General features: G+C 46.2%; 1 protein-coding gene across 2 annotated transcripts; it reads left to right on the top strand.

Moving 5' to 3' along the window:
• The first annotated feature begins 42,536 nt into the window (after positions 1–42,536).
• OVOL2 (ovo like zinc finger 2) lies at positions 42,537–71,070 on the top strand. Of its 2 annotated transcripts, XM_081256226.1 has the most exons (4): positions 43,979–44,157; positions 44,824–45,044; positions 56,131–56,323; positions 70,512–71,070. In XM_081256226.1, exons 1-4 carry the CDS (start codon positions 44,058–44,060, stop codon positions 70,823–70,825), a joined length of 828 nt encoding a protein of 275 aa, XP_081112352.1. In that variant the 5' UTR covers positions 43,979–44,057; the 3' UTR covers positions 70,826–71,070. The 2 variants fall into 2 exon arrangements, with proteins under 2 accessions (XP_081112353.1, XP_081112352.1); XM_081256227.1 differs by lacking the exons at positions 43,979–44,157; positions 44,824–45,044 and adding an exon at positions 42,537–42,603.
• Positions 71,071–71,339: the final 269 nt, after the last annotated feature.

Here is a 71,339-nt window from a genome sequence, read left to right as displayed (position 1 = left end):
TTCGCCTGCGGGCACGAAAGGCGCTGGCCCCTTGTCGCCCAGGTAATCCTTGAGGCATCCCTTCTACACCTAGTTCCCGCCCTCAGATGCCCGAAATGATGGAGCAAAGCAGAGCGTCGAGAACCGCCGCAGAAGGTACTGTGCAAGGCGCACACAGAGGTTGGGCTTTCCAGTGAAACGGTATTATCATCAAGTCATTCTTTCCCACTAGAATTCCCAAAGGACAGACTTCCTCCTGGGCAAGCAACTGTGGACGCTGTTGATTTGGGCTGAGTCTCCGTTAGCCTCACCCCAGGGCTTCTTCGACATTGATCTCTGTAGTGCCTTGCTGTTCCAGCGTCTGTTGTGCGATCATCAATGGCTTGAGGTGAATGTTGCTCTCAAGAAATGTAATAAGGGCTTCCCTGGTGGCGCAGTGGTTAAGAATCTGCCTGCCAATACAAGGGACATGGGTTCGTGCCCTGGCCCGGGAAGATGCCACATGCCGCAGATCAGCTAAGCGCGTGCGCCACAACTACTGAGCCTGAGCTCTAGAGCCCACAAGCCACAACTACTGAGCTCACGTGCCACAACTACTGAAGCTTGCGCGCCTAGAGCCTGTGCTCTGCAACAGGAGAAGCCACAACAATGAGAAGCCCGCGCACGGCAACAAAGAGTAGCCCCCACTCACCGCAACTAGAGAAAGCCGGTGCACAGCAACGAAGACCCAAGGTGGCCAAAAATAAATGGATTAATTAATTAATTACTTTTAAAAAGAAATGTAATAAGATAAAAATAAATTTAAAAAACGCAAATACCCTTTTCAAATGTCATTTTTCTCAGCAGAGGAGGAAGTACCATTGAATTGGAGAACGGGGTCCCTGTGCTGACCTCGGAGTTAGAAGCAATTTAATTCAGGACATATTTGGGTGTTTCTCTAAAGAAAAAAAAATCTATATTCGACTGCTTTTTACTTGTGGTAGGTTCCAGGTATTTTTTTCCCCTAACTCAGTGCATCTTCAATAAAGCTGCATGTCTTTAATGTATGTCAGAGTGAGATGGCCTTTCATTCTATCATGACTGATGTTTCAACTTGTTTTCTTGAAATGTATTGTTATTCTACTTTTTAAAATCCCTTATGGGGGGACTCCCCTGGTGGTCCAGTGGTTAAGAATCCACCTTCCAATGCAGGGGACACGGGTTCGTATCCTTGGTCAGGGAACTAAGATCCCACTTGCCATGGGGCAACTAAGCCCCCACTTGCCATGGGGCAACTAAGCCCATGCGCTGCAGCTACTGAGCCTGTGTGCCACAACTAGAGAGAAGCCCACCTGTGCACTCTGGAGCCCACACACCACAACTAGAGAGAAGTCTGTGCTCTGCAACGAAAGATCCCTCATGCCGCAACAAAGATCCTGCATGCTGCAACTAAGACCAAATACAGCCAAATAAAATAAAATTTAAAAAATAAAATAAAATCCCTATGGGGAATTCTCTGGCAGCCCAGTGGTTAGGATTTGCATTTTCACTGCCAGGGCCCGGATTCAGTCCCTGGATGGGGAACTAAAATCTTGCAAGCTGCCGGTGGCCACACAAAAAGAAAAAAAAAAAAAATCCTTTATGTGTTAATGGTGTCAAATTCAGAAATGGATTATCTGTTTAACTATTTGTAAACATAAGCAGGGTGTTTTCTGTGATTACTGTCACATAAATTACAGAGTTCTGAGAGTGACTGCACATCATCAAACATTGAAACCAAATTTTTTTTCATTAAACAATTTCCATCTAGTCTCAGTATATTTTTAAGTGTGTCCAGTAGGTTTGAATAAAAACAGTTTTCTGAGACAACTTGAAGAGTTTCTACCAATGAATACATTTTCAAAAAGGACAGTCCAGACTTGCTGGTTGGCTCATTTTATTTCCCAGCAGACTCTGATTGAAAGTACCAGGAGCAGTAGCTTCAAGGCAGCCCCCATCCCTCATGCAGCTGAACACCTGGAAGGAAGCCAGACTGGTATCAAATAATCACAATAAAAAAGAGGGAGACAGGTGATTGTTATCAGTCAAGCAGCAGTTCTTATGTTCTGCGTGTTTGTCTCCCTCAAATTCTTATGTTGAAATCATAATCCCCAAGAGGATGGTATTAATAGGTGGCATCTTTAGAAGGCAATTAGGTTTAGATGAAGTCATGAGGGTGGGGCCCCCATGAGGGGGTTAGTGTCCTTATAAGAAGGAAAAGAGACTAGACGAACAAACAGATGGCACCTGCAAACCAGGAAGAGGCCCTCACTAGAACCTGACCAGGCAGACACCCTGATCTCAGACTTCCCAGCCTCTGAAACTGAGAAATAAATGTCTGTTGTTTAAGCTGCCCAGTCTATGGTATTTTTGTTATAGCAGCCCAAGCTGACTAAGACAGCAATTATCTGTTCCCCAAAGTTAAGTGCAGGTGTGGGTCTACTGCTCCAGAGTCAGCATCACCTGACACAGGAGAAGGTTCAAGACCCAGATCTCTGTCAGGACCTTCCAGCACTCTCGGAGCCAGGTGCCGGCTTGTCTTGAGTTCTTCACTCCCTTCCTCTCTCTGGTAAATCATCACTAAGGCCTACTCAATGGAAAAGTCCTGCTTAACCACTGCAGACTCTGAGTGAGAGGTGGTCCTGAAGTAATCACAGAAGTAAGTACAGGCAGAGCTTCTACTATAGGGTGGAAGATTTAAAATTGAGGCCCACGCACCCACAGGGAGGGTAAAAAAAGTCAGTTCATGATGTGCAAACCCTCAGCACGTTCAGGCACCGTGCACATTTTAAAGCTGTTTATCCTTGGACCAGAATCTCCTCACTTCCCCCACACCCCAGCACCTAGCAACCACCATTCCACTCTCTGCTTCTGTGACTTTGACATTTTTAGATTCCACATATAAGTGAGAGCGTAGTGTCTTTCTGTGTCCAGCTTATTTCACTTAGCATAATAAAATGTCCTCCCGGATTTCCTTCTTTTTTATGGCTGAATAATATCTCGTTGTATACATATCCCACACATTTATCCATTCATCTGTCAGTGGATACTTAGGTTGTTTTCATATCTTGGCTATTTCAAATAATGTTTCAATGAATGTGGGAATGCAGATACTCTTCGAGATCCTGATATCATTTTCTTTGGATATATACCCAACCGTGGGATTGCTGGATCATACAGTAGTTCTATTTAATTTTTTGAGGAACCTCCATACTATTTTCCACAATGGCTGTACCAACTTACTTTCCTACCAATCAGTGCACAAGGGTTCCCTTTCTCCACATCCTCACTAACGCTTGTTATCTCTTATCTTTTTGGTTTTTTGTTTTTGTTTTTCTTGGCCGAGCCACTCAGCTTGCAGGGATCATAGTTCCCCAACCAGGGATTGAACCCCGGGCCCCAGCATTGAAAGTGTGGAGTCTTAACCACTGGACCGCCAGGGAATTCTCTTATCTTTTTGATAATAGCCATTCTAACAGGTGTCTGTGATATCTCATTGTGGTTTTGATTTGCATTTCCCTGATGATTACTGATGTTGAGTACCTTTTCATGTGCCTGTTGACCATTTCAATTATAAGATAAATAAATTCTGGGGATCTAATGTACACAGTGGTGACTATAGTTAATAATACTTGTATACTGGAAATTTGCTAGGAGAGTAGATCTTAAGTATTCTCACCACACACAAAAAAGGTAAACTATGTGAAGTGATGGATGTGCTAATTACCTTGATTGTAGTAATCATTTCACAATGTATAAGTATAGCAAATCATCACAGCGTACACCTTAAGCATGTACAATTTTTATTTGTAAGTATACCTCAATAAAGTTGAGGAAAAAAGAAATTTTAGAAAAAATTTTAAGGACCAAGAAGAAAAATAAATTACGTACATACACACACATATACACACTCAAAAAAGAGAGAAAGGTAGCACTGACACCCGATACAACACAGATGAATATTGATATCTTAAACACGTTATGCTAAGTAAAAGAAGCTAGTCACAAAAGACCAGGTATTGTATGATCCCATTTATATAAAATGTCCAGAATAGGCAAATCCATAGAAACAGAAAGTAGATTACTGGTTGCCAAGGGCAGGGGGTGTTGGAAGGTGGGGAGTGACTGCTAACGAGTTCTTTTTGGGGAGATGAAATGTTCTAGAATTAGATCATGGTGATGGGTTCACAGCTCTGTAAATCTACTAAACCACTGAATTGTACACTTTAAAAGGGTAAACTTCAAGGTATGTTAATTACTATTTCAATAAAGTTGCTAAAAGAAGGTGAAAAAACATAAAGCCGTTTATATGTATCAACTTATTTCATCTTCACAGTAGGTGCTATTATTATCCCCATTTTACAGATGAGGCAACTGAGGCACAGAGCAATAGGTAACTTGCCCAGGGTTCACAGCCTGAAAGTTACGGAGAGACCTAATTGGTTTTTTGTTCTGTTTTCAAAAGACATAAAAGATTAAACTCATAAAAGATAAACCTGGTTTAAAAGTTTAAAACAGAGGACATATATCTTCGGGTGATAGGGAAAATGTGTATATGTAGAATCTTCCAATTCCATACTTCAGCTACTTAAAGAGAGGGAGGAGTGGAAAGAAAGGGAGGCCGCTAAGAATGGACACACAGGTGATCTGTAGGTCCTGAGGTCATAGCACTGGCCTCTCGGGATGTTCACCTGACTTCTGTGCCCCGTTCACGTGGGCCTCTGGGGTTCAGTTTTCAGGTCTCCCATTCCTCCCTTTGTAGGAGCCTGCAGTCCTCCAGCGGGATGTTGTTCTCAGAAGGTGGCATCTGTGAGCGAAGGTCTACAGCAACAAAGGGCTTCTGGCTTCAGTGGGGACAGTCCCTGACCTCTTGGGGCCTCGGTTTCCCCCTCTGTACTGTGGGGATGATGATATGCCTGCTACCTCCTGGGCTTGCTGGTTGAGAGGAGGAATTAGCAGCGTGACTGCACCAAGCCAGGTGTGGAGCGGTGATGCCTGCCGCGCCCCAGCCAGTGAGCCTTCAGTGGTCCCCCGGGAGTCGTGAGATGGGGACCCCCTCGGCCTGGAGGGAGGGGAATCCTTGTCTTTGCATCCTCAGGAGAAGTCTGTTCATTTGCAGCTCGGAGGGCATTTCGGTGACATCCCAGCTGGCTGCAGCGGGAGCGCTCTCGCCCTGCTTGCCCAAACTGTGCATTAGAGTTTCCTGGTTTCAAAATACTTGGTGTGTCTGAGTTCTTTTGGATTCAAAATCCAGTCACATAGTCAGAGAAAAACATCAACCTTACTGGTTGTTAATGGAAGAAAAGAGCTGTTAAATGTAACAGCTTTAAATGTAACTTTGACTGCTGTGAATTTATGAATCATTGTTAAAAAATAATGGCTTTGACAATATCACATGTTGGCAAAGACACAGAACAGGTGGAATGCTCTGTACTCCTGGTGGGAGTGTCTGTTGGAACCACTTCAGCTGAATGTGCTGGAGCTGAACAGGTGCGAACCTGGTGACCCAGAAACTTCAGCCCCAGATGGAGGCCCTGCAGAACTGCTACGTGTGTTCACCCGAACACATGTGCAAGCATATCTGTATAAATCCCACTTGCAGAAGTCAACACGGTGGTTACTTTGCTGGGGGGGGGCGGGGCGGGGGGGCACAGCGGGAGAGTATTTACTGGGAGAATGGGGTGTGAATGGAGCTTCTGGGATGCTGATGTCATTCTGTTTCCTGATCTGGGTGCTGCTACTCGGTATCCGTGAAGATTAATCAAGTGGTACATGGATTCTGTGCTCATACCTATATACATGACCTACTGCTATACAAAATCTTACATAAAATTATGAACTGAAAAAAAAATGGCTTCACATTTTATCACCACTTCTTGCACCAAGAAAGTTTTTTCTCCATGATGACTATCAAAGATTGAAAATATCATATTAAGTGAAGTAAGTCAGATAAAGACAAATATATGATATCACTTATATGTGGAATTTTTAAAAATGATACAAATGAACTTATTTGCAAAACAGAAATAAACTCAAAGACATAGAAAACAAACTTATCGTTACCAAAAGGGATGGGGTGGGGGAGATAAATTAGGAGTTTGGGATTAACATGTGTGCGGTACTATACACTATGTACCATATAAAATAGGTAAAGAAGAAGGACCGGGGCTTCCCTGGTGGCGCAGTGGTTGGGAGTCTGCCTGCTAATGCAGGGGACACGGGTTCGAGCCCTGGTCTGGGAGGATCCCACATGCCGCGGAGCAACTAGGCCCGTGAGCCACGACTACTGAGCCTGCGCGTCTGGAGCCTGTGCTCCGCAACAAGAGGCCGCGATAGTGAGAGGCCCGCGCACCGTGATGAAGAGTGGCCCCCGCTTGCCACAACTAGAGAAAGCCCTCGCACAGAAATGAAGACGCAACACAGCAAAAATAAATTAATTAATTAATAAAAACTCCTACCCCCAACATCTTCTTTAAAAAAAAAAAAAAAAAAAAAAAGAAGGACCTACTGTATAGCTATATATATATAACTGAATCACTTTGTTATATACTTGAAACTAACACAACATTATAAATTAACTATGCTTAAAAAAATTAAAGAGATTATCATTTAAAATGGCTGAATCAGGGGGCTTCCCTGGTGGCACAGTAGTTGAGAATCTGCCTGCCGATGCAGGGGACACGGGTTCGAGCCCTGGTCTGGGAAGATCCCACATGCCGCGGAGCAACTGGGCCCTTGAGCCACAACTACTGAGCCTGCGCGTCTGGAGCCTGTGCTCCACAACAAGAGTGGCCGCTATAGTGAGAGGCCTGTGCACCACGACGAAGAGTGGCCCCTGCTTGCCGCAATTGGAGAAAGCCCTCACACAGAAACGAAGACCCAACACAGCCATAAATAAATAAATAAGGAATTTTTAAAAAATGTCTGAATCAGGACTTGTGTGCAGACATTTTAAACATAAAACTTGATATAAAAAAGTTAGATGCAGGGAAGCATGCTCTAGTTTTTTCATTTAAAAAAAATCACAGAATTGTTATCAATTTAAATCTACCCAATACTTTGTTTTTATTCTTTTTCCTATAATTTATAGTATCATAGATTTTTGTTTTTATTTTTTATATCATGTAAAGAAAATGTAAGAAAGTATTATCCACAAAGCTCCATTTAGAATTATCTAAGCTCCCTCAAGTTGATTCCAGTGAGATGCACAAATATCCTTTTTTTCAATGTTAATCAGGATGGGACAAAGATTAGGAAGCATGGCTAATTTAACACAATTTGCTTTGTAGACAGAACTTCAGAACCTTGTGTATCTGCCCTTATTCTAGTTTCCTGGTTGTCGAGTGATCACGTCAGCTCCTGCCCTTTTCAGCTTTGGACGGACCCAGATGTGCCCAGAGTGACCACTGCTCTCCTGGAGGGGACAGCGGTGCTCCACTCACAGCTCCTGTCCCTTTAAAGTCAGCTCTGATTAGAGCTGGAGAAGAGGCTGGTGGTGACACGCAAACCTCAGGAGCTCATGTGCTCTGGAAGCCTGGGAGCTGCAGGCTCCCGCACCCTTACTGAGTTGTTTTCAAACCTTGAAGTCCCTTTGAAATTGATTGCTTGCGTGATACTTCTTGCTAAGTAAAACCACTGGGAGACCTAACCAATGCCATCAGATTGAACTTATTTTCTAAGACAAAAATATGACTCTGACCTTCTTAAAAACCTCTCAGTGGCCCCCCATTCCTATAGGATAAAGCCCCAAACTCTTTAGAATAACATACTACCCTCTGCACTCCCCTGCAGTCTCTGCAAAGTAAGTGGAAACATCAAAAAGAAGGACAGTTGGAGACCAGTGGCTTGGAGAAGAACCACGCAATGGAGACTAAGTGGCAGGGGGTACAGTCATCTCCCTCTGTTTGAACAATGTGGTCACCCAGTGCTTGTTCCACCTGCACTCACACAAGGGCGGGATTTGAAAAAATGCTTTCACCACTGAGTGTGTAATTTGGCTTCTGTTGTGTGGGCTTGAATCGGGGCCAGGTCCCCACAGCTATTGGGGGAGAGCTGGGTTTCCAAGTCACTTCTGTCTTAGGGAATATTACTCACCTACTCTAGTGGGAGGTATTAATAGGGAGGCTTGGGTTTAAAGTGGAATAGATGGCGGGCACGAATGTGCAGGTGAGGCTGGAGGCATGAGGCAATGAATGAGAAGGTTTTGTGGGCAGGGCTGAGGAAGAAATGAGGCAGAGAGGCGACGGTTTGTTTAGGAAGAAGGTGGAGGTCATCGGCCGAATTGGCACCTGTGACCACCTTTATTTAAAATAAATTTATTTATTTATTTATTTATTTATTTTTGGGTGCGTTGGGTCTTCCTTTCTGTGCACAGGTTTTCTCTAGTTGCGGTGAGCGGGGGCTACTCTTCGTTGTGGTGCGTGGGCTTCTCACTGCGGTGGCTCCTCTTGTTGCAGAGCACAGACTCTAGGCGCACAGGCTTCAGCAGTTGCGGCACATGGACTCAGGAGTTGTAGCTCATAGGCTCTAGAGCACAGGCTCAGTAGTTGTGGTGCATGGGCTTAGTTGCTCTGTGGCATGTGGGATCTTCCCGGACCAGGGCTCGAACCCGTGTCTCCTGAATTAGCAGGCGGATTCTTAAGCACTGCACCACCAGGGAAGTCCCTTCAGTGACCATCTTTTGTGTAAATATTCCAATCCCAGCACCAAATGGTTTCGGAAATATCACACCACAGGGGATCCCATAAAGCACCATTAGTACTGTTTAAAAAGCAAACACGGGACCCTGTCTCACATATGGCCCTGTAGTGGGCTCTTGCAGGCAGTTAATACAGTAGGGTCCCATCCTCTTTAAGCTTAGCTTCTCAAACCAGCCATCCATGGAAAGCAAAAATCACAGGCAAAGCTGCCCTTGAAAGTCCCTTGGGAAGGTGGCATGTTGGAGAAAATAGACTCTCAGTAATTCAACACAGTCTTTCCTCTGGTGCTGGAATTGGTCAATGTGAATTCAACAAAGGATCTATGTAATTTATTTGGAATTCTGCACTGGAGATTTCTCTCTTCTCCCCCATTTGGTAATTTATTCAATCATTTTATCAATATGGACTGATGGACTGATATTTGGGCTATAATGCAGTATTCCTTATTTTATGGCTTAAACTGGTCCAGCTTTGGCCACTGGGAGCTCTCTCAGTTGGCTCCTGTACCCTTTGACATGCCCATCAAGGTGGATTTTAATTTGTTATGTACTTCCTTACTTTCTAGCAGCACTGCAAGATGCTCCAGGTTCATCTCATGTATTTCCTGTCTCAGTCTTAGAGTTGGCCATTTCTCCAAGGAGCCCTGCCTTTTATTGAAGAAGGGTATTAGAAACCAAGACCTGGGGCCTGTGTGTGTTTGTTGCCCCTGGGGTGTTGTTTCTTTTAGGCCCTCTCAGCTGACAGAACAAATACATGTGTGTATACTAACCTGTGCATGTACACATACTAAGTTAAACGTGAGTTATTACTGATGTCTCCAACTCTAATCCTGTACTGCACGGATCATTCTAGTCTCCTCCCTTGTTTATCTCTAAATTGTCACACCATCCACCACCCATTTAGTTAATTATTCAATTTCCATGTATGTGTAGAACAGTGTCAGGATGGTTAACCCTCACGCTCATGAGAAACCAGTTTATAAGCTAGCGTACTGTGCTTTTATTACAGTTCCTTTGTTTTGGTCTTAGGGACTCTGGATTTCCAAAGTTACTAAGTCAGTACTTTTCCCCACCTCCGTCAGTGAGGTTGTTTCACGTATCCTCAATACAGTCTGATGCTCTTGTCACAGTCTTCATTCTTTCCTGAGAGATTTTTTTTTTCCTCCCTTCTATAAATATCCCAGAATCAGCATAAATCCATTCTTCCCACTGCCCAATTGTGGTAGATAATATTGGTTTTAACCTTTACCTTTATAGCTTTAAATACATTTAGACCTCTGTGCTTGATTTATCCATTTTAAATATTTTCTGACTGCCAGCTCTAAACACTGAGGAAATGTGTAATTACTCTACCTCCCACTTCCATTCTTTCTCAACTTTTGTTATCATTTCTTCACTGCCAGAGTCTATAATATTCACATTCTGTTCTGTAACCACAATTCCCACATTTGTTTTCATCTTAGTCTCACATTTAAATGATTCAATGGTCATTTCCAGTACTTTCAGTGTTGTTTCTCCATTTATCCCTTATTAGCGTGTTTAAGAAAGGGTTATAAAAACTACATTTTCTGAATTCTTGTGCATTCAAAAATGTTTTTGTGTTGGCTTTGTACCTAAAGCACTGTTTCTTGGGTCATGTTGTCTTTCCACAAGGGCTATATAGACTTTACTTATCAATCTTCTAAAATCAAACAGCTGTGGAGACCTGAGGGCTGCCTAGTTTTCCCTTTCAGTTATTAAATTATTTTGCACGCTTGTTTAAAGTATACTTTATCTTTTAAGCCCAAACAATGTTACTAGACTATGTTTTTGAGTCAATTTTTTCTTGGACATGATGTGCCCTTCATTTTGTACATTCATAGTTCTTTTATTTCTGGAACATTTCTTAAATTGTATCTTAAAAATATATTGTTCTATTACTTTGGTTTTCTTCTTCAGGGACACCCCAATTATGCGTATATTGGATTTTCTCTGCCTGCCTTTCACATCTAGTCCTTTTAGACTCTGAACATTGCTTTCTAGTCCTTTTAGACTCTGGACATTTCAATTACATTTTGCATACTTTTCTCAACTCTGTTCTCTAGATCTCTCCCTTTATTATCAGCAGTGTCTATTCTACTCTGAGAGTTGTACTACTCTGGCAGATTTCATTTGTCATTGATTTCTGGTATACTCTTGAAATTCCACTTTTTTTCTCAACCATATTAGCTCATATTTCATCTTGCTATTGTAGCAAAATATACACAACATATATTTACAATTTTAACCATTTTAAGTATACAATTCAGTGATGTTAAGTACATTCACAATGTTTTGCAACCATCACCACTATCTATTACTAGAAATTTGTCATCATCTCAAACAGAAACTTTATACCCATTAAATAATAATTCCCCATCCCCTTCCCCCAAAGCCCCTGGTAATTTCTATTATACTTTCTGTCTCTATGAATTTCACTATTCTAGGATCCTCATGTAAACAGAATCATATATATTTGACCTTTTGCATTTGACTTTTTCCCCATAGCACAATGTTTCCAAGCTTCGTTCATATTGTAGCATGTATCAGAATTTCCTGCCTTTTTAAGATTAACTAATATTCTATTGTATGTAGATATCACACTTTGTTTATACATTTATCTGTCAATGGACATTTGGGTTGTTCCACCTGTTGTCTATCGTAAATAATGCTGCTGAGAACACTGGTGCACAAGTACCTGTTTGATTCCCTGCTTTCACTTCTCTTGGGTGTATACCTAGAAGTGGTATTGCTGGATTCTATAGATAATTCTATATTTAGCTTTTTTTTTTTTTTTTTGCAGTACACGGGCCTCTCACCGCTGTGGCCTCTCCCGTTGCGGAGCGTGGACGCGCAGGCCTAGCAGCCATGGCTCACGGGCCCAGCCGCTCTGCAGCATGTGGGATCTTCCCGGACCGGGGCATGAACCCGTGTCTCCTGCATCGGCAGGCAGACTCTCAACCACTGCGCCACCAGGGAAGCCCTATATTTAGCTTTTTGAGGAACGACCACATTGTTTTCCACAGCGGCTGCACCATCTCACATACTCACCAGCAATGCAAGGGGTCTGAATGAGGATTCTAACTTCTGCACATCCTCTGCAATGCTTATTTTCCATAATAGCCAAACTAATTGGTCTGAAGTGGTATGTCGTTGTGGTTTCAATTTAAGTTTCCATAATGACTAGTGATGTTGGACATCATTTAACGGTGCATGAAGGTTTTAAATTCTGATGACATCCAATTTATCTATTTTTTCTTTTTTTGTCTGTGCTTTTCATGTCATATCCAAGAGATCATCACCAAATCCAATGTCATGAAGGTTTTCCCCTATGTTTTTTTCTAGAAATTAGTATAGTTTTACCTCTTACACTTAGGTCTTTAATCCATTTTCACTTAATTTTTGTCTATGGTATAGGGCAGCCATCCCCAACCTTTTTGGCACCAGGGACCACTTTTGTGGAAGACAATTTTTCCATGGACTAGGGTGGGGGGTAGGGATGGTTTCGGGATGATTCAAGTGCATTACATTTATTGTGCACTTTATTTCTATTATTATTACATTGTAATATATAATGAAGTAATTATACAACTCACCATAATGCAGAATCAGTGGGAGCCTTGAGCTTGTTTTCACTTGCCACTCACTGATAGGGTTTTGATATGAGTCTGCAAGCCATTGATTTATTATGGTCTCTGTGCAGTCAAGCCTCTCTGCCAATGATCATCTGTATTTGCAGCCGCTCCCCAGCACTAGCCTCACCACCTCAGCTCCACCTCAGATCATCAGGCATTAGATTCTCATAAGGAGCACACAGCTTAGATCCCTTGCATGTGCAGTTCACAGTAGGGTTCACGCTCCTACGAGAATCTAATGCCGCCACTGATCTGACAGGAGGCGGAACTCAGGTGGTAATGCGAGCGATGGGAGCGGCTGTAAATACAGATGAAGCTTCCGTGGCTCGCCTGCCACTCACCTCCTGCTGTGCGGCCCGGTTCCTAACAGGCTGATACCAGTCCGTGGCCTGGGGGCTGGGGACTCCTGGTATAGGGTAATACTACAACTTCATTCTTTTGTATTCATTATATCCAATTTTCTAAGCATCATTTTTTCAAAAGACTGTCCTTTCCCCCAAATTTCCCACCAGCATTTTCTTTTTTGAACCTGATACCCTTGCTGAAAATCATTGATCATGTATGTGAGGGGTTACTTCTGGGCTCTGTATCCTATTGTATTGATCTATATGCCTGTCCTTGTGTCAGACAGAACCATACTGTTTTGATTACTGTAGGTTTACAGTAAGTTTTTTAATCAGTAGGAGTCCTACCACTTTGTTCTTCTTTTTCAAGACTGTTTTATCTATTTGGGGTCCCTTGAGATTGCATATGAATGTTAAGATTGTTTTTTCATTATTTCTGTAAATAATGCCATTTGGGTTTTGATAGCGATTATATAGAATCTGTGGATCACTTGAGTAACATTGACATCAAAAATATTGTCTTCTAATTCATGAACAGGAAATGTTTTTCCATTTATTTGTCTTTAGTTTTTTTGGCAATGCTTTGAGTTTCCATGTACAAGTCTTCTCTTCCTTTGTTAAATTTGTTCCTAAGTATTTTATTATTTTTGATGCTATTGTAAGTGTAATTGTTTTCTTAATTCTTTTCTTGGATTGTTCATTATTCATGCATAAAAATACAACTGATTTTTGTACATTGTTTTTGTATCCTGCAACTTTGCTGTATTTATTAAGTCTTTTGTAGTGTGTGGAATCCTTAGAGATTTCTACATGTAAAATCATGTTATCTGTGAATAGAGATCATTTTACTTCTTTCTTTCCAATTTAGATGTCTTTTCTTGCCTAATTGCTCTGGCTAGGACTTCAGTATGAGACTGAGTAGAAGTGGCAAAAGTGGGCATCCTTATCTTGTTCTGGATCTCAGGGAAAAGCTTTCAGTCTCTCACCATGGAGTATGATGTTAGCTATGGGTTTGTCATATATGGCCATTATTGTGTTGAGGAATTTTCCTTCTATTCCTAGTTTTGTGGTTGTTATTGAATGGAATAGGGGTTGTTACTGGGTTTTCAGAAGAAAGCTGGCATCATCTGATTTCCCATTTAAAAGCATATCTCTGGTAACTGGGTAGAGAATAGACTGTAGGAAGCAAGGGTAGAAGCAAAAGACCAGTCATAAGGCTATTTAAGTAAACCAGTCAAGAAATGATGGTGGCTTGCTTCTGGGTAGCAGCAGGGAAACAATGAGAGGTGGGTGAATTCTAGGTGTATTTTAAAGATGGAGCCAACATGGTTTGTTCACAGGTTGGGGGTGGGGTATAAGAGAAGGAGATGGTCAAGAATGACTCCAAGATTTTTGGCATGAGCGATTGGAAGTATAAGGTCACTATTCACTGAGATGGGAGAGGCTGTGGATACAGGACCTTGGACCAGTGGTAAGTGTGGGGTGTGTACTAGACATCTAAGTGGAGATCTTGAGTAAGCATTTGGATACACAAGTCTAGAATTTGAGATTGAGGTCTGCTTGGATATATTAATTCGGGAGTTTTTATGTACATAGAATTTGAGGTCTTGTGATTAGATGCCACTACCAAGGAAATAAGTGTGAACAGAGAGGGAGACCAAGGACAGAGTCCTAGGACACTCCAGCATGAAATGGTTCAAGAGAAAATGAAGAGGGACTTCCCTGGTGGCGCAGTGGTTAAGAAACCTGCCTTCCAATGCAGGAAACACAGGTTCGATCCCTGGTCTGGGAAGATCCCACATGCCGCAAAGCAACTAAACCCATGCGCCACAACTACTGAGCCCACGTGCTGCAACTACTGAAGCCCATGAGTCTAGAAGCCACGCACCACAACAAAGAGTAGCCCCCTCTCACTGCAACTAGAGAAACCTGTGCAGCAATGAAGACCCAACACAGCCAAAAAGAAAAAAAAAAGAGAGAGAAAATGAAGGACCAGTAAAGGTGACTGAGAAAAAATGCCAATGAGGAAGAAAGGAAACCAAGAGGTTGGATGTCCCAAGAGCCAATGAAGGAGAAGAGAATGATCAACTGTATCAAATGCTCGTGGGTCCAGAAAGAAGAGGGCTTTGACAAGTTCTCCATGTGGAGGTTATCAGTGATCATGAAAAGAACTGCTTTGGTGTTTTCTCTGTGGGTGGGAAAGCCAAATTAGAATTGATGTCAGAGGGAATGGGGAAAGAAATTGGAGACTGTCATACAGACAATCCTGCAGAGGAATTTGGCTGCAAAGTAAAGACTTAGGGTGGTAGATGTTGAGAAAATGAAATTGACAGAAGCTTGTTTTGTTTTGTTTTGTTTTGTTTTTTAAGGAGTGAGCAGCAATAGCATCCCTGTGACCAGATGCGAGCGACCTAGGAGACAGGGAAGCGTGGATGGTACGGGGAAGAAAGAGGAGAATTGCTGGAGTGATTCCCTTGAATGAGCAGGAGAGGGTGGGATTTGATGTACAGAGGAGTGGGTGGCTTAGGCAAGGGCCTGAAGAGTAACTCTAGCATCTATGGTACCAGAGCCATGAGGAGGCCCAGGCCACGTGGAGAGGCCACAAGTGGATGTTTTCCCCAGCAGCCACAGCTGAGGTCCCAGCCAGCAGCCCCCGTTAACCGCCAGACATGTGAGTGAACGATCCTCAGGTGACTCCAGCCGCCACCTTTGAGGCTTTTGGCTGGAGCAGAGAAGAGCTGATCTCACGGTGGAAACTCCTGTCCCACAGGAACCATGACGAATCATAAATGATTATATTTGTTTTAAGCCACTAATCTTTTGGAATAATTCATTACTCAGCAGTAGATAATTTATACACCCTTGTCTTCAGCAGCCCCTTACTCCTCAATTCGTGAGTTTTCCAGTTTTCTGATGCAAAAATCAGCTTCCTTTTTTTTAATCCCCTTGCTTTTCCTCACAGCCCTGCCCCGTGGCAGCATTTGCTTTCAACGTTCCCTGATCTACTAAGTTCATTCCTGCTTATTCATCTACTTTCCACCTTTAAAAACCGTGCTGATGTCTCTTTTCTACAGGCTGTTGCTTCTCCTGTTCTCTGTGCCCTAAGAGGCTTTGCGTGGTTTTTAAATCTGTATGTGGTTATTTTAGTGACCTCTGGGATGAATGGAGATAAACACATGTGTCCAGCCCACATGTTAAATTTATGGCTTCCCCTCTCTAATTAAGTAGAGCTCAAGGTGATTTAATCCTTTTCTGAGCCCTTGCAACACCCTATGATTTAATTTTGTGGCAAGAAATAGATATGAACATCAGCTAGTTTATACACGTATATATGAAGTATTATGAGGTTTTCAAATCACTGAAGGAAGAGTTGAATGACCAAGACCTGGGGAGAAAAGAACGTAGGAAATCTTTGCTGAGTGTTCACAGAGCTCTCTTTTGTCCAGTAGTGCTGTCCAAGGGGCAGGACATGGGCCACAGGTGTCATCTTACAGTTTCTGGTACCATATCAAAAAAAAAAAAAGCACAGAAAGTAAAGAAAAAAATAAACAAGTGGGACTTCCTTGGTGGCACAGTGGTTAGGACTCTGCACTTCCACAGCAGAGGGCATGGGTTCAATCCCTGGTCAGGGAACTAAGATCCCTCATGCCACATGGCATAGCCAAAAAAAAATTTGAAAAACCAAAAACTTTCATATATAACATACATCAGTGTTAGTTATACTTATCACGTTGTACCTTACATCACTAGTACTTATTTATCTTGTAACAGGAAGTCAAAGTAGCCAGTCTTAAGCCTGCTTCCCCTTGGAAACCACAGTGAGGCCTCCTTTCCACATTTTCCCTCCCCTCCCTCTACCTCCTGACCAGCCCTGGTGCTTCCCCATGTGGCCCTGTGTGCTGTGCTTCCTGTTTCTAGGGGTCTGTAAGTATAATTTTCTTCCTTCATCATGGTCATTTTTGTGTCTGTGTGTCTTAACGTACCTGATTAAAACAAATCTTGGATTTGTTTTAATCCAGGACCTTAAACTTGAAGGTTTCCAAGTACAAGATGGTCTTCTTCCCATTTGTCCAGGTTTCCCACCGCCTTAGGACAACCTCTGTCTTCATTTTTCACGAGTCTTTCCAGAGTTTAAGTATACAAGCAAATACAAATATTTTCCCTCCTTTTTATCAAAAAGGCAGCATAATATATGCACTGAAATAGCTTTTAATCATCTCATGCCTAATGATGTCATTTTTCCTGTTCTTGATGTCTTTGTAAGAATTTTAATAAGTTCTTACATGGTCATATGTAGTTCATTTAATTCTTGTGTTATTATTTAATCTGCCACACCAGTAGATCTCTTCGTTCCTGTTTTTTTTTTTTTTTTGGGCTACATTTGATCTTCGTTGCTGTGCGCAGGCTTTCTCTAGTTGTGGCGAGAGGGGGCTACTCTTTGTTGCTGTGTGCAGGCTTCTCATTACAGTGGCTTCTCGTTGCAGAGCACAGGCTCTAGGTGCACGGGCTCAGTAGTTGTGGCATGCAGGCTCAATAGTTGTGGCACATGGGCTCTAGAGTGCAGGCTCAATAGCTGTGGTGCACAGGCTTAGTTGCTCCGTGGCACGTGGGATCTCCCTGGACCAGGGCTCGAACCCATGTCCTCTGCATTGGCAGGCAGATTCTTAACCACTGTGCCACCAGGGAAGTCCCTCCTGTTGTATTTTAAACTACTGGAGGTGAAAGCTGTGTATTGTTTGTCTCTGACAGCTTTTTATCTATTACAGTGCTTCCCGCATGGTCAGTAAAAGTGAGCTAAAGTGAAAAAGAAGATGAGCAGATCTTTGTGGAATAAACGAGTTAATATTAGAAAACCGTGTACAACGCCTATCCTTTTCCAATAGTAGCCAATTTCATATTCATTGTACTTTTAAAATCGTTAAAGACTTGTACAGTTGTCTCAGTTTCTTTCTGTTTGGAATGGGGTTTTGTTGTTGTTTTATTTTGTTGTTGTTTTGCATTTTAAGGATAGGCTGATAGTATTTGGGAACTTGGAAAAAGATAAGTATAAAAGTCATATCGGGGCTTCCCTAGTGGCGCAGTGGTTAAGAATACGCCTGCCAATGCAGGGGACACAGTTTCGACCCCTGGTCCGGGAAGATCCCACATGCTGTGGAACAACTAAGCCTGTGCGCTACAACTACTGAGCCTGTGCTCTAGAGCCCGCAAGCCACAACTACTGAGCTCACGTGCCACAACTACTGAAGCCCGCGTGCCTAGAGCCCTGCTCCACAACAAAGAGAAGCCACCGCAATGAGAAGCCCGCGCACCGCAACGAAGAGTAGACCCCACTCTCCACAACTAGAGAAAGCCCGTGTGCAGCAACGAAGACCCAACGCAGCCAAAAATAAATTAAATTAAATAAATAAAAATTTAAAATTATAAATAAATAAATAAAATGAAAATACCATACACTTAAATAAAATAAATTTATTTAAAAAATCATATCAGAACATCATTCAAACCTAACATATATAAATAGCCTCCTCAAAAAAATGAGTCAAGGGGCCTCCCTGGTGGCGCAGTGGTTGAGAGTCCGCCTGCCGATGCAGGGGATACGGGTTCGTGCCCCGGTCTGGGAGGATCCCACATGCCGCGGAGCGGCTGGGCCCGTGAGCCATGGCCACTGGGCCTGTGCGTCCAGAGCCTGTGCTCCGCAACGGGAGAGGCCACAGCAGTGAGAGGCCCACATACCGCAAAAAGAAAAAAGAAAAAAAAAAAAAAAAAAAAAAAAAAAAATGAGTCAAGGTTTAGTATTTTTCTTACAAGGAACGGGCTTACATTCTTATTTGGGAACTTTCTGTGAGGAACACAAAGGCATAAGGCAAAGAGAGCATAAATCAAACCAACGTGGGGACAGAAAAAAGAATGAGACGTCCCCAGGAGGTCTGTTAGAAGCTAAATGGCACGCAGAGCTCCTGCTTCACGATGGCTCTGGTATGAATTTTGATCTGTGCTCTTTACAGTCCATGGCAAGGTTTTCCTTTAGGAGTGGTCTGCAGTAAGGGAGGTCTAATCCCCTCCAATGCCACGAGGGGGTTATAAGTCCTTTTACAAACCTTTTTCCTCTTGGGGAAAACAGTCACTTGTTCTTCTCATGCAGCTGCATTTTCACCAGGCAGGACAAAACGCAATCCTGAATTTGGTGGATTCTAAACATCATCACCCCCTTTATTATCAACAGCAAATATTTATCTAGGGCAGGGACCTCATCTTTGCTCTCGTGTCCCTGGAGCCTAGCACCGTGCCCTGTCTGTGTTTGTCGAGCCAAGATAAGAAGCCTGCTTCCAAGGAACCAACAGCTGACGGTGAACCTTAGCTCCTTGTACACCATTATACAAATCAGATTAAAATAATTTTAAAATCTTAAGCATTTTAAAACATGGGGGTATTACGCAAGTAAAAGTGCAAACCTTAAGTTAGCAGCTTAATGAACTTTTACAAATGAATGCATTTGCAAAGCCACCCCCCAGATCAGAACAGAGCACATTTCTAACACCCCAGAGGCCTTCTTTATGTCGCCCCAAGAGGATATGACTTGTATCCTCTTAGATGAATCTTGCCTGTTTTTTCAACGCTATAGAAATGGAATTTTACGATGTATTCTCTTTGGGGTCTTGCCTCTTTCACTTACCACTCTGTGGGCTTGCCATTGCATGTACCAGTACTTAGTTCTTTTTCAGTGCTGAGTAGTTTTCCATAGTACAAACATACTGCAATTTACACACCCATTCTCCTGAGTGGACACTTGGGAAGCTCCCAGTTTAGGCTGTCGTAAATAAGGAATGTTATGAACATTCTCATACATATCTTTTTTTTTAATTCTGTTTATTTATTTGATGACTTTTTTGTGTGTTTGTACCATTTTATGAATCTTAACATGTGTGTAGATTTATACAACCACAATACAGTCCCATCGCCCCAAAGAACTCTGTGCTACCCCTCACCTCTCAACCCTGACAGCCACTGATTTAGCCTCCACCCCTACAGTTGTGTCCATTTGAGAATGTCATATAGATGGAATTACATAGTATGGAACCACTGGAGACCGGCTTCTTTCACTCAGGTAATTACTTTGATATCCATCAACAGTACATCCCTTTTTATTTGCTGACATGTTACATGTGTTTTGATGGACATCAACACTCGCTTCTGCTGGATATATTTGCAGGAATGGAATGGCTTGATCAGATTTTCTTCCTATGTTGAACTTCAGTAGGTACAGCTAAATATTTTTCCAAAGTGGTGGAGCCAGCAACGCAAGCGATTCCAATTGCTCCCTGTCTTCACCGGCTTGTGGGAACATTCTGCTTTGTCTGATTGTACGCTTTAGCCATTCTTGTAGGTGGGGATGTAAATTAGGTTTTACAGTTTGTCCTAAATCATAGAAAGATTTAGTCATCTTCTGTAGCAGATGCTCTTGGTGTCCTGCCCAGGTCTCCTGGGATCCCTGTTACTGTTCCCCCGCTGCTGCAGGTGCTGTTGCTAAAGGTTCATACCTGCAACTTTATCCAGGGCTTGCCCTTGGACCATGAGAGCTGCCATGCAGTTTTCATCCGCCCCCCACCCCCAACCACCCCTCCACCCCAAACACACATACACTCTGGGGTGGTCGCAGCCAGGGGTGCAAAAGGCCAGTTCCCTTGCCGCAAGGATTCCCAATGTTGCAGTTTATACTTCAGCGCTCCGCACAGGATCAGGCGGAGACTGACTTCACCTGAAACCACATTCATGTTTGCTTCTCCTGCTTCCCTCACCGCCTTACAAGCTTGTCCTCTGAGCGCCCCCAATAAAGCACATGGACAAGAACCCCCGATTTTCAGCTCTGCTTCTGCTTCTAGGGACCCTGACCCAAGACAGCTTTGCAGTGGTTATTTCTCCGTCCTCTGCCCCCAGAGGGTCTGCTTTCTGTTTTACTGTCTTAGAAAAACTAGACGTTTGATTACAAGTGATAGAAAAACTTGATAAGCAGTAGCTTAAACAAACGAAGGTTTGTCTGTTTGTTTATTTTCTCAAGCATCAATGTGACAAGTGCCAGTTAAGCTGTACATTTCCATGCAGAACAATGAGAAAAATGAAATTACCCTTGACCATCTCACTTGCTCTCCGGGACCCCCTGCCCGTGTGGGTCCCTCTTTCTACTTGCTTTCCCTCCATAAGTCCCCGTGATCTCTGAACGTTCACTCCATTTTCAAACAGTACCCCCTGAGAATTTTCAGGCTCTTGGGGTGCTTCAAAGACTTTGCACACAAGAATTACTATCTTATGCCACACAATTGAATTTTTTTTAATACTGAAATCTTTTTCAGGAGGTAAATTAATAACTAGCCAGTTAATTTCATTAAACTGTTCACAACATCCATCTAGCTCTTTCTCTTTGTAGGAAGTGATTAAAGAAATTCATCCATGCTCAAGCGTTCATGACATTCACTAATTCAGTTAGTGTTTTTAGAGGGCCTGATCCACGCTCTAAACTAGGTGGGGCGGTTACAAAATGAACAATATATTGGCCTCTCTTCTAAAGGCCCTGCATGCACATGTTTCATTACATTTTTCACTCTACTGTAATTGTCAGTTTGCTGGTTTATCTTGCCCATTAGATTGTAACCTTCTTGAGGGCAAAGACTGTGTTTATCTCTGTGTTTCTATAACTAGCATAGTGCCTGGAACATTCCATACACATGTTCCAAAAGCAGAGTCACAGAGAAGGATGAGGGGAGACAGAGAAAGAGAGGCAACAAGGGGCAGGCTGGGTTAAAGATGGCCACCCATTCTTTGCAGTTTTCCCACTGAGACCCTCAAACCCCCTTTTCACATGGGGTGATCTTGTGACTTGCTTGTACCAGTAAAATGGGGCAGACATGATGCAATTCCAGGCCTAAGTTCTAAGAAGGTCAGGCAGCTTCTGCTTTTGCTGCCTGTGGGAAGTTAGCCTCCTGTTAGAAGTCCAACTATCCTGAGACTACCATGCTGTCAGGAAGCCCAAGATAACCTCATGGAGAGGCCATGCAGAGCAGAAGGGAGGGAACCCAGCCAAGAACAAGGACTGAAGCCTAGACTTTACGACCCCGGTTGAATTGTTCTAGTCAGACCTCAGCTTTTTGAGCCCTTCCAGATGAAGCCCCAGATAGCACAGAACAGAGACAAGCTGTTCCCACTGTGCTGCCATCAAGTTCCAGACCCACAAAATCGTGTTCAAGCAAAATGGTGTCTTAAGCTCCTAAGTGTGGGGATGGTTTGTTGCACAGCAAAAGATACCTGAAACAGGAAGTATTCACCAGCAAAAGGACAATTTATTGTTTCATCATTCTCAGTAGCTTTTATTCGATTTAAGATATGCCTGTGAAAAGAGAGCAATTCTTAGTACAAAGTAAAAGTTGTAATAGTGGAGATGTTTTCAGGCAGAGAAGAATTTTCTGACACATTCCTTGTATCCTATGAAGGGTAAGGCGTGCCTTAGTTGGTCATGTTGGATGCCTTGATCAGGGCTAGGAGGGAAGCTGGGGAGCCCCCTGCACGTGTTGAAACTCAGTTACCTACCCCAGTCGGTCGGGGTGCTCAGGTCAATGAATGACGCGGGTCAGTGACGGTAGGTAGAGAACGGTGGGAGCAGTGGACTGGGAACCACCTGCACTCAACTCCAGCCAATCATGGTCTTGAAGGAACACAGGCCCTGCGTTGCTGGATCTTCCATTTTTCCCCGAGGCAAAATAGCCAGATTTTTATATGAAATCTCCAGATTTTATATCTGGGCTATAAAATATGTTGGGCTTTCCATTTGAGCTCCCCAGTCCAGTGAATGAGAGCACTGGGTGAGGTGTCAAACTCATCATACATTGTACATGTGTCTCTGCAGGCATCCTATGACTTTTGAGAATGAAAATTGGTCTGTCTATGTGCTTCTCAGCAAAGTCCAACTGGATCAGAATCAGTGCTCGAAGTTCTAAGTGTTGGTGAGACGTGGAGCAACCACATCTAATGGGTGTGTGAACTGGTACAACCACTTTGGATAACGGTTTGGCAATAAATACTAAGACTAAGCTTGTACCTGCCCCATCCCTGTGGCCCAGCAATGCCACTCCAGGGTAAACCCCAAGAGAAATGCAATATATGTTCACCAAGAGACGTGTTTAGAAATGTGTATAGAAGCACTACTGGTAGTAGTCAAATACTGGAAACAAACAGTGTCCATCAATGCTAGGATGGATAAACAAAGCATTGATCAAGAGAGTATTACACAACAATGCAAAAAAACCCCAAAAAACAAAAAAACCCACAAACAATAGAAATTTATTGCATGTTTATTGCATGAAAAAAACATAGATAAATCTCACAAACAAAATGTTGAGTGAAAGAATTAGATATGGAAGAAACCATACAGTATGGTATACAGTATATGAGGGTTCTGGTTTCCCTACATTTCCACCAACACTTGGCATATAAAGTTCAAAAATAGGCAAAATTAATCTATGATTTAGGCTGATAGAGGTTACTCTTGACAGGACTGAGTGTAAGGGGGCTTCTGGTGCCCTGGTCATGTTTTGTTACTTGTCTATGAGCTGGATACATGGATGTATTCAATTTGTAAAAAATTCACTGAGCTATACATTTTTGATTTGTACACTTTTCTATATGTATGTTGTATTTCAATCAAATTTTTAAAAAGCAAGATTTGAAAAATGTAGCACTTCTCTTTTGATCTGGGGCAAGCCTCTAGCTACCTGGCCTGGACACGTAGCATGAGAGAAGCTTTGTTTTCTTAAGTATCCAGAAAATACTGCCGTGCTCTGGGACGGCTGCTAACTGTCCTCTCTGATTTCTTCTCCGTCGTCCTGGATACAGGGCAGCCTAACTGGTCTCTCATTTCCCAGTCTCTCATCCTGGGCCAGTCGGAAGTCGGCCGATGTGAAGGATGTGAGCAGATTTCTAGTTACCTACAGCTTACAACGAGCCACATGCTGTGGCTTTCACGGGTGCCTCAATGTGGAGATGGCAAGGACCCCCCTTTGACCATACAGACAAAAAAGAAAAAAAAAAAAAAACACCCAGGGGATGGCGGAGCCACAGAATGGAAAGCAAGCAGGTCTCTGATGTCCACGTGACTCAGAATCACCCTGTCATCCTGCATGAGCTGGAATGTTGACTTGGGAGAAATGAGCCTCTTTTTCACTTAAGTTGCTGTATTTGGGGATCACTTTGTTACAGCAGCTAATCCTCTGCCCTTTCCCAGACATTTCACAGGGCAGCTGTCCTCACATCCCCACAGGCAGCAGGGTCTTAGGGCTCAGGGGCTGCAGCTGTGGAACTGCTGAATACACCGAAGTCAGTCAGAATTACCGTGTACTCTGGGTCCTTTGAAGCCATAACTGTGGGAAGGCATTGAAAGAAATGTTGAGTGTGGATATGAGAGATTAGAGCACTGATTCTCAAAGCATGGCCCCCGGAACAGCAGTCACCACGTCCCTGGGAGCTTGTTAGAAATGCAACTTCTTGGGTCCCACCCAGATGGAATGAATCAGAGGCTCGGGGATGGGGCTCAGCAATGTATGCATTGGTAAGCCTGCCAGGGGTTCTAATGCCCACTCCAGTTCGTGAACTACTGGTTTAGAGGGGTCAGGAAACTTTTTCTGGAAAGGGCCAGATAGTAAATATCTTAGGCTCTACAGGCCACACAGTCTCCGTGGCAGTGACTTGGCTGTGCCAGGACAGGGTGGAAGCAGCCACAGACCACATGGAAATGGGCCTTAGAGAATCAGCTCAATGCAGGACAAAGTGATCTTATTTTTGAGAAAGAGAATGTCCCCCGTGTCTCCATCTCCCCTGTGGTCTGTCTTAAAGTCTATACCAGGCACCCTCAGGGCTCCCAGTTCTGAGTCCCTTATCCTCTGTGGCTGAGCCTCCACTCCAGGTTCCCTGCCTCACCCCCACCCACGCCTCTAAAATCTGCTCTCTGTGAAATTCTATTACTATTATTAAAGTCTGATAGCTAAGAGTGCCACCTCTCCCAGAGGCCTTTGCCTGTTGACTTGGGACACCTGCTGGTGGTGGCAGGGGGGAGTCTTGTGTCCAGCGTTGGCCTGGGCTCATCCATGGGCAGGTGTTTACAGAGTACCGGAAGGCTTCCTGTCCTCGTGAAGGTGACTTCAGGGGACAGACTCCGCTTTCATGTAAATCCTGCTCTGTCTGTTTTGGGCTCAGATATTCCTGGAAGAAAAGTGGAAATCTACTGCTCTTTAATGCTGCCTGGGTTTACATTGCAGTGTTCAGCCGAGTTGCTGGCAGCTTGTTCTGTCCTGGGTTCAGAGAACCTGCAGGGAGGAGCCCCAGCGGGACATCCTGGCCATACCTCCTGGGCTGGGGGTGCCTGGCCTCACAGGGGTCAGGCAGGTTTTCCCTCCTGTGGAGGCAGAGAATTGTCCCCCTGACCCCTATGTCTCTCTACACAAACCTGTTAACAGCCTAGGGCCACGGGAGGCAAATATCCCCTCTCTCTCAGGAATCTGACCTGGGGAGACCCCTTTTCTCCCCCATCTGATATCCATGAGGAATCTTAGTCGCAAGTCAAATTGGGTTTAAACTAAATAGGGGATTCCTAGCTTATTTAAGTGAAAACATGAGGAGTAATTCTGCCTTGAAGCACAGTTTGGTTCAGGGGCTCAGATGTCACCACAGGGCCTGGCTCTTCATTCAGCCTCTGGAAGCCTCTCTGTGGGCTCTCTTTTCAGATGGCCTGGCAAGATGGCTCCAGCAAATCCAGGCTTCATCCTTGTATTGGTCAAGGTTCTAGGAAAATCAGAACCAGAACCAAGAGGATATCTACCCACCTATCTGTACACACATATACACATCTATCTATCTATCTATCTATCCATCCTTAGGTCTGTTCTCCATAGTGGATGCATCAATTTGCATTCCCACCAACAGTGTAGGAGGGTTCCCTTTTCTCCACACCCTCTCCAGCATTTATTATTTGTAGACTTTTTAATGATGGCCACGTAATGTCCTATTTCTATCCCAGGATCTTACCTAGGACACCACATTGCATTTAGTCATTAGGTCTCCTTAAGCTCCTCTTGACTGTGACAGTTTCTCAGATTTTCCTTGTTTTTTGGTGACATTGTCAGTTTTGAGGAGTACAAGCAAGTATTTTGTAGAATGTTTCTTAACTGGAATTTATCTGAGGTTTTTCTCATGGTGAGGCTGGGTTATAAGTTTGGGGGGAGGTAAAGTGCCATTTTCATCACGTCTTATCAAGAGTGCCTATTATGCACATGACTTACCACATTTGATGTCGATCTTGATCAGCTGGATGAGGTAGTGTTTATCAGGTTTCTCCACTAAAGTTACTCTTGTTTTCCTTTCTGTACTGTCCTCTTTGAAAAAAAAAAGTCGCTGTGCAACCCACACTTGAGGATGGAGAGTCAGGCTTCACTTCCCTGAGGCTGGTGCAGTAGCACAATACTGCCCTCCCCACAGCTGTCCACGCCTTAGACAGCAAAGAGGAATTAAGGATGCAGAGGGGTGGTGAGAGAAAGGAGGGATCAAGGATGCTTCCTCTGGGGCTGCTGAATGAATGCCATTTATTGATGCAGGGAAGGCTGGGGCAGGGACGGGGTGGAAGGAGGAGAAATTTCGAGGAAACCGTCAAGATTTTTTCAGACTTACTGGGATGGTCAGGAGACACTCAGATGGAGATAGCAAATAAACAGCTGATCCGGGGGAATCTGGAACTCTAAGGAAGGTGTGGGTTGCATCTATGACTTTGAAGGTCAAGAGATTTAACAATAAGGAATGGGTGAGATTTCCTTGGGAAAGAATGCAGGTAGGGAGGTGAAAGGCATCAGCACCAAGCTCTGAGGAAGAGTTGAGAACAAAAGCCAAGCTGGAGGGGGTTCATGGGAGGAAGAGTGAAGAGAGAGTGAAAAAGTGTAGGTACATATTGTAGAGAACATATTGTGGTTCTCAAGCCAAATGATTATCAGAATCACCTGGAGGGCTTGTAAAGCCCAGATTCCTGGGCCCAGAGGTCTTGGGTATCGCCTGGTGATTTGCATTTCTAACAAATTCTTGGGTCATGCTGAGCTAGTTTGAGGACGACAGCTTGAGACCCACTGGCAAAATAAACACTTTTGATATGAATGGGCATCAGAAAACTGGAGGGCAGGGGGGATAAAGGAAGACTTTTTAAAGATTGAAGATGAAGGCTATTTGTTGATGGGAGTGATTGATAGAGAGAGATGGACGATACAGAAAAAAAGGGATAAACGAAGGGGCAAAGTCCTTGATTCTGCAAATGGGGCTGGATTTGGAGCATCACAGGGGCTTTGGCCTCTGGTAGGAGCTGGACTTTTACCCCATGGTAGCAAGTGTGCATAGGTTTGGCGGATTAGACGTGGAACATTGAGCAAGCTTGTACCAGGGAGCTTCCATAACTGCCATAAAGAATGAAGAGTGTGTCTGGAAGATTTCATATTCTGTATTCTCAGGGAAGAATGAAAGCAGAGTGGAGAAGATGATGGAGGAGGTTTGAGGCAAGGGGAAAATGTATGAACTTGTTGTCTTAGGGAACAAAAAGTCAATTTCCTAGACCAGCCTAATAGAACTTTTTGAAATCAGAAAAATGTTCTATAATCTGTGCTGTCCAGTATGGTAGCCACTAGCCACATTAGACAATTTATATTTAACTTAATTTAAATTAACTAAAAGTAGAGATTTAGTTCCTTAGCTCACTAGGCACATCTCATGCCTCAGTGGCGCATTCTTAGAGAAACAGATTTGGGCTGTGGAAATGAATTGAAGGTGGGCCTGGGGTTTGTGAAACCAGCCGGCCCTGGTTGGTCATTTTTCTTCAGCAACGCTCACCAGCTCAGGGACAGGGCCAGAGAAGGGGGATGATACAGGACTTTCAGGGTGGAGTTTTTTCAGATTTGTAGGACAAAGGGAGAGAGGACCAAAGCATCAAGGGTACTGGGGATGGAGTGGTTACAATGCAGGACTGTAGAGTGTCTGGTGCAGGACGCTGAGCAAGAAGAACATTGAAGACAAGAGGACTCTCAAATGTGTCCCCACTGTTTAAATGACCCTTCCAGAATAAAGCATTTATCGTACTTTATCTGTATCTCAAGGATACATTTCTGACAAGGGGAAGCTTCTCTTTATGCAACATTTGAGCTAATAAAGAAGGAATGATAGAATTAGAGGATAACAATCTATAAATCCCTAATGAAATAACAGATATAGGCAATGCTCATCAATGGCTGCTAAAACCACAAAAACGAGGGACAAGGTATTTTATGCTGCTTGATGGAAGAATTCAAATGCAGTCTTGCCAAAAAAAACAGCTCTGAGTCTGACCTGGCTTCTAGATCCAACAACCCTTTCACAGAACATGTTAGCACCAGGGGGATAGAATCAGCACATCTAAATTGTGGGAAATTCTACCAGATACATGACTTGGCTTCTTGAACAAATTAATTGTAAGGGGGGAAAAAAGAGATGGAGAAGAAATCTAAAAGAGATTTATGAGACACATCAATAATAACTGATTGTGGTTATGTTGTTTATGATCCTTATATTTTAAGAATATGAACTAAAATACTCACAGGTGAAATTATATATCTGGGATATATTTCAAAATGAGCCCAATGGTGGGGACATAAATAAAGGAAGAGGGGCCACTGGAGGATTAGTGGTAGCTGATGAGGGGTACTGGGGGCTTCATTATACTATACTTTCTTTTTTTATTTTTTATTTATTTATATTTTGGCTGTGTTGGATCTTCATTGCTGCCTGTGGGCTTTCTCTAGTTCTGGCAAATGGAGGCTACTTTTCTTTGCGGTGCGTGGGCTTCTCATTGCAGTGGCTTCTCTTGTTGCAGAGCAAGAGCTCCAGGCGCTCGGGCTTCAGTTGTTGTGGCATGCGGGCTCAGTAGTTGTGGCTTGCAGGCTCTAGAGCGCAGGATCAGTAGTTGTGGTGCACGGGCTTAGTTGCTCCACGGCATGTGGGATCTTCCAGGATCAGGGCTCGAACCCGTGTCCCCTTCATTGGCAGGCAGATTCCTAACCACTGCACCACCAGGAAAGTCCCTATACTATTCTTTCTACTTTCTGTATATTTGAAATTTTCTATCATAAAAAGGTTAAATAAAATAATCCCTCCTACACTGGATGATCTTCCCAGATATGAACTTGTCTCTCTCCTTGCTTTCACAGCCAAGCATCCTGAAGGACTTGTCTCTGCTGTTTCTTCACATCCTTAGTCTCTGCTCATGCCTTGCACCATGCAGTCTTGATCTGCCCGTGTTCCTTTCTCAGACCTGCTCAGCCTAAGATCCTCCAAAACAGGGAACTCTTCTGCCCTCACTTCCCTGACACTATTGGTCACATCTTTCTTTTCAAGTTCTCCAAACCAGGACAACTGGAGTCAGACAACAAGAGCTCCTAGCAGGTTGGCCACATCTTGGCTTGACCTTACTGGAGAAGTGCTCTCATTCTCTGTCTCCCCAACTCAAAAATGATGATAATAATAGTGTCTGCCTGTCCTGGGTACTTACTGCCGTGTACCAATCCACCCCCAAACTGAGGAGCTTGAAACACTATTTATGATCTCCTACGGTTCTGGGCGTTAGTGGTCTCAGTCGGGTAGCTGTAGTCAGATGGTGCCCAGGGCTTAGGTTGCCTTCACTCACATGCCTGGCCCCAGATTGGAGTGGCTGGAGCAGCTGGAACTGGCTGGGCATCTCGCTTTCCCCATGTGGCCTCTCTCCATAGGTAGCTCGGGCTTCCTCTCAGGATACTTGGACTTTTTACATGCCAGCTAGCTTCCCCCAGAGTGAGCATTCAATGAGACAGGAAATAGAAACTTCTCAGTCTGGAATCTGGCACAACCTCACTTCCACCATATCTATTGGTCAAAGCTATTGCAGAGCCTGCTAGGATTCCAAAGGAGGGGACTTGGTGAAGTACCAAGGAGAAAGTCTCAAAGTCATTCAGCTGTGAAACAAACCTACTCTTTATTATAAATAGACTCTCTCCCCCACACCCTTTCGCTTTCTCTCTCTCTTAGCAGTGGCTTAAACAATACAGGGTATTTTTCTCTCGTTATAAAGAATATGAAAATGAACAGTTTCAGGCATTCCTTCAGCTGCTCAAGGATTCCTTCAAAGTCTCATGCTGTTTCTTTCTGCTCTGCCAACATTGGCACATGGGCTTTCATCATTATGCTGCCATCCTCATGGTCACAAGATGGCTGCCACACCTCCAGACATCATATCCAAGCCGAGTTCTGCTTGGGACTCCTTGGATGAAACTGTCGCAAGGCCATAACTAGCTGAAAGGGAGGCTGAGAAAGAGAGTGCAGCTTGGTACGTTACTATGCCACATGAAATTGGAGGTCTGTCACCAAGGAAAAAATGGAGAATGGATATCTAGTAGGCCACATTGTGTCAGCCATGTTTCCCTAAGTAGCTCATTGCTTGGCACTTGGTAGGTTGTAAATATGCAACAATGATGGACTGTGGCCACTGTGGATTAGAAATCAGGACTCCAGGTCACCTCCTCTAAGGGAGAGTCCCTACCCTTCACCCTGCGATAGAATTAACTGCATCCTCTGCCCAACAATACCCAGGACAGGCTTTTATCAAAGCACGTGAAAGACTTAGGACTCATTTTAAACTTACATTTCTGTCTCCTTCCTCTCGATGTGACCCTTGGAGGTCAGGAGCCCAGATTTGTTCCCCTTCGGGTCCCCATCACCTAGCAGGATGGGGAAATGAATGTGATATTGACTTCCAGGTTTGGGGAGTTTTGATAATAGAAGGTCTACTTAGGAAAAGTGAAGGAAATCAGAAGACGAGAAAACAAAACAGAAGAAACATTCAGAGCCAGTCACAAAATTCTCTTAAAAATAGACTTATAAGGTGCATTAATTAGCAAGTAAAATTACTCATGCTGATTCAGTAAAAAGGAGAGTAAAACCAAAAAAAAAAAAAAAAAAAACCACCACCAACAAAAAAAAAACCCAAACAACAACAACAAAAAACAAACCCAGAAGGTGGTTAAAGAGAATATAAATTAGGAGGAAAAAAGCACAAAAGGAAGGGAGAAAAGAAAGGAGAGGAGAAAAGAAGGAAGGGAAGATGGATGTTGGTTTCCTGGGGCTGCTATAACAAATTACTACAAACTTGGTGGCTTAAACAACAGAAATGTATTCTTTCTTTTTCAAACTTGGTGGCTTAAACAACAGAAATGTATTCTTTCTTTTTCAAACTTGGTGGCTTAAACAACAGAAATGTATTCTTTCTTTTTTTTTTTAATATCTATTTATTTGGCTGTGCTGGGTCTTAGTTGCTGCTCGGGGGATCTTTGTTGCTGCATGCAAACACTTAGTTGCGACATGTGGGATCTAGTTCCCTGACCAGGGATCGAACCCAGGCCCCCTGCACTGCAAGTGTGGAGTCTTAGCCACTGGACCACCAGGGAAGTCCCCAAAATGTATTCTTTCACAGTTGTAGAAGCCAGAAGTCTGAAATCCGTATCCCTGGGCTGAAATCAAGGTGTCAGCAGGGCCATCCTCCCTCTGGAGTCTCCAGAGGAGACTGCTGCTGCCTATTGCAGGTCTGGGGACAGCGGGCGTTCCTTAGCTTGTGGCCGCATCACTCCAGTCTCTGCATCTGTGCTCACATGGTCTCCTCCTCCATCCGTGTGACGCCCCCCTCTGTCTCCTGTTACAGGGACACTTGTCATGGCATTTACCTTCCCCCCAGCAGATAATCCCAGATAACCTCCTCATCTGAAGATCCTTAACCTAATCACCTCTGCAGAGACCCCTTTTCCATATAATATCACATTCCTGGTTTCCGGGGCATTTTTCAGGCGAGGAGAGGACATGGAGGCGTCAGCTCCCCCACTTGAAAAGCCGCCTCCCTTTAGAACTACATTGGCCCCAAATCATTCTCTCCAGCACCAGCCTGCGGTATCTTAGCTCTATGTATGCACCACCGTTCCATCACATGGTGGCCGTGAGAACATGCCTCTCCTGTCCCCACCTGTGGGAGTGTGATTGGCCCTGGACCTCGGCTGCTGCTCTGAAGCAGGGGGCTGCTCCAGCCGGTGACTGAGCACAGCAGGGATACTGAGGCCGCCGCCGATCCCCAGGAGGCCCCTCTGAGAGGTGACTTTGGCTGAGGACTCCCTGAGGCCTTGCTGACTCGGCCTTAGAATTTCGCGGCTGTCTAAGACCATCCACCCAGCCTCCCTCCCTCTCACTCTCCTTCACTGGGGTCCGGACTGGAGCCTGGTCGGACAGTTCTCCAAACTTTTCCCAGTCCCCTCTCTGGTTTTGTTTTGTTTTGTTTTTGTTTTTTTGGCCGCACTACGTGGCTGGCAGCATGTTAGTTGCCCCACCAGGGATTGAACCCAGGACCACAGGCAATGAAAGTACCATGTCCTAACCCCTGGACCACAGGGGAATTCCCTCCTTTCCATTTTCTCCCAGGCATATCCCCTAATAAACTTTTTACACATTTAATTCCTTCTTGGTATCTGCTTCTTAGATAATCTAGATTAACACATATTACCTACCTAATACTTATCTTTAAATAATTCATCATTAAATAAATGTATTTAAAAAGGAAATTTTAGGGCTTCCCTGGTGGCACAGTGGTTAAGAATCTGCCTGCCAATGCAGAGGACACGGGTTCGAGCCCTGGTCTGGGAAAATCTCACATGCCGTGGAGCAACTAAGCCCATGCGCCACAACTACTGAGCCTGCGCTCTACAGCCCGCGAGCCACAATTACTGAGCCCACAGGCCACAACTACTGAAGCCTGTGCGCCTAGAGCCCATGCTCCGCAACAAGAGAAGCCACGACAATGAGAAGCCCATGCACCGCAACTAGAGAAAGCCCGTGCGCAGCAACGAAGACCAAACGTGGCCAAAAATAAATAAATAAAATAAAATTTAAAAATAAATAAAAAGGAAATTTTAACTCAGCCATAAAAAAGAACGAAATTCTGCCATTTGCAACAACGTGGATGAACCTAGAGGGCATCATGCTTAGTGAAATGAGAAAGACAAACACTGTACGATCTCACTTACCTGTGGAATCTAAAAAATGAAACAAATGAATGAATATAACAAAACAGAAAGAGACTCACAGATATAGAGAAGAAACTTGTGGTTACCAGTGGGGAGAGGGAAGCAAGAAGGGGCAAGAGAGGGATAGGGGATTAAGGAGTACAAACTAATATGTATATAATAGATAAGTAACAAGGGTATATTGTACAGCACAGGGAATTATAGACATCATCTTTTTATTAAATTAAATTTAATTAATTTTTTTACACAGCAGGTTCTTATTAGTTATCTATTTTACACATATTAGTGTATATATGTCAATCCCAATCTCCCAATTCATCCCACCACCACCCCCCCGCTTTCCCCTAGCCATCATCTTTTAATAACTTTTAATGGAGTAGAATTTGTAAAAATACTGAATCAGTAAGCTATATGCCTGAAACAAATATAATATTGTAAATCAACTATACTTCAATTTCAAAAATTAAATAAATAAAATAATCTAATAGAATATAAAAATAGATAAATACTTCCCTGGTGGCGCAGTGGTTGAGAGTCCGCCTGCCGATGCAGGGGACAGGGGTTCGTGCCCCTATCCCGGAAGATCCCACATGCCGCGGAGCGGCTGGGCCCGCGAGCCATGGCCGCGGAGCCTGTGTGTCCGGAGCCTGTGCTCCGCAACGGGAGAGGCCACAGCAGTGAGAGGCCCGCGTACAGAAAAAAAAAAAAAAAAAAAAAAAAAAGATAAATAAAGAGGACATTTCACATCACTACAAGAAATAGAAAGCCAATATCACTTGCCATAAACAGGGGGGAAGCTGAAAATATAGATAGCAACATACACCAACAGAATGATGTTGTTAAAGTTTGACCAGGTACCCATTGCTTGCCTGACAGAGGATCAAAGCCTGAGGTTGGCTTGCTCCTTACAGGGGAGTCTTGCCAGTATTAGAAAGGAGTTAAAGACCTATTAGCACCAAGCTGAGACTTTCTCCTGGACCTAATCAGAAAAGTCAAAGAGAATTAAAAAGAGAACAACTTTCTCACCTGGGGCTTCCATGTTCGTGTTTACCTGAGACCAGTAAATACGCCTCAAGCAGCCACAGAGCCTTGCCTTGTTGAGTTCGTTGCTGGGAAGCCTTGTGGTTGGAAAATTATTGAGATATTAACTTTTATTATGTTCAAGTAGTAATTTTTCCTCCATCAGTACCAATCAGGTAGATGTTCCTTGATGCCTTCTAGTCCTTGGGGAGGTCTGGGTTGAAAAAGCAAAGGCTTTTGAGACATCTCTCTTGCAGTCTTTAAAGAAAACCTAAACTCACAAGTTGGGGGGAGAGGTGTGGATTGAGGGAGAGCAGGGAGGTTGGATCCCAGGATCCAGAAGCAGTGAGGACCCTCATGCCCCTCACTGGGGACAGGATCTAGAAGAAAAGGTAGAGAAGGTGGCTTCATGGCAAACCCACCACATTGGGATGGGAGCTTGGAGTCAGGTAAAAGAAAATAAAATTGTGACATTGTCCCTATATCTGAGTGTGTGGATCTGGATTCGTACACACCTGTAAGCATCTTAGAAGATTAGATCCGTAACTCACAATGATAATCAACTCACTCCCAAGCCATTTATCTATTTATATTTATATGGTGCCCAAATGATGGAGATTTGTTGTTTCTCATGTACATACTTAATTTACAGAAGCATGCCCTCTGTCTCATAGGAGTAAGCTAAGAAGTCATTGTGGTCTGGTGGCCTTTGGAAACCCAGCTTGTGGTTCATGGGGAAGGGACACACTGTCATTTCCATGAATCACAGGACAGCAGAGAAGCGAACAAGTGTCATTTTTATTAGGTATTTAGTTGAAACTCTTGGTAGAAAGTAAGAAAGCACAACTCCCACTGGCTTGAGCAAGAATATGAAAGAGAGAATTTATTCAACATTTCCAGGGGTAGATTTGCTTCAGGCTGTCATGAGGACTCAGTCTGGCTCTCTCCATCTCTTGGCTTTGCTTTCCTCTGTGTTGGCAGCATTCTCAGGCAGCTGCTGGTGGCAAAGGTGGTCGCCTGCCCCGGGCTTGTGTCGCATGCTCTCTCAATCTCAAGGGAATCGGAGTCTCGGCAACAGCTCTTGTCCAGCACTGGTTCAGTTTGGATCTCTGCCCTGTGGCCAAGTTGAAGGTTCTAATTAGCTGAGTTAAGCACCCACCTCCCGCAGGAGGCGTGGAGTCAGCCTGTCCAGAACCGCATGTTCAGTTACTGGAAGACAGGGGAATGGATGCCCAGGGGGCAGGTGGAGACACCAGGTGGCCTCCACAGGTAGACATTGCCCTTCCCCAGACACAGGTGCGCCCAGGAGCAGGGAGAGCTTGTTAGTATGGAAGAGACACCGAGATCTTGTTCTTGGAAGATTCTGAGTGTGATTACAGACAGAGTAACCCTCAGGCGAGGGGGTGTCCCCCGCATGGCACATCCCAGGCTGGCTGGGGACCCTGATGGACACACTGCTGGTTTCTGCTGAGCGTAGGATGGATGTTCTCGGCATCTGGTGTTTTTCTAACGAGGGGCTCGAGAAAAGGGGCCCTTGAACTTTCTAAACCTTTGCTTTCTCACTTGTGAAGTGGGTATAAAAAGAGTTTTTCTCTCCCACAGATGGTTACTTAGTGAAACAACGTGGCTAGTGCATATTACCCAGTGTCTGGATTAGAGAAGGCATTCGATTAACATTGGTCATTGGCATTTAAACAATAGGAAAATGCTTCCTACAGGCACATTCACAAATATGATCCCATTTTATACTCACAGTAACTGTGTGAAGTAGGTAAGAGACACGTTATCGTCCCATTTTAGGGATGAACACACTGAGGTTCAGAGAATTGAAATGACTTTTTGCCATGTCCCTGGAGTGTGTCAGTGGCAGAGCCATGGTCCAAAGCCAAGTCCTGGTCTCTCAATGCGACCTCCCTGTCACCCCCCAAATCACAATGCTGACCAGGAACACGTGGGGATGCTGAAGGACAGCCATCCAGAACAGCATAGGCTCCTCATGCTGGTCATTAATAGTCTAGACCAACACTGTCAGATGGAATTACATCTCGAACCACAGATGTCACATTAAATTTTCTAGTAGCCACATTAAAAAGTAAAAAACAAAACAAAAAACCCTGGACTCTATTTTAATAATACATTTTATTTAATGCAATATATCCAAAATATTATCATTTCAACATATAAATTAATATACAAAACTATTAATGAAATATTTTGCAGTCTTTATTTTTTTCAGTAGTGTCTTCAAAGTCCAATGTGTATTTTACACCTAGAGCACATCTCAGTTCAGACCAGCCACCTTCCAGGTGCTCAGCAGCCACATATGACAAGCTGGTGGTTCTCGTTTTGGACAGTGCAGGACTAGAGGCAGATTAGGTGTCAGTTTAGGGCACCAGAAAAGCAAGAGCATGAGAGGGGCTGAGAGAAGAGAGAGAGAAGTTTCACGTCCAGGAGTTTAACCAGAACCTTGCAAATTATTCTAGAAAGAAAAGATTAAAAATAAGGATACATATTTTGTGGTTCGTGTTGTTTTTATTTTGAGTTATAGTAGCGTGGGAATGAGACTTCATAATCTTGTCATTGATTGGAAGACAACCTAATGAGGTCCTGGAGACAATGCCAGTTGCAGAATAGATGACCCAAGATGTGGCAACGGACTCCACTCTAGCTTGTTTAATCCGAAAAGGAATTTATGAAAGGTTGTTAGGTAGCTCGTGGAATCTCCAGGAGACCATAGAATCAGTCTCCGAAGGGAGCCGCCCGAAACGATGCTCAGACTGCAGTTCCGGGCGTCTCCAGTAGGGGCTCTGTCGCCGTGGTCCGCGCGCCCGGAGCCCCATCCTCGCGGAGCACAGGACAGGCCTCCAGGACCCTGACCCCCGCTCCTTGTGCTAAACCCAGTGTGTGCGTGAACCCCGGTCATGGATCCCGGGTCACAGGCTTGCACCCAGCAGCAAGAGAGTCTGAGAAAGCAATCTTCTGGCTCCCTTGTGAGGAGGTGAGACTCCTAAGGGAAAATTACCCAAAAGGGAAGGTGTGCAAAGTTACTGGCTTTCCTCAAGCAGGGCTCATGCGTGCTACATCAGCTGGTTTGGTTTTTTATTTTTAAAAATATTGTCAAACATATTACATAGACAAGAATGTGTATAATATGTATACATGGTTAAATAACAACAACAATTATTCTCACTTCCCAGGTTGAGAGATACAGTATTACCAGTACTTTGGAACACCCACCCCATTCCCTGTTTATCCCACACTAATTTCAGACCCGTTCCTCTCTCCAAGTGAGCAGCATTCACCTGACTTTTGTATCAATCGTTTTCTTGCTTTGCCTACTGTTTTTTAAAATTGAGATATAACTGACATAAAACATTCTATCAGTTTTAGGTGTACAATGCAGATTTGATATACATATGTATTGCAAAATGATTACCACAATAAATTTAGTTAACATCCATCATTACACATACTTACAGTTTTTTTCCTTGTGATCAAAACTTTTAAGATCAACTCTCTTAGCAACTTTCAGTTTTTTTAAATTAAACTTTTAATTTTGAGATAATGCAGATTCACATGCAGTGGTGTGCCCTTCATCCAGTTTCCCCAATGGTAAATTTTACGGAACGAGAGAGGGTATTATCAGCAGGATATTGACACTGAGACAACCCACAGGCCTTATCCAGATCTACCCAGTTTTACCTGTACTCACTGGTGTGTGAGTGTGTGTGTGTGTGTGTCTGATTCTAACCAATTATATCACAGGTGCAGGCTCGTGTATCAGCTACTACAGACACTGAGCAGTCCCATCACACAAGGATCCCTTGCTTGACCTTTTACAAATCCTTAACTCTTGACAACCAATCTTTTCTCCATTTTTATGACGTTGTTATTTCAAGAATGTTATGGGGGGCTTCCCTGGTGGTGCAGTGGTTAAGAATCCGCCTGCCAATGCAGGGGACATGGGTTCAAACCCTGGCCCGGGAAGTTCCCACATGCTGCGGAGCAACTAAGCCCGTGCACCACAACTACTCAGCCTGCACTCTAGAGCCCATGAGCCACAACTACTGAGCCCATGTGCCACAACTACTGAAGCCCGTGTGCCTAGAGCCCATGCTCCTCAACAAGAGAAGCCACTGCAATGAGAAGCCTGCACACCACAACGAAGAGTAGCCCCTGCCCACCGCAACCAGAGAAAGCCTGTGAAAAGCAACGAAGACCCAACGCAGCCAAAAATAAAAATTAATAAAATAAATAAATTTATACATAAAAAAGGATAGGGCAAAAAATAAAAGATTTACCAAAAAAAAAAAAAGAATGTTATGGAGCCCTAGCAAAATAATGCAAAATATAAAAGTAATATAAAGATGGAAAATTAATTTTTTTTAAAAAGAAAATAACCGAATTCAGAGGGATCAGAGACTGAAGGGCGATTGCCCTAAATCCTTATTTTCCCATGTAGGATATTAAAAGATAATGCACTAAACTCAAATATACATAGGTATCACTGTGAGCATATTTAGTTTCTAAACTAAACAAACAAGCATAACCAGAAAAGATTCTGTTGCCTCTAAGAAACTGTCAAGGGTTACAAAGGCCTTTTGGTAAGCCTGTTAGAACAACTGAAATTTTATCTTCCTGCATTTCTTTACTACAAATAAAAATGGAATAAAAATTTTGTAAATAAAAAGTAAACAATAAGAAGAATGTTATATAAATGGAATCATACAATGGGTAACCTTTGGGATTGCTTTTCTTTTCTTTTCTTTTCCCCAGCCAGGCCACATAGCATGCGGGAATCTTAGTTCCCCAACTGGGGGCCGAACCCATGTCCCCTACAGTGGAAGCACAGAGTCTTAACAACTGGACCACCAGCGAAGTCCCTGGGATTCCCTTTTTTAACTCAGCATAGTCTCTAGAGATTCTTCCAAATCGTTGCTTGTTGCCTAATGGTTTTAACACGTGTCTGTATTCCTAAACAAAATATTGTTTACATTGATGTTTTTTATAATCATTTGAATCTTATAGTACAATTCTTCTGTAACTTGCTTTTTTCTTTCAACAATATGTTTTTGAGATTTACTTTTGTTAATGTGTGTGGCTGTGAGCCATTCCTTTTCACTGCACAGATTTATCACCATGTATTAATCCAATCAGTTATTGATTGTCATTTGGGTTGTGTTGAGGTTTTTATTTTTTTGAGTATGACGAATGATGCTATGATGAATATTCTTGTCTGTGACTCTTGGTGCAAAAGTGCAAGACTTTTTCTAGATTACAAAACCTGAAGTGGAATTTCTGGGTCATTTAATATGTGTAGTTCCAATTTGACTAGGTAAAGTCAAACTCTTTTCCAAAATGTTTGAATCAATGTACATACACATTAGCAACATTTGAACAATTTCATTGGTCCATATCCTCACCAACACTTAGTATTGTCAAACTTTAAAATTTTGCCAGCTTGGTAAACATAAAATCGTATTTCATTGTCATTTTAATTTGTATTTTCTTGTTTACTAATGAGATTGAGTATCTTTTTATATGTTGATGAGTCATTCATGTTTTCTCTTCTGGGAGATGCCTATCCAAGTCTTTTGACATTTTTCTATTGAGTTTGTCTTTGCATATTCATTCATAAGAGTTCTTTATATATTCTGGATTCTAAGCATTTGTAAGATAAATGTGTTGCAAAAAGTTCTCTCAGTATGTTGTTTAGCTTATTCTCTTTATTGTGCCTGTTGATACCTTTAAAATTTTTCGGCAGTCAGACTTATCAAATTTTTTTTTATGGTCTGTTTTTTGTTTCTTAAGAAATTCTTCTCTACCCTATATCATAAATACATTCTTTTACATTATCTAGCGCTCTATTGGGTTGGCCAAAAAGTTCGTTCGGATTTTTCCTTTAAGATCTTATGGGAAAACCCAAATGAACTTTTTGGTCAACCCAATATATATGTATAACTATACATACATAGTTCAATGTTTAATCCACTGGAAATTGTTCTATCTGTGCATTAGTCAATTTCCTTTATTTTTCCCCAAATGGATAATCAACGTTCCAGTTCCACCTATTGAATGACTCATCTTTCCCCACTGCTCTGCCGTGCCTTTTCTCATAAATCAAATTTCCACATATGTGTGGGTCTGTTTCTGGGCTCTCTGTTCTGTAATGGTGGTCAGCCTGTGCACCAATGTCTATCTGTGCACCAATGCACACTATTTTAATTACTACTGATGTCTGATAGAGCAAATCTATACACCTTGGTTTTTTTTTCGGGAGTGTGTTGCTTATTCTTTCATATAAACTTCAGAATAATTTTGTCAGGTCCCACAAAAAGATCTTTTTTCCCCCAAGTATTTTTAAGAATTGTATTAAATCTGCAGATGAATTTGGGGATTTTTGACCTCTTTTTGACTCGGAGTCTTCCAATCCATTAGTATGGTAAATCTTTCCATTGATTAGTATCTTCTTTAACATCTTCCAATAAAAAGTTTTCTAATTTTATCCACAAGGAACTTGCACAATATTTTTTAAAAATTTATTTCAAGGCACTTTTATTTTGGTGGTTGTTGTAAGTCAATTTTTTTATTAGAAGTTTAATTTTTCTGTTACTGCCATATGGAAATGCAATTGACACAACACATATCCACTTTCACAGGCACACACACACAGATTTTATATAAAACAACCTTGCTAACTCTCTTATTAATTTTAATAATTTATCTGAGGATTCTTTTGAGTTTTCCACATAGACAATCATACTGACTACATATCATGTTGGTTTGTTATTTCCTTTATAATCCTTATACATTTATTTCTTCTTTTTTGCCTTATTGAACCTATAAGGAAGCTGGTCTAATGTTGAATGGAATGTTGAGAGCCGACAGCTTTGTCTTGTTCTGGGGTGCTGGTTCAAAGGTGAATTTGGTTTGTGAAAATTTATCTGACTGTGGACTTATGATCTGTGCATTTTTTCTAACACTGTGTTATACTTCAATAAAATGTTTAAAAAAATTTTAAGGAATATTTTCCTGACATCCTAACCTCTCCTCGTAACTGTCTGCTCCAAGGATGCCACTGAGCAGGTTTGTACCTGTCTATTTCAACCTCACCATACATTACCGGAGAAAAGAAGTCTTAAGTGAGAACACCTATGGTGCTTGCATGCTTTAGAAGAACTATCAGGGGGAGGGGGCTCAGCAGCCCCTGAGGGCAGAATGGGGAGGGTAGATGGAAATGCAGGGAAACAGATTTCCATATAGCAGAAGGAAAAGCTTTCTAAGATCAGTGTTGTCTAACCAGAGAATAGGCTGCTTTTTGGAAAAATGAGCTCTCCAGCACTGGAGGTATTCAAGCAGGGCTGGCGACACACCTATCAAGGACACTCTGCCGGGACCACCTGCCCCCCGCAATACTGGGTGAGCTCTGGACCATAGCGTGTCCTCCGTGTCTTCCAACTCCAAACTTTTGAGATTTTTAAAAGAATTGGATTCTTTTTTTTTTTTTTACCATTTTTTATCCTACTTTTAGGCAATACTCTATCAATGCCTCTCATAATACTTAGAAATCTGACCTTACACTAGAGAAAAGTCAACAAAGGCAAAACTGTTTCTTTGAAAATGTTAGTACTGTTGATAAACCTATCTCAAGTCTGATCACACACACAAAAAAGAAAGATAACACATTAGATTTCCCTTCTTCCAAAGAAATATCCAGCAAATATCAGAATAGGCATGCATACAACAATTGGTTGAATAAAAGTGTAATTATACCTGTTATTTTCACCTCCAATCCCCTGAAGGTTGCGTTGCATTTTGAGGTTTCTATTCTTAGATCCTATCATTCTATAATATTTTCAAATAATGGACAGTGTCTCAGGCACTCGGTGATCTGAAATCCAGTGAAAGGTGAAGAAGAAGAAGAAGAAAAAGCTCTGTTAATGGGGTCTTTTTTGTAAAATAAGGAATTTTGAATGAAGTGAAGTTTTTAAGCTTTTTATGAGATGGGACATACTTCCGTGATTTCACAGTTTTACTCTATTTTTACTTTCATTCAGCCAAGCTCTCTCTTTCTAGCAAGGCTCCAGTTTGTTGGCGGATAAAAATACATTCGCAGTCTCTCCCAGAAGCTGCGCCATCAGCCTCGTGGACGAGAAAGAAGCCTGGTCTCCTTGTGCCGCTATGGAAATGTCTTCCTCCTCCTCCCCTGGCGCACCCGGCTCAAAGTCTTTTTCCTTCTTTTTTTTTTTTTTTTTTTTTTTTTGCTGTACGCGGGCCTCTCACTGCTGTGGCCTCTCCCGTTGCGGAGCACAGGCTCCGGACACACAGGCTCCGCGGCCATGGCTCGCGGGCCCAGCCGCTGCGCGGCATGTGGGGTCTTCCGGGATAGGGGCACGAACCCGTGTCCCCTGCATCGGCAGGCGGACTCTCAACCACTGCGCCACCAGGGAAGCCCCTTTTTCCTTCTTTGTTTGTCGTTCTCAGAGAAAATCTGGAGTCCAGACAGGGAAGAGCCCAGAGAGGGTGACCCCTTGAGGGCAGCTCCAGAGGCGGGGCGCTTCTGCACCCTGAGCAGTCTGGGCCGAGCTGCGCCCCGTCTCCGAGCGTTGGGAGAGTATTCCAGCCGAGCCAAGAAATCCGTTACCAGGCTGCTGTGTCCCCAAGGGCCATTCCAGGGCGGAAGAGGACGGGGAAAACCGCTGTGTTGATTCTCCCGCCCTGTGGGCTGGGCGCGCAACGGGTCAGGTTACAGACAGGTGAGTCGGGCGGATGGGCGAGCTGCTGGCGCCAGGGCACCCCTGGCCGGCCGCGTCCCCGCAGTCCCCGGAGCTGGCACACGTCTGATCACCCCGGGAAGGGGGTGGGCGCCACGGCCGTGGAGGCGGTGCTATGCGTCCCTGGGCACACCGAGCAGAGGCCGTAGGACCCGTAGCGCGCCCCCCAAATCCACCAACGCGGGTACAACTGCTCTTAGAAACTTGGCATCTTTCTTTTACCAACTCTCCTTCCTTCTCTACCCTCTCCCCCATCCCCGGCCCTCCAGGTATAAAGGTAGATTAAAAGAAACAAACAAGCAAAAAAACCCAAACCCAAAATAAATACCAAGCTCTCCAGCCACCTCCCCAGTAGGGGCAGTGAGGGGATGTAGCCCATCTTCACTGGCTTCTTGGAAAGTATTTCCCAGCCTCAGGATTTGGGGAGCAAACGGTTAGGGGAGGCAATAATGGGAGTGGGTGTGGATAAGAAATCAGTTTCAAAGCTGTGTTTGCATAGCCAGCCCTTGGCTTTTTTTCCATCGTGTTTATTTGGGGGTAAGGGGACTCTTGGGGTGGAACAAGCGGACTTGTTTTTCTTAGATTGTATGGCACAAAATAACGTTCTAAAGATGCATGAATTTTAACATTTAATTTTACTGTGTTTATTTGGGGGACTGTTGTCTATGAGGGGGAGCTGAAGCTCCCAAGTTCCCTCTTTACCAGATCAGAATCCTGGGGAGTCTCCCGCGGCCTCCCCCTTCCGCACACCGAGATTTCAACAAACGCCGGGAATGATCCACAAAGTCCAGAGGAACTGAGCCATTTTCTGGCTTGCTTGTCGGAGGCGAATCCACTGGGGCGGGCGGGGGGGGGTAGCGGGGGAGGGGGCGACTCGCGGGGGCTCCAGCTCTAGGGGGGACGCCCGGGGAGCGGACTTGGTGCTTTCCTCAAAGAGTTCGCCCTGCGGTGCCTGTGATGGGGAATGGGGCAGGGGGCTGAGCGAAAAACGTTCTTCCCTTTTTAAGAAGGGGAGGGGGGAAGACTGAGACGTTAAATTCTTTTGCAAACATTCGTGCCGAAGGAAGGGCTGGAACAGGCAGCCCCGGCCGCCGGAACCGGTCGGACAGGTAGCGAGCTTGTTGACACCGTTATGTTGCAGGGCGCATGCTCACTCCCAAGTTTCCTGGTGCCTTTTCTATTCCACCTTATGAAACTTTTTCCTCGGCGTGGTCTCACCAGCGATTTAAGGCATAGGTGTCGCCGAGCCAGGAGGTTGGGAGTCGCCGGGCGTGCGGGGGAGAGGCCGGGCCGCGCCGCGGCGGGGGGCGGAGGGAGAGGGCCGGCCGGGCGGGAAGGTGGGCTCTGGCCGCGGGGAACCGGGGACCGAGCCGCCGCCGCCCCTAGAGGGGAGCAGCCGGGACGAGGGGGCCGCAGTCCGGGAAGGGGGCCCCACGATGCCCAAAGTCTTCCTGGTGAAGAGGAGGAGCCCGGGGGTCTCGGTCCGCAGCTGGGATGAGCTCCCGGACGAGGAGAGGGCAGACACCTACATCCCAGGTGAGCGCCGCGCCGGGGCCGGGCCTGGGCGCCGGGTTCCTGGGGTGCGGGCAAGGGTGGCCGGGTCCCCTCTGCTCAACGGCCGGGGCTGGACTCTCCCCCTCCCCCATGTCCCTCTTTCAGGGGGAGGAGGAAGTCACTGAGGCGCGGGAGGACCGAGAGTGAGAGGCTGGGAACCTGGGACGCCCTGCGCCCCCTTCCCCCTAGTGGGCGCCTCTAATTGCCCGGCGGCGGGACCGTTGGCTGCAGCGCGGGCCGGGGTGGCCCGGGAGCGGGGCTAGGGGCCAGCAGGGGCAACCCTCAGCCCCACGTCCTCGTGGGGTTGCACAGGGATGGGTCAACCTCTCCGGGGCTGGGTGGGTCGAGGTCAGGCCCCCCGCCCCCATCCCAGGGAGATGAAATTTGGCGCGCGGGTCCCCAACCGCGCTGGGCCCTCTGTTCCTCGTGGGCGCTGGAACTGGGACTGAGGAGCGGCTCTCAGAACCCCGAGCTCGCTCGGGAGGCCGAGTCCGGGGCTCTCTCGCCCACCCCCGCGGCGTTGCCCACTTGGCGAGTTGCCCAGGTCCGGGGCGGGGCGGCGGCGGCACCGCCCGCAGGTCAAACTGCCGCGGGCGCCCGGGCCTGACGCCGCGTGTCTGTGTGTCGGGGCGCGGCCCTCCCCCGCAGTGGGCCTGGGCCGTCTGCTCCACGACCCCCCCGAGGACTGCCGCAGCGACGGCGGCAGCAGCAGCGGCGGCGGCAGCAACAGCGCGGGGGAGCCCGGAGGCGCGGAGAGCAGCTCGTCCCCGCGCGCCCCCGAGCGCGAAACCCCCGAGCCCTGCGATGGCGAGGTCCCCGGTGGACACCTGGCGGCGAAGCAGCGCCCGGTCGCCAGATCGAAAATCAAGGTACGATGTCGACTCTGCCCCCGCCGCCACCTGCACCACGCCCTGGCGTCGGGCTCCCGGGGCCGGCGCCTCTCCCTGTCGCGCCCGCCCGCGCGCCCCGGCACCCGAGCACCCAGCGCGCCCGCAGCGCAGCTCCTGCACCTGCCCCTGGGTCGCGGCCAGGGCGCCTCCCCGCGTCCTCCCGCCTGCCAGGTAGCCGGCCGCCGGCGCTGCTGCGCCCCAGAGACTGGCCTCCCGCGCGGGCACAGGCCGCCCGCGTGGCCTCCGGAGCTCCCTAAAGGCTCAGGCACAGCGTCCTCCCGCCAGCAGTCCATTCTGTGCGCAGGGCCTGAAGAACACCCTGGCCGTCGGAGTTCCCGGGGTGGGATAGAAGGGACCCCAGGCCCCGGGCTCCCCTCCTCTGAGGTGCAGTTCCTACAGCTTTGTGAATTCTGAGTTTCGCCCCCTTCCTCGAGTTCTGGAGGCAGTGGTGGCAGCTTGGCACATAGTGGGTCTTTCACAATCACAACTAGTCCCAGTGCCAATTATGAAGTGCCCGTTAGACACGAGGTCTGTGCCGGGCACTTTAAACTTGTGTTTGTCAAATCTTCTTGAATTATGTTCACGGATAAACGGATTCAACTGCAAATTGGCCCACTGCCCCGCCCCCAGTGGGGTGGAGTGTTTGTTTCCTTCTATTTTCGCGCTTCAGCCCCCACCCCCACCCAGCCTCCTGGAATTGTAGGCCACAGCTTATCCGGACGCCCATCTGCGTTTTCCTGTGTGGAACTGCCATGATTGCCTTCTCAAAAGGTATCCGCTACCTCTAAGACTAAGCCGTCCCATTCCACTGACTCATGGACGGCGGGAGCCTGGGAGTGATGTTTTAGGAATCACATAACCCCAGTTCCTAGCCAGGTGGGCCTTAGTGCGAGCCTTTCGGGCTCCAGGCCCTTGCTGTAGGTGTTAATTCTTGGGCGCTCCAGGGTGGTCCCGAAGCCCCCCCTGCCCAGGCAGCGGGATGAGGCGGAAGCCCTAGGGTTCGCTGTGGATTGCGAAAGCCTCCTCCGTTACTTTTCCTGGGAGAGGCCTTCCCTCCCCTGTGCATATTCCTGGCTCCAGGGGCTTGGCTCCGTGGTGGGCTGGTGTGCATTTGGTTATGAATTGAGGCTAGAGGCTTGAGCTTGGAATCCTTAAGAAAGACACCTTTAAAGGATGCTGGGACTGGGTGTGGGCATCCTGCTTAGTGTTAAGTGCGCCGCCGAGGTTCAAAGTCAGCTGATGGGAGGCTTTTCTGGGCCAGATGGGGTTAACTGGGAGGGACAATTTGCCTGAGGCCTGTAGCTCTGCCCTCCAGGAAATTCTACAAAGGATCCCACTTGCATATTTATCACCCGGCTGGGAGGACAATTTGCAACATTGTTTTCGGGTGGTCTATAGCTACTTTACCCCTCTGCCCCCCAACTGCCCAGATTGCCCTGGAGACAAGGTGGCACAGGAAAAATATCCAGTCCCTTAACCACCATTTTAGGAGATCTCTGCTACCCCAGGCAAACAGGTCCACTGGGGCCCTGGATTAAGGGAATGAATAAACCAATCTTATTCCCAGGATCCTTGTTTTGGTGCTGACCTCAGGGGTGGGGGGTAGGGCATAGAGTTTGCTCCTCAACCCTTAACAAGGTTTCCAGAGGAGTTTTTGTTTGTTTATTGAGGCCAAAGTTCAGGTTCCCTCTCCCTCTCGGCTTCCACAAGACCTCCTGGGGTTAAGGTGCTCCAAGCCTACAGAATTACCAGCTGTGGTATTGGCCATTTTGTGAATTAGCACGTTGTGTAACTGTAGAGTTCTATGCAATGTATGCTGAACTGTCTAAGAATTAGTTTCCTAACCATAAGGGGGGGAAGCCACTCAGGCATGATGCATTTTTTTCAGTGACTTGAAGACACTTAGTGGACAGTTGGTTCTTAGGCCCAGAGAAGGGCAGAGAGAAGTTACATCCCATCCAACAGGATGTAGTGCCTGCTGTGCCCAAGGCAGCCAGGAGATAAAGATGCTGCCACCCTGGTGTTCCAGAATCTTCTGACAGTAACGGTTAGGGCTCTAGGCTCTGGTTTAGTCCCTCTGGGCCTCAGTTTCCTCGCCTGTAAAATGGGGAGAGTAATGAAACAAGTAATGAAACCTCATAGAGTTGTGAGGATAAATGAGTCAAGCGTGAAACATGGTAGGTGTCCAATAACTCTAGCTAGAATTATTTGGGTTGGTGGAGAGACACAAATACTAATTTAATTATTAACCCTATTACAGGAAAGTGAATGCTCAACTAGAAGCACAAGCAAAGATGCAGTACATTCTGAGCAGAGGAAGGTTTCTTGGTGTGGATTTGAGGGCTGTGGGAGAAGGGGGAGAGGCACGCTTTAGGGTAGTATGGGCTGAGCCCAAAGCTTGAGTGAGGACAGGACTCAGAGCTGGAGGGAGGATGGGGAATGGGCCTGGGGTCAGGGAGAGTCGAGGTGAGGAGCTGGACGTGTAGTCAGGACAGGCTGCGATGGTAAAGGGGCCAAACCGAGAAGCGTGGGTGCTCCCATGGGGGCAGAAGAGGGGCTCTGGAAGGTTTTTGAGAAGGAAAACCTCATTTGGCTCCATCTCACCAGCTGTGGTTGGGGTTACGTTATCTGTTCTGAGCCTCAGTTCTCTGATCTGTAAAATAGAGAAATAAGAGAATCGGCCTCTCCAAAGCATTGGGCAGATTATATGAGACAGTGCGGGCAACACGCTGAGCAATTTTGTGTGCGTGTAAACTGCCCAGTGGGGAGTTAGCCGACAGTGACTCATAGCAAGTTTTGTTAATGTCCAATACTTTGTTGCCTACAGCAGGGACAAGGGATTTACCAACTGGATTGGCTGGATTTAAGTATTTTTGAAAAACCCACCCATTTGATATTTGGAAGGGAACATAAGCCCCATCCCTAACTCCCTGGCTGTTGACTTCAGTCTCCCAAGACAGAATTGGATGCCCCAATTCCCCCCACCAGTCTTGTAACTCACTGACCATCTCCTTGGCTGACCAGACTTTTCTTCTTGACTCTAGACCCACCAAAGGCAGGGAGCATTCCTGCTGAGATTGTATTTTCAGCACCCGGTGCAGTAATGCCTGACTCATAGGAGGACATAAGTCAACATAGAAGAGGAATACAGGCAGGGAAGGAGTCAATAGCATCTGGGGGGAAATAGGAAACAAGACAAAAAGGGAAAAATGCTTGGAATGGATGCTTGAAAAAGCTTAAATTAATTTAAAGGGGGGAAAAGGAGGAATAGGAGAACAATGTAAGTGTTAACTGCAACCAGCTTTTAACTGGAATATAGGTGAAGTCAGTTTTTGTGATTGGAAGGGTCTGAATGGATTTGTTGCAGAAACAGAATCCACTGTAGCTCACTTAAGCAGACAGTGGTTAATTATAGGGTACTAAATGGGCTAAAGAGAGACCAGTCTGAGCTCCCAGGAGTGACTCCCAGAGCCACACTACGGAACTGGGCTACCTAGGGAACTGCAGCCGCAGCCTCTTTGGCTGCTGTCGTGCATCACGATGCTTCTGCTAATGCAGGGTGTGAAACAATTGCCACATACCTGCCTCGGCTCAATTAACTCAGTCCCAAAGTCAAATCTCCTGATGGTGCATGTAACTGGTGGTACCCAAGTCACATCTAAAGACCACAGATGCCAGGGATTCTGGGAAATGTAGTGTCTAGCTTTGTAGCCTCTGCTGTACAGGAAGGCCCACCAGAGGAGCAGGAATAGAGGCTGAGCGTGTCCACCCACAGGATCTACTTCACGGACCCTTATGTGGTCCAATCTCATTTTTGTGGGGAGAAAGGTAAAGCCAGAGAGGTTTTGTTGAGTTCCTCACACGTACTAGTGGCAAAGCCCAACCCAAGGCTCCTTATTCTTTAGCATTGTTGTACTGCATCATGGAAGGCACCTTTGACGCCTTAGCCATTAGCACTGACAGCCTGACATGAAGGAATTGAAGCAGTTTCTCACCGTGACATGAGACAAAACCACAGGGCTCATCCCTGCCTCTCCCACACGTCATGCCCAGACCCATGGGCCTGTCCCGGGAAAGTGCAGGCACACGTTTTGCAGACAACAAGCCCCATCAAAATCTCGGTGTGGGCACCTACAAGTCCTGTGGCCACAGGCGGGTTTCAGCTATTTGAATCTGTTTCTTCTGGATGATTAGGATATGTTCCCTTCAACATCTCTGCATTTGGGAAGGTTCTGCATTCTGCCATGTAGTGGAGTTGTGAAGCTTAAGAAAGTAGTACATAGGAGCAGGAGGGGAATTTTTATCCTAAAGGAGCTGGGGAAATACACTTAGCATGTTTTGAGTGCTCAGGCATAAGCAGATGTGTCACTGGAAATCTCGTCTGCGCGGCCACCGGAAGGTAGCCTGCACTCACGGTAGCCTCCCACAGGAAATAGGACCATTAATTTAAGGAACTTGTCTGGTGGAAGCATCCACAGAAAATAAAGGATTTTTTTTTTTTTCCTTTAGAAGTTGACAGGTAAGTGACCTTAGCCAGCTTTTGAAGTTGGTCAGAGGGCCAGCCCAGGTCCCTACCTCCCTGGATGCTCCTGAAGTCTTCAGCAGCTCTGATACAATGATGGGTTTGTTTCTGCTGCACAAGCCTGTTTTTAGAAGAACTAGAGGGGAACTTTGTGTGTTTTTTAAAATGAAAGCCGAGATCCTGCAGAAAACAGGACAGCAAATAAGAAAGCGCCAAGCTTCAGGGTTGGGGAACTGCTATCTCTCTTCATCTTTCTTGCCCTGAATTAATCTCCAGTTAGTTAATTAATCTCCGGACTGATGTCACCTCCCATCCTCATGGTAGCTTCCTCACTTCAGGAATAAGCCTTCTGGAGAGTTAATTTTGGATTAAGGGTGAGACTATTAAGCTTTTTCTGAGGATAAAAGTGTCTGGAGCGGTATACTGTAAGTGAACACGGTAATACTTTCCATATCAAAACACGAATATTGACACCAAATGGGTAGCTTCCACTTCTGTTGCCAAGGGAGATAGGAGCGAATGTTGGTTTTCAGAGCTATTTGGATTTCAGAGTCGCAGATGAAGGACTGGGGGCTGGTGACGCACACTGAAGGTTAGTTCCCTTTTTCTTCCATCAGTGAGAGAAAAACTCAAAAGACAAATGGAGAAACAATGGGTTTTGACCAATTACCTTTTATGTAGGATCACAGGACTCTGGAGCTTGTCGAACTCTAAGAGTTAGCATTTATTGCAGCAACCAGTCTTTTTTTTTTTTTTTCTATTTTGGCTGTACCTCACGGCATGCAAGAATCTTAGTTCCCTGACCAGGGATCGGACCCATGCTCCCTGCAATGGCAGCGCAGAGTCCTAACCACTGGACTGCCAGGGAAGTCCCTAGCAGCCAGTCTTTTTAAAGTAGCTTTTCTTAATTAATTCCTTAACAGTCCCAAGAGGCAAGTATCATTATTGTCCACATTTTATGGGTGATGAAATTACGGCTTAGGTTGAGTAACTTGCCTACTTCCCAGACTGTAGGTGGTAGGGCAGGATTTGAACTTAGGAAAAGAGCTCATCTAATCCCATTTTATTATTTTTACATGTGGGAAAGTATGGCCCAGGGATATTAAATGACATCACACAGCCATCCAGGTCTAGGTTTTTATGTGATCCTCAGCATTTCTTGTCTCTCCACCCCACTCATTTTGTGACCAGGTGACAAAGATGTAACTAGTTTTGGTCTACCCCTTGCAGAGTAGAGTAACAAGTAGTTGGTTAACCCTATTTTGGACTTTTAGGAAGTAGAGTGGTAGGTGTAAGCCTGTGTAAACATAATAAAGATGACCCAGTGAGCAGACAGGTGACCCGAGGAGAGCTTGCCAGTCCTCCGGCACATGGGGCATCATTTCAGGAATCAGGGGTGTCTTCTGTATCAGGCTGCCCATCCTGGGAGAGAACACTCAGAAATGTGGCAGCTCTGGTGTTCTAGAGAGAATGTGATACATCTATCACCGTTCCAGTGTTCTATTGCTGCTTCACAAACAACCCCAAATTTAGCAGCTTATAATACTTTATTATGATGTCTTCTAGTTCTGCGGATTGACTGGGCTCAGCTGGGTAGGTCTTGCCTGGGGTTTCTCTTGTGGATGCAGTCAGATGACAGTGGGGTTGGAGTCTCCTGGGGGCTTGACTGGGCTGAACATCCAGGAGGGCTCACTCATGTGACTGGCAGTTGGTACTCTTGTCCTTTTCTAGCTACTTTATTCTATGGTTATACCATCTTTTTTTTAACAAGTCCCTATTGATGGGCATATAGGTAGTTTCCAGCTTTTTGCTATCACAGACCAAATTTCAAGGCACATGTGAAGTACACTCTGTGGGATAAATTTCATGTTTAGGAATTTATCCTCCAAATATTTTTCTGAGGAATTCTTAGGAATTTCTCCTTTTTTTAAAAAAAATTGATGTATAGTTGATTTACAATATTGTGTTAGTTTCAGGTGTACAGCAAAGTGATTCAGTTATACATATGTCTATATACATACATGTATATATGTGTATATATATTTTCAGATTCTTTTCCATTATAGGTTACTACAAGATATTGAATATAATTCCCTGTGCTATACAGTAAATCTTTGTTGTTTATTTTATATATAGTGGTATCTATTAATCCCATACTCCTAATTTATCCCTCCCCCCATTCTTTCCCCTTTGGTAGCTATGTTTGTTCTCTTTGTCTGTGAGTCTGTTTCTGCTTTGTAAATAAGTTCATTTGTATTATTTTTTAGATTCAACATATAAGTGATATATATAGTATTTGTCTTCCCTGTCTGACTTACTTCAGTTAGTATGATCATTTCTGGGTCCATCCATGTTGCTGCAAATGGCATGATTTCATTATTTTTTATGGCTGAATAATAAGGACTCTCACCTTTCTAACGAAGGAATTTTTCCTTCCTCTGAAAAGTGAACAAGTCTGGCAGAAGCTGGCTTCATCAGCCATGATCTTTTTGCTGTTTAATTAACCCTCCATCTTCTTTTGAAAAGGCTGTCTTCAGACGTTCTGGATATAATTCATAAATGTCTGGAGTCTGGATTGGTCAGAAATACATTTATAGTTGGCAAACAACCCTTCATGGGCTGGAGGGTGCACCTTATGGGAATTCTCTACATGAGCATTTTGTGTTGACTCAGTTTTCCATGTTGTAAAAAGTGGAGAAATGGAAACACTGCCTTTGCTGAGACAATTGGAGATCTTTTATTTTTGCTCTGAGAAAACTAGAGGGAAGTTCCCCAGAAAATGGGGTGCCCTCCCTCTCCAGTCCCCACGCCTCATTCCTTTTTTCTCCCCTGTGTTAAAAAGCTTTCTGTATCTCTCTCAGTCAGATGATCCACTGACCCTGAACTCCCTTAAATGATCACTGATCTCCATCCCCTCTGCCCTCAACATTTTTATTCTTTTCAAACCAAATAATGCCAGTGATTTGAGATTTCCATCCTGGACTGTAATAGGAGGTACTCATGTTACATGCAGAGCATTTTAAAAATAGGAGTTTACCAAAAGGATTAAAGTAAACAAGGGTTCAGGTTGGAACCATAGTTGGCGAGTCCTCGGGCACATGGTGCAAGGCTTTCAGAAGACAGTTCTAGCTTTCTTCACGCTTTTCATCAGAATTACCAGGTTCATGTGCCTCTGTTCTATTTTATTAGCCGCACTACCTCTCAAATGACCTTCATCCTGTGTAGACTTGGCCTTCAGAAGCTCACGGTATTTTGTTTGCCAAGACCTGGGCCATGTTTAGTCTTTTCACATCCCTTCAAGGGAGGCAGTGACTAGAATGGGGACTGCGGATTAGCAGGAGACCATGACCTGTCCTGTGATAGGAGAGCCTTGGGCACAGCTGGGTCTCCCTCAGGCCCTGCCAGGCCCCACCCCTTTGGGGGGCAGGGGTGGGGTATGAGGCAGGAGGGTCATCAGACTCAAGCCCTGCGGTTGTCCTCCTGTATCTTCCAATATGCCCACCCTCCCCCCGCCCTCTGACAGTCATTGGGGGCCCTGCCCTTCTCTGTTCCCTCAGCTCTGTTCATCAGCTACCCTCCAGGGCTCAGGCTGGCCAGGCTGGACCACACACAGTCCCCCTCTTCCCAGCGCCCTCTCTGGGATATCCCTTGCCCTTCCCCCATCTTCTTCTTCATCGTGGCCTGGCTGAGGAGCTCACCTCTCCGGGTACACTTTCCCGTGCACCCACTGTCTGGGCTAGGCTCCCCTCCCAGCCGCCCCTTGCACCTGGGGCTTCCTAGATGGCAGTGGCCTGTTGCCCGGTCTGCTCTCCGACTAGACTGGCAGCTTCTTGGGGACAAGCCATCCTGGTGCTCTGAGCACAGGCCCTGTCTCGGATCAGGCACACATCAGGGTCGGCTGAGACTAAGATGGAGCAGTGAGAATGAACTGGTGGAGGGGGCTGCCTGGAAAGCCCTGTTCTGGGGTCTTTGCCTCCTGCCACCTGTGAGCCATTGCCCACCAACACTTTCTGCCTGTGCACGGCCCTTATCTGCGCTTGGGGCATGGGGGGGTGGGGCCAGGAGACTGCGAGGATGCTTGCTGGCTTCCACAAGGCGTTTAGTTGAGGATACGTTCGTGCCTGATGGAAGCCTCTGGAATGAGTTGGAATAAAGTCCTGAACCATGTGAGGGCCATTCCCTCACATCTCAAGTGTGGTCCATGGACTGCACGGTGGCATCTCCTGGGAGCTGTCTAGAAATGCAGCATCCAGACTCCACAAGACCTCCTGAATCAGAACCCGCACTTTTATTTTTTTGAATTTTTAAAATTTATTTATTTTTGAATTTTATTTTATTTATTTTTATACAGCAGTTCCTTATTAGTCATCCATTTTATACACATCAGTGTATACATGTCAATCCCAATCGCCCAATTCATCACACCCCCACCCCCACCCCCGCCACTTTCTCCCCTTGGTGTCCATACGTTTGTTCTCTACATCTGTGTCTCTATTTCTGCCCTGCAAACCGGTTCATCTGTACCATTTTTCTAGGTTCCACATATATGTGTTAATATACGATATTTGTTTTTCTCTTTCTGACTGACTTCACTCTATATGACAGTCTCTAGATCCATCCACGTCTCTACAAATGACCCAATTTCGTTCCTTTTTATGGCTGTGTAATATTCCACTGTATATATGTACCACATCTTCTTTATCCATTTGTCTGTCGATGGGCATTTAGGTTGCTTCCATGACCTGGCTATTGTAAACAGTGCTGCAATGGACATTGGGGTGCATGTGTCTTTTTGAATTATGGTTTTATCTGGGTGTATGCCCAGTAGTGGGATTGCTGGGTGGTATGGTAGTTCTATTTTTAGTTTTTTAAGGAACCTCCATACTGTTCTCCATAGTGGCTATATCAATTTACATTCCCACCAACAGTGCAAGAGAGAACCTGCATTTTAACAAGACCCCCAGAGGATTTGTGTGTGCACTGAGGTTTGAGAGGCACTGGTGTTAGGGGTACAGGGACCAGTTTGGGCAGGGGCTGCAGTGGCTGGAGAAGCTCATCAGGGAGGGAACAGGTGAGCTGAGGCTTGGCAGAAGGCAGTATCCTGGTGGATGAAAGGAGGGTGTTTGAGACCAGGAAGGTGTTAAGCCAGGAAAAGACCAACTCTTCTTGCTAATAATGTTTGTCTGAAAATTAAGTCTTTTAGGTCCTTTTATGAATAGAATTTTGGCAGAACGGTTGGATCCATCTTCTAAAGGATCTGATAACTAGGAAAACTTTAATGAATATATCAGATCTGGTGTTATTCGTCACACAGTTAGAGATTCTGTTTTCTTCCTTTGAGGCAGCAAACACGGTTGAGAGAATGAACCAGGCAGTCCAGGACCTGGGATTTGGTTATAGTTTTTCTGATAACGAAGTTGTGGGATCCTGACCAAGTCACTTCCCAAGATGACCATCTTATTTGTTCATGATTCTGGGTCAGAAACTGGGGCACGGCTGGGCTAGGCAGTTTTCCTCTGGGCCGCGTTTGTTCACTCAGCTGGTGGCAGCCCTGGCTGGGCTGGAAGGTCCAGTGAGTCTTTATTCATACCTGGCACCTCATTGCTCCTCTGCATGGCTGCTTGGGCTTCCCCACAGTATGGTGGGCTCAGGCTTCCTCATGGCTGCTGGCTTCCAAGAGGGAGGATGCAGAAAAGCTGCACCGTTTCTTAAGATCTGGAACTGACACAGGCCCTGCCCAGATCCAGGGGGAGAGGAGACAGTCTCTTGGTGGATGCTGGCCGGGAGGAAGGAATTGACTGTGGCTGTCTTTGGGGGCTCCGTGATGTTATCAGACCTAGACTCCTCTTTCCTTTCTGCTCTTCCATCCTCAGCACTGGCTTCTGCCTTGGGTCTGAGGTGGCTGTTGGAGCTCTCCCGAGCAGGAAGGAGTAAATCAGGGGAGAGGGCACCATCCTTCCCCTTAGAGAGTGTATCTCACCAGCCAGGTGGTCCCACCCACAGGACTTGCTGTGAGGCTGGGAAATGTAGGCGTGTAGCTGGGGGCGGGGTGCCCAGCTGGTAATCAGAGGTCTGTCCCGAGGACCAAGGGGAGCATGGGGAGCTGCTCCAAGGGGAGCATGGGGTGCATGTGTCTTTTTGAATTATGGTTTTCTCTGGGTATATGCCCAGTAGTGGGATTGCTGGATGGTATGGTAGTTCTATTTTTAGTTTTTTAAGGAACCTCCATACTGTTCTCCATAGTGACTGTATCAGTTTACATTCATTCATACCAGTGCCTCTCAAACCTCAGTGCACACACGAATCCTCTGGGGGTCTTATTAAAATGCAGGTTCTCTCTTGCACTGTTGGTGGGAATGTAAATTCATACAGCTACTATGGAGAACAAGGCGGGGAGCTGCCTTGTTCCAACTTCCCCAAAACCAAAACCTGCTGGGAGTTTTTACGGGGGGCGGTGAGGGAGCCCGAGTCAGATCCAGCCAAGACGCACCCGGCGGTGGACGCGCTGCCCTGCGCGGGTCCTCACCCCTCTCTCTATCCCAGTTCACCACAGGCACCTGCGGCGGCGACGCGGCGATTCACACCTGCGACCTGTGCGGCAAGGCCTTCCGCCTGCAGCGCATGCTCAACCGGCACCTCAAGTGCCACAGCCAGGTGAAGAGGCACCTGTGCAGCTTCTGCGGCAAGGGCTTCAACGACACCTTCGACCTCAAGAGGCACGTGCGCACGCACACAGGTGAGGGAGGGGCGCGGCCAAGAGCCCCTGGTCTTTCCCCCGCAAGGAACCCAGAGCTATGTTTCTGGAAGAATCGCGGGGCGGGGTGTTTGGGGCCGGGCCGCCCGGCTTTGCCACCTGCCATAGGTGTCCCCTGGGGCCCGCGCGCCGCTCTCAGCCTGTTCTCGCCTCGGTGAGATGGGCGGCGCATCACTGGCCGGAAGTGTCCTGGGAGCTGTGATGCCCACTCGGTGCAGCCCTCGGGCCGGGCTGAGGGTTGGAACGTGGTCCCCGTGGTCCCTCTGCTGGTATTTTGTGCTCCTTTCTCGGGAAGTGAGTCTGTCTCAAAATAGCATCACGTTGCTTCCTCCTGAGAGCTCAGAAAGAGAACAGCAGCTGACTTAGCGCTGCCCGAGCCTCCTGCGGGGGCGGGTGGGCAAGTGTCACCCCCACCCTGAGCTTTGCTCAGCGCGGGTCTGGGTCCTCACCAGCTCCCTTCCACAGACAGCCCTGGGGTGCCGGTTGGCCGCCCTCCCGCCCCCCTGGCTGTTCGTAGCCTCGGTAGTTTTGTCTAGGAGACACCTGGCCTCCAGGCTGCTCCTTGAGGGCCACACCTGTGCCAGAGCGATCCCTGGAGGAGAATTCTAAGATGCCATTTCCTTGCTAAAAAAACCTTCTCCAGGGCTTCCCTGGTGGCGCAGTGGTTGAGGGTCCGCCTGCAGATGCAGGGGACACGGGTTCCTGCCCCGGTCTGGGAGGATCCCACATGCCGCGGAGCAGCTGGGCCCGTGAGCCATGGCCGCTGAGCCTGCGCGTCTGGAGCCTGTGCTCCGCAACGGGAGAGGCCACGACAGTGAGAGGCCCTCGTACCGCAAAAAAACAAAAACAAAAACAAAAAAACCTTCTCCAGCTCTGGGCAGGACAGAATCCAAACTCCCCGTCTTGATGGGCTCCATGTAAAGCCCCTCACAGTCTGGGTCCCATCTTCAAATCCCCATCCTGTCCCAGCCCCTCCCACCCCATCCCACTCCATCTTTTCATCCCACCCATTTCATCTCATCTAAATCCATCCCATCCTAACCATTCAGTCTTGTCCGGTGCCACGCACTCACCCTACAACCTCATAGAATTTACTAATTATAGGCCCGCTGATCCCGTCAAGCCCTTTCAGGGTTTAGGGTTTCCCTCAGCCTTTTGGGGGTGGGGTGGGAAAATGTCCACTCCTCTCTCCCAGGGGGCCTCTCAGGTCCCCAGCCGCCACACAGGGCCCTTCTCAGATCCTCTATATTCAGATTTCCTTTAAGCCCTTATCACACTTTTTTGTTCTTAGAGTACTGGCCATGAGCTTCCTCCCTGGCCTCAGAAGGGTGTCCTCCACCCTAGAGAGTGGACTGGCATACTAAAAGGTTTTTCTTTTTCCTTTAAAAAAAACTTTTCTAAAGTGAAATTTTCATTTAAATGTAACATACATCCAGAAAAGCACACAAATCATAAGTGCATAGTTTGAGAATGTAGGAATTTTTACAAAGCGAACACAAGCATATAACTGGCTGGAGTATTTCCAGCCCCCATAAGACACTGCCCCCTCCCTCCTGCCCCCTCTGGTCACTGTCACCTTCCCTCCAAGAGGCACCAGTACCCTGACTTCAGTAAAAGTTTGACCAGGCTGACACCTGGGTTGGGGCAAGGAGAATGCTTAGGGAGATTGATGGTCCTGATGCTTAGGGTGATGGTGGTCCTGTGTGATTAGGGAGGGTCCTATAGAGGGTGAAGGGTCCTGTAGGTGGTGGAGGGTCCTGTGGGTAGTAGAGGATCCTGTGAAGGGTGGGGGTCTTATGGGTGACGGGGGGACCCCTGGTTATCAATGGACCCATTAAGTGGCTGCAAAGCTGGGCCTGTAGGCAACTGACCCAAGGAGATGGAGGAAATTGGGGACCACTCATGCCGTCATTTGTCGTTGGTTGTCCTGTAGAATTTCTCAGCTTTTCCTCTCTATCTGAGGATGTCCTTGAGGGCATGGCCTATTTCTTCTGCAACTCCTCACCTGGTGGGCTCTGTGGTCACTCCCCCACAGAGTGAAGGGGGCTTGGGGAGCATTGTGAGCTGTTGGTACCTTCAGTTGGAGTAAACATGGAGCTGCCTCATCTGTGACTGAGTTAATTCTCCATTAGTAGAAATATTAGGGACTGACTGCTCTCAGGGAAGAGTTTGTAAGCGTTTGCACTGAGTTGGCCACACACTGGTTAAGAACTCTGGATCTGAGCTAGCTGATTCTGCAACCTTGTCGAAATTACTTATCTTTTTGCCTTAGTGTGTCCATCTCTAAAATGGGCATGGTTTTATTACCTATCACCTAAGTGATGGCTGCGAGGTTTCAGGGCAATAATGGCATATAAAGTGCTTCACAAATTGTAAGCACTTAGTAAATATGAGTGGTGGTAAATGTTGAAATAGTTGGCAGTTTTCCTGGGGCCCTGTGGTGTGACAGGCTTGAAGACTCACCTCTGTGCTTGTGGAAAGCTCAGCCAACATAGGGAGAAAGAACCCAAACCCCTGACTGTGACCCAAGGAAAACAGCAGGTGCGCCAGACAGAAGAAAAAGTGGCGAATGCTGGTGGGGAGGCCTGGAAGGTGCATTGTTGCTGGCAGGGGCACCAGGGAGGCTTCTCAGAGGAGGTGTCCTTTTGGTTGAGCCTTGAAGAGTGAGCAAGATTTTCACAGTTGGAAGGGGAGAGAAGGGCATTGCAGATGGGGAATGTCTTAGTTTGGGTTCCCCCAGAAACAGACCCTGACACGAGGATTTGGGTGAAGCCGTTTATTTGGGAGATGGTCCCGGGGGCACAGTGAGGGGATGAGGAGAGGAGACAGAGGGAAGGAGACTCAGTGAGAGCTAGTTACTTACTGAGTGGGTTACCACTGGGAGCAACTGGGGCTCAAGCCCCCTGGGGGTCCTCTGAATGCACACAATGCACCCCAGAATTGCTCCAGGGGCAGGAAGTGGGGTATTTATCCATCAACTCCCATCCTTCCTTGTTTGGGGGTCCATCCTGGGACACTCTGCTCCTAGGCAGTTCCTCCCTGGAGCCCCTTGCAGACCTCACGTTTCCCGGGAGCATCATCGGGCAGGAGCGGCAGGAAGCCACTGGCCTCCTGGGACTGTCCGAGCCGGCCTGGTGGGAGGCTGAGGGGTTTGGTGGGGGGGTAGCAGTGTCTGCCAGGGAGAACAAGGCTTAGCGGCCCGGGGGCTCGGGGTGGGGGCGTTGGCAGAGACGGGAGAGCCTGCGGAGGCCCGCACAGCTTCCTCAGGTGGTAGCGAGCTCAGAATGGTGGCTTTTCTGCAGGCCAGGCCCCTCAGCTTTATCCTGTTGTGTCCAACAGCCCTGAGGAGCCCTGAGCCCTTGTTACCCGCAGTTCACAGCTGAGGAGCTGGGGACTGCTGGTCTTCCTGAGTCCAGGTCCCCCGCTTTCCACAGGCCCCTTCTCTGTGCCCGCCCCTCAGTACTGTGCTCACTCAGTGTCCTTCCCGAGGCTGGGCCTTACCAGCCGCCCCGGTTCAGTGTCTAGAAGCCAGCTTGCTCTGCAAGAGGCGAGATAGAGAGGAACTCGGGCCTGGCACAAACCGCACCCTCCAGCCTAGGCTTTATAGTGGGTTGCTGAGGAGCCTGACCATGTGTTCAGTGGTGCCAGCATGTCCTCTGGGCACAGAGTGAGCAGAAAGGGGGTGGCCTGCCCCCTGCCCCCCCCCCAGGGCCCTGGGCTCCTTCATCTCCCGCTCCTCAAAGATGAGACTTCTAGTGACTCCTAAAGGAGGGGCTGAAAATCACCGGGTTGCTGAATAAAAATGTCTTTCACCTGATGCTTCCCCAAAGGGCATCGTGCACTTTATCCCACGAGGGGCGAGGCTGGCACTCAGGAGGCATTTAGGACTGGAACCCCGCAGCCTCTCTGCACACGGGGAGCTCTGGGTCCGCGGAAGGTGGCTGGTCCGATTGAGATGTGTGGTTACGTGTAAAACAGGCACTAGATTTCAAAGGCTTAATGCAAAATAAGAACGTAATATATATCAATTTTTAATGTTGATTTCATGTTGAAGTGGTAATATTTTGAATATATTGGGTTCAACAAAAGGTATCCTTAAAATAATTTCACCGGTTTCTTTCTGCTTATTTTAATGAGGCTACTGGACATTTTAAAATTACAAAATGGCTTGCATTTTACTCTCTGTTGGATAGCTCTAAGGTCATTGAATCTACAGTTAATGATTTAAAATTTTTTTTATTATAATTTTGACTCTTCATGTGACCAACAAATAGCATTATGGAAATGTCTTGAACCTATTTTCCCTCTGGTTCATTTTATTTATTTAATTGGCCGTGCCTCGAGGCACGCGGGATCTTAGTTCCCCGACTAGGGATCGAACCCGTGCCCCCTGCAGTGGAAGCACGGAGCCCTAACCATTGGACAGTCAGGGAATTCCCTGTTTCGTTTTTGTTTTGTTTTGTTTTTTTGGAGTATAATTGCTTTACAGTGTTGTGTTAGTTTCTGCTGTACAATGAAGTGAATCAGCTCTATGAATACCTCCCTCTTGGACCTCCCTCCCACAACCCCCAACCCACCCATCTAGGTCATCACAGAGCACCGAGCTGAGCTCCCTGTGCTATACAGCAGGTTCCCACTGGCTATCTATTTTACGCGTTGGTAGTGTATATAAGTCAATTCTAATCTCCCAACTGTAGAGATGTGGATGGACCTAGCGTCTGTCATACAGAGTGAAGTGAGCTGGAAAGAGAGAAACAAATATCGTATATTAATGCGGATATGTGGAATCTGGAAAAATGGTACAGATGAACCTATTTGCAGGGCAGGAATAGAGATGCAGACGTAGAGAACGGAGATGTGGACACGGGAGGAAGGGGAGGGTGGGACGAATTCCCTGGTTTATTTTCTGATGGAGATGTGCCTCCAGGTAATAATGACCAGGAAGAGGAGTCAAGGCCTTGCTGACAAACTAGCTGGTGGCAAACGCGAAAAAGGGGCCCCAGCTCTGGGGATGCCCCTCTGCGGGAGCTGGAGGGACAGGCCTGGCCTCCTGGCGCCAGAGGCCTGCCCTGCAAGCTCTGAGCTCTGTGCAAAAGGGATAATCAGTAAAAAGAGCAAAACTCTGGGCTCCTCAGACCTTTCTGTAGTTCATGTGTATGTACCACCTCACTGGCTCCAAAAGATCTCACCAGGATTCTGGGAATTCGGTTTTGCCTTTGATGGAGACGTGAATGTTGGATTTTGGCTCTTGACAATTACAAGTAAATGTTGTGTTTGGACCAGAAGCAAAGATGTGGACAGTGTTCTCACAACTACAGTAGGCAGATGAGTGAAGGTTATGGTTGCTCCCAGTCCGGTTGGGCCAGACCATGACTAATTTGAAGACTTACCTGTGATCCCAGGACCCTTGTTTTGAAAACTGCAGCGACAGTGTTGATGAGGTGGGCAAAGACAGTGGGACCAGGGATCGGGATTAATCCCCTCCCCCACGTCTCCTCCTGCGAGAGCGGGGCCTCTAAGGAAAGACTCAGAACACGAGGAAACTTCTTGGAAAAGGTCCAGGGAAACCGGAGCCTGGAAATGTCTTACCTTAATATCCAAGCAGATGAAAGAAAAGATTAAGACTTCTTTTTTGGATATGACTTCACCAAGGAAAGAGTAGATCACAGGTGTGTGTGTGTGTGTGTGTGAGTGAGTGTGTGTGTGTGTGTGTGTGTGTGTGTGTGTGTGATGGGGGAGGGGGAGCAGCCAAACGACATCTGAGTCCAGATTGGAAGAGAGAAACTGGAACAGAAGAAACTCGGTTAACATTTTGTGAAAATACGTCTGCAGACGAGTGGCTGTTTTCAATCCAAATTGACTTAGGTTGGGTTCCCTAGAAGCAGATTCTGAGATGGCGATTCTTATAAACCGATTTATTGAGGGAGAGCTTTTGGGAGAAACCTGTGAGGGAGGGGAGAGCAGGACAGGGTAGCAGGGATGTGGCCCCAGCTTGATCCCACCAGGGCTCTGGCGTGTGACTGGCACTACAGGCCTGTCCTGTTCCCGGGCAAGTGGGGGACATTTCTGTGCCCATGTGAGTCAGAGGCTGCCTTTCCCCTGGGTGGGCAGGTCACTTGCCCAGTGCCCGTTCCTTGGAGAAGGGGACATCCAGGAACTGTTAGCTGCCAACATAGATGACAGATGGGGAGTGAAGTACTGGCCCAGAAAAGGGGGTCCTGATGGAGGACCAAGAGGGTCCACTGCACACATAATAGAGGGAATTGCTCTATTTAAGTGGAGTTGACAGGGTCACTGAGGCCAATGTGTGAAATTATGGCTGTTGACCCACCTCAGGACAAGATAGAGATGGCGGGGGGTGGTGGGAGGGATGAGCTTTCAAGACAGGATTGTATATTCAGTTCGTAGCCCGTGAAAAATGTCATGGGCCTGGTTTTACAGAATATTCTTCTGGATTTGTTCAAGTGTTTTAGGTTGAGCCAGCTGGCCATCCAGGGAAGGAGAGAGTTTGCTGGGGGCAGGGTGTGGGTGGGGGAAATCTGTCATTTAGAGTCAAACAACCAGCAGGTGCCAAACTTAGCACTGAGTGTCTCCCCCCTCGCTGCCCAGGGACCCCAGCGCCAGTGACACCTGGGGGCGTGTTGAACGTTTACTGAGGTGTCAGGTGTGGTCTGGGCGTTGTTCGCCACTGTGATCAGGTGTGCCAGGCTCATCAGACAAGTACAGCTTGCATTGAATGCATTTTATTTTTCTCGTATGTAAAGTGACTACTTATTTTGTAAAAGACTTCAGTCAATATACAGACTATAGAGGAGAAAGCCTGCGCTGCTGTAACCAGTCGAAAAGGGCACACACATGTGCGGGGTCCCCTGCTCGGTTTGTGAGGGCTCCAGAGGGGCATAACCCGGGTTGGTGATAACTTTACGACCCTGACTAGAGTAAAGGAGTTGGTTCGAGGTGCGCCTGCCATTCCTAGGGAAACTTCTGAGTTCCACAGAGGGAGGCTGAGGAATTCAGATATGAGGTCTGGGCAGTGGGGAGGGGGCTCTGGCTGGAGCGCAGGGTCTGCCCTGCCCCCCCTTGGTGCAGCCCTCGGGCCTTATCTTCCATCTGGGCCACATTGAGAAGGAGGAGAAGGCAAACAAATCCCATCTTGATTGAAGAAGAGGAAACAATGGTGTCTGTTTGGAGCCTACGGGGAAGGGTTGATTGGACCGGGAAAAATGCAGGCTGGGAGAAGTTTGGAGCAGGGCGGGTGGGAGAAAAGAATAGAGTTACCTCCACCCCGAGGGAGCTGAATGCTGCCTTGTAGGGTGGCCTCCTTCACTCACCAAACTCTCCCCTCTTTTATTTTGACTGACTTTTTAGCTACAAAAAATAATATTGAAAGGGAAGAATGAAAGTAAGAAAAAAAAAAGCCTCCTCTCCTCACCAAGCCCTAGTTCCACTCCTGAAAGCAAGCCACCATTTAATTTTTTTTTCCCCAGAAGTTTTTAACACACATTGCTTTTTTCATGCACTGTCTATCCTGGAGATTGTTTCCCATCTGCAGAGGTAGACATACTTTACTCTTTTGAGTAGTTGTCAGAGCGTTTCTTAGTATGAAATTATGACGTAATTTCAAATATGGAGGCACTGCCATTTTTTTCTCTTGCCCCAAATGATGACACTTATTTACACTTACAGGGTCGGTTTTTCTTTCCTCCCTCTCTCCCTCCCTTCTTCCTTCCTTCCTTCCTCTCTTTCTCTGTCTCTCTCTTATAATTTTAGACAGCACTACCACAGATATTCTTGTAAATCCTTTGCCTACTTGTGTGAGTCTTTCTGTAGATAATTTCCCCGAAGTGGGCCAAAGGGTAGCCGCATTATGATGTTTATGGAGTGGTCACATTGCCTCCTGAAGAGTTTGCCCTAAATGTCCAGTCCCACAAGGAGGCCTGCAGCGAGCTCCTTGCTGAAGTCCATGTTTGGATAAAGTTCAGTAAAGGAGACTTAGCTACAGCAAGCAGAGAGCGCCAATGACAAAGACTTTTCTTTGGGGATGAGTGACATGAAGCTTGATTTGGTAGTAGGAATAGAACATTTGAAAAGAAGAGACCCTTTGTGATAACCCAACACACAGTATTTTCTGCTCGAGGTGATACAGACCCGCAGCACAATATCTGGAGGGTGGACGGGGAAGGAAGTCTGTTCCCCCAACACCCCACCAGCAGCCTAGGAATGACATTTTAAAAAATGAGCCTTTAAAAAAATTATTTATTTTTTTAAATTGAAGTATAGTTGATTTACAATGTTGTGTTAGTTTCTGGCATACAGCAAAGTGATTCAGTTATACATATGTGTATATATATTCTTTTCCGTACTCTTTTCCATTATGATTTATTACAGGAAAAAATTATCCTTTTTTATTGTGAAATAGATAATGAACAAAAAGGTGTACATATAGATACAGTTTAAAGACAGATACTAAATATTCACATACCCAGCAGCCAGCTTCTGAACAGAGCGTATTTGCGTTCTGTTGACCTGGATTGTAAGCTGTTGAAGCTGCATCCCGTTGAACATTCAGTGTGTGCTGCATCCTTTGCTTATGAGATCTCGGTTAATCCTCAGAGAAGCCTTACAAGGGGTATCAATTATTATCCCCATTTTACAGGTGAGGAAACTGAGGTGTGGACTCAGTTAATGCGTGGCTGATGGGTGCTGCCTGGGTTTCCAGTGGCCTTGGACTCTGTTACTGTGTAGGTGTCAGTAGGTTAATGATGCCTGCTGTGGGGATGGTTCCCTGATCCCACTCCAGGCTCAGACAAGATTGGCCTTTGCTCGAGAGCACCCACGTCCAGGACAGGCGAGGCCCTATGTCAGGGAGGCCTTGGTATCTGTCCCCCTCATCTGGGGCTCCTCCCTGGCCCCCTTCATCCCCTGCCCCCCGAGTTTGGGGGAGAGGAGGACTCCAGGAGGGAGGGACTTCTTCCCCAGCCCAGAAAGAGTCACCAAGAGGCGGCTGCTGGGTGACCATGTCTGCCTGCACCAGTGAGCGAGGGATGAATGTGGTGTTTGCAGAGCGGGGTGGGGAGGGCAGGTTTGCGAAAGTCAGAATTAACTGCCATAACTAGAGGTGTGGGGACCTCCTGTCTACCCCGCTCCACCTCCGCAGTCATCCTCATCCTAGCTGTCATCTGCACGACGCAGGGCTCTGAAATCCTCTAGCCCTGGCTATCCAGGCTCTGCTGGATGCTGTGCCCGTAGGATTCTGCTGAGCTGCAGAATGAAGAGAGGGAGACGTGACCGTGCGAGTGGACTTGGCCTTGGCCCGATGCCCTCTGCAAGGGGCAGGGCTCAGGCAAAGCCATGCAGCCCCGTCCGCATCACCTTCTCAGGTCACCGTTGGGAGTGGGGACCCCCAGGAGTAGGATTGGAAGCGTCCACTTCCAGAATCCAGGTTAAAGCCTGGTGTCAGTGTGCTGGTTTCCCCACCGATTGAGTTTGGACATTTTAAAATAGTCGAGGGCTGTTTCCAGTCACCCTTGAAAGGAGCAGCTGGCCTCTGGGTGAATTTCTGTCTTGATGAGCTTTGGGTCTAAAGTCAGGTTGCTGCTTGATCAGCCAGAGGTGGTGGGAACCAGCTGCCGTGTGGGCGCAGAGGCCTGGTTAACACAAAGCCCCTTGTGGCCCAGACATGGAACCTACGTGGTGTATTCCTTTGGAGAGGCCTCACAGCCCCTACGTTTGTAGAAAACTAGCCCCAAGATGTGACCTCTCTTTTTCCTGGACCAGTAGGATTCACTCATTCATTCAAAAATTATTTACTGAGCACCTATTAGGAATTCTCTGCTGTTCCAGTGGTTAAGGCTCCACGCTTCTACTGCTGAGCGCCCAGGTTCGATCCCTGGTCAGAGAACTAAGATCCCACAAGCCACGTGGTGCGGCCAAAACCAAAATAATAAAATAAAAAATAAAAATGATTTTACTGAGCACCTATTAGGTGCCAAGTGCTGAGGATTATAAAGGAGTTTGTTTTAGCAGTTTTTCTGAAACGTGGAATGTAATACAGGCCTGTTTTCTGCTTGGGTGGGCTGGAGGAACACCCCACAATGCACGGCATTGAGCTAACACAATTCTTTTCACATGCACGTTAGAGGAAAGGATGGGAGCTTCTGGATGTGGACGGGAAGAAAAGTGGAAGAGACTCGATTTGTTCAGGTGGTTGAACGAGGGTGGGGGGAGTATTTTTTTCCATTTTGACTTCCTTTGTCCTCTGTGTACTTAAAAAAATTCATGAACAGACATAGCTCTCCCGGCCCCCCTCCACACGCCACCAGTGAGGAACTGGGGACATTTAACCTTGAAGAGAGGACTTGGGGGGGCCTGGCTGCCTCAAGACACCCCAAGTGCCGTCCTAAGGCTTCACCACGCGTTGCTTCAGACCTGTGACTCCAGCATAAGCAGCCTCAGCAGCACCTGGGAACCTGTGAGAAATGCAGATTCTCATCCCCACCCCAGAACCAGATCCGCCAGCAGGGGGGCCCGGAATCTGTGTTTTGACAAGCCCTCTAGGTGGTTCTGTTTCGGGCTCAAATTTGAGAACCACTGCTTTCACTTGGATCAGGACATCTGGGGTGGGGCCTGAGGCTCTGCACTTCCAACGAGCTCCTAGGTGATATGATGTGAGGTGGACTACACCTTAGTACCAGGTCGTATAAGGCAGCATCATGTGATGGAAGGGTGTGGGCTGGAGCAGGGCTTCCTCAGTCTCTACAGTTTTTAAAAGATGGGATTTGGGTGCAGCTGTACAACAAAACGCCACGGTGCTCTTAAAAAGGAATGAAACCGGGCTTCCCTGGTGGCGCAGTGGTTGAGAGTCCGCCTGCCGATGCAGGGGACACGGGTTCGTTCCCCGGTCTGGGAAGATCCCACATGCCGCGAAGCGGCTGGGCCCGTGAGCCATGGCCGCTGGGCCTGCGCGTCCGGAGCCTGTGCTCCGCAACGGGAGAGGCCACAGCAGTGAGAGGCCCGCGTACCGCAAAAAAAAAAAAAAAAAAAAAAGGAATGAAACCAAGTTGTAAGCACCAATATGGGAAAATCTCCAGGAATATGTATTTATTTCTTGAAGTATAGTTGACTTACATTGTTGTGTTAATTTCTGTTGTACAGCAAAGTGATTCAGTTATATGTGTGTGCATATATATATATATATATATATATATATATATATATATATATATACACACACACACATTCTTTTTTTTGATATTCTTTTCCATTATGGTTTATCATAGGATATTGAATATAGTTCTCTGTGCTATATAGTAGGGCCTTGTTGTTTACCCATCCTATATATGCTAGCTTACATCTGCTGACCCCAACCTCCCACTCCATTCCTCCCCCAACACCCTCCCCCTTGGCAACCACCAGTCTGTTCTCTATGTCTGTGATTCTGTTTCTGTTTCATGGATAGGTTCATTTGTGTCATATTTTAGATTCCACATATAAGTGATATCATATGATATTTGTTTCTCTGTCTGGCTTATTCACCTAGTATGATAATTTCTATGTCCATCCATATTGCTTCAAATGGCATCATTTCATTCTTTTTTATGCCTGAGTGATATTCCATTGTATATATGCACCACATCTTCTTTACCCATTCATCAGTCGATGGACACTTAGGCTGCTTCCATGTCTTGGCTATTGTGAATAATGCTACTATGAACATAGAGGTACATGTATCTTTTTTAATTATAGTTTTGTCTGGATATATGCCCAGGAGTGGGATTGCTGGATCACATGGTAATTCTATTTTTAGTTTCCTGAGGAACCTCCATACTGTTCTCCACAGTGGCTGCACCAACTTACATTCCCACCAACAGTGTAGGAGGTTTCTGTTTTCTCCACACCCTCTCTGGCATTTATTGTTTGTAGACTTTTAAATGATGGCCATTCTGATCAGTGTGATATGGTGCACCAGGAACATTGTTAAGCGAGAAAAGTAGATTTTGAAAATATCTTTTGATAATAGCTTGCTTCCGTTAAAGCCAGGATAGTAAAATCATGATAAAACCCATTATTGCATAAATAGACTATTTAAGCATTTTAGAATGTGAATTTTAATACACCTATTTTTCAGTTTTTCACTATTCTTTCAGCAACTCGAACATTCTTGGGGAAAAAAATAACCATTAAAAAAACAAATAAAAACATCTACGTGGGGATGCACATTTTCCCTTTCACCTCAAGCTCCAACATGACTCCATGCAGCCCTGGTGGATCCTGTCCTTACTTAAATTTTTGATAACTTGTTCATCATGGATTTTTTTGCATGTATTTTGATTTTGAAAATATTTATCTTGATTGATGTTTTCACATACTCTTAAATTCTGAGCCTAAAGCTTTGGGGATTCCTGCGGGCAGTGGTCCTCCTGGCCTCTGGGCTCTGAGATGCTCTGAGAGCTGGCAGCCCACTCTGCTCCATGGACCCCGAGCACAACATTCACCCTCTCTGGGCTTCCGTGCTCATGGGACACTGTATGCTTCCTTGAATCCCCCCCACTTTAGAGCCTGAGATATACCTACTGAGGTCTCCTTACCTAAGTCCCCGTCTCACCCTGTCGGATGCCCACGGTGGGCATGGGCATGACTGTGGTTTGATTGGCTGAGCTCCCTGCTCATATGGTACATGTGGCCTCTCCGTCTGGAAGGAAGGCCCCACTAATAGTAGCTCACTTTTAAAGCCAGCAGGAGATCTAGGTTGGAAATGGTTTCCTAACTGTAGCCGACGCCATCAGTGTCCTCTGGCCCCTGCCATTTCTGGGCACACCCGTCCATGTCGTGGCTGCCCACACCTGCAGCCCAGCCTGAGGATGTCCTTGCTGGAGGCCACTCTACCCCAAGGCAGGCTGTACATGCCGGGGAGAGAGAACCTGTCCCACCAGGGTGCTCTCCACGGTGCTGCCGGAGCAGGCGGACAAAGACTCCAGCTCCCGAGGGCCAGGGTAACTCGGAGGTGTGTGTTCTTCTCTGTCCCCCACCTAGCCTGGCCATTTGGACTCTGGTTGCCCACAGTGGTGACTGGCTGGATGACCCCTCTCCCCCTTGTCATCATCTTCCCTCCCCTGCAGGTGGGGAGTCACCTCCCACTTTTCATGGGGTCACTCCTCCTCAGGGCACCTTCCAAATAACTCCTTTTCCAGTGAAACCCAAACTAAAATTAAAACAAGGTTTACTCTGCCCACTTTGAAACCCAAACCTTAAGGCAGGCAAGTGGTGGTGTTTTGCTGTATGCATCCGTTTTTATTATGTTTGCTCTGTGGACAATTTTATCTCCTGCCTTAATCATTTTCCTCATGTTCCTCATCCTTGGTCATGATTTTTTTTTTTTTTTTTCCCTCTCTCAGCCCCTGGCAACTATTTTTCTATTGTTCCTGGGAGTTTAACTTTTCTGTATCTAAGTGACACCACGCACTGTTCGTCTTTTTCTGCCTGGCTTATCTCACTGAACATAATGCCCTCAATGTCCATCCATGTTGTTGCAAATGGTAGGATTTCCTCTTTCTCCTGGCTGAATAATAATCCATTGTAGATATATACCACACCTCTTTTATCCATTCATTTGTTGGTGGACACTTCAGTTGTTTCCATGTCTTGGCTATTGTGAATAGTGCTACAGTGGACATGGCTGTGGAGGTATCTCTCTGAGATCCTGTTTTTATTTCCTTTGGATAAATACAGTGGGATTGCGTGATCATATAGAAAGGTCTGTCTTTAAGTTTTCGAGGAACCTCCATACTGTTTGCCACAGTGGCTGAACCAATTTACATTCCCACCAATAGTGCACAAGGGTCCCCTTTTCTCCACATCCTCACCAGCATTTGTTACCTTTTGTCTATTTGATAATGGCCATTCTGACAGGTGTGAGGTGATCTCTCCTCTCTACGTGGTTGTGATTTGCATTTTTCTGATGATTGGTGATGGTGAACATCTTCTCATGTGTCTGTTGGCCCTTTGTACGTCTTTGGAAAAATGCCTGTTCAGTTCCTCTGCCCGTTTTTGAATCGTGTTGTTGGTTTTTTTGCCGTTGGGTGATGCAGGATGACTTTTAATGGCTTCATAGGTGGGAGGCTCTGGCTGGGCTGTGACCGACCAGTGCTGTGTCTGCCCCTCACCCTTGCAGGCATTCGCCCCTACAAATGTGACGTCTGCCACAAAGCCTTCACCCAGCGCTGCTCCTTGGAATCCCACCTGAAGAAGATCCATGGGGTGCAGCAGCAGTATGCCTACAAGCAGCGCCGGGACAAGCTGTACGTCTGTGAAGACTGTGGCTACACGGGCCCCACCCAGGAGGACCTGTACCTGCATGTGAATGGTGCCCACCCGGGCAGCGCGTTCCTCAAAAAGACATCCAAGAAACTGGCAGCCCTCTTGCAAAACAAGCTGACGTCCACGCTCCAGGGCAATGCCAACCTGAGCGAGGAGGAGGAGAAGTAGGAGAGGGTGTGGATGCCAATGCTGCCACGTGTCCACAGATTCCCGGTCTTGAGGGCCCCCTGACCCACGGGCTCTTTCTAAGTCCAAGTGTTCCGTCCATCTCTCTGTCCTCTGGGGGCCTCGATGGGGGCTCCGTTCCAAGGCTGTCAGTGATAACAGTGGCTTCAGGGCCCCCGTAACCTGTATCCTCAGGAACACTGTCACATGAATGAAAGCTTGTGGATGGCTATGATCACCGTCTGGGGTTTGGGTTTTTTTTTTTGTTTTTTTTTTTTTTTTAGGATTTTCACACATGGAGGCAGGGGTGTTCTTAAGAGAGACACCCCTTGGAGAGATTGATATGGTGCCTTGAAATAAAAGTACTTCCACTTGAAATGCTACTCCAGCAGGGAAAATGAATCCTATTATTCTGAAAGAGTTAGCAGGAATTATTTTAATAAAGGAATCATCCTGGTGAAATTTTCCTGATCAGAATGAAACAGGAGAGCATTGACCTGTAGCTCCCTGTCCAGGG

Source organism: Mesoplodon bidens, assembly GCF_964165515.1.
Source record: "Mesoplodon bidens genome assembly, chromosome: 15".
NCBI lineage: Eukaryota > Metazoa > Chordata > Mammalia > Artiodactyla > Ziphiidae > Mesoplodon > Mesoplodon bidens.
The sequence above is the reverse complement of the archived record's forward strand: the minus strand, read 5'-3'. Positions and strand labels throughout refer to the sequence as shown.

Excerpts from the sequence above, each read along its gene's own strand:
- OVOL2 (XM_081256226.1), top strand. The coding sequence starts at position 44,058 with ATGCCCAAAGTCTTCCTGGTGAAGAGGAGGAGCCCGGGGGTCTCGGTC. Across the intron at positions 44,158-44,823 it reads GGCAGACACCTACATCCCAG|TGGGCCTGGGCCGTCTGCTC; the intron begins GTGAGCGCCGCG and ends CCTCCCCCGCAG. Across the intron at positions 56,324-70,511 it reads GCACGTGCGCACGCACACAG|GCATTCGCCCCTACAAATGT; the intron begins GTGAGGGAGGGG and ends TCACCCTTGCAG.